Source organism: Panicum virgatum, chromosome 9K (assembly GCF_016808335.1).
Source record: "Panicum virgatum strain AP13 chromosome 9K, P.virgatum_v5, whole genome shotgun sequence".
Classification (NCBI taxonomy): domain Eukaryota; kingdom Viridiplantae; phylum Streptophyta; class Magnoliopsida; order Poales; family Poaceae; genus Panicum; species Panicum virgatum.
The window spans coordinates 41,977,614-42,047,939 of NC_053144.1; the positions used below are offsets into that span (position 1 = coordinate 41,977,614).

The 70,326-nt window shown below is 44.8% G+C and overlaps 3 protein-coding genes and 1 pseudogene across 4 annotated transcripts; all 4 read left to right on the plus strand.

Annotated features, from left to right (window-relative positions):
* The first annotated feature begins 16,698 nt into the window (after window positions 1-16,698).
* LOC120648003 lies at window positions 16,699-19,260 on the plus strand (annotated as a pseudogene).
* Window positions 19,261-35,280: 16,020 nt separating this feature from the next.
* LOC120651461 (protein NRT1/ PTR FAMILY 8.3-like) lies at window positions 35,281-38,240 on the plus strand. 2 transcript variants are annotated; one of them, XM_039928937.1, is made up of 5 exons: window positions 35,281-35,786; window positions 36,052-36,157; window positions 36,253-36,470; window positions 36,592-37,124; window positions 37,256-38,240. In XM_039928937.1, the coding sequence occupies exons 1-5, from the start codon at window positions 35,520-35,522 to the stop codon at window positions 38,073-38,075; spliced, it is 1,944 nt and encodes a 647-aa protein (XP_039784871.1). In that variant the 5' UTR covers window positions 35,281-35,519; the 3' UTR covers window positions 38,076-38,240. The 2 variants fall into 2 exon arrangements, with proteins under 2 accessions (XP_039784871.1, XP_039784873.1); XM_039928939.1 differs by having other exon boundaries at window positions 35,282-35,786; window positions 36,058-36,157.
* Window positions 38,241-50,476: 12,236 nt separating this feature from the next.
* LOC120651463 (peroxidase 32-like) lies at window positions 50,477-51,408 on the plus strand. Its single transcript, XM_039928941.1, has one exon. The coding sequence runs from the start codon at window positions 50,517-50,519 to the stop codon at window positions 50,739-50,741; it is 225 nt and encodes a 74-aa protein (XP_039784875.1). The 5' UTR covers window positions 50,477-50,516; the 3' UTR covers window positions 50,742-51,408.
* A 4,208-nt stretch (window positions 51,409-55,616) lies between these two features.
* LOC120651462 (peroxidase 15-like) lies at window positions 55,617-57,720 on the plus strand. The gene is made up of 2 exons (XM_039928940.1): window positions 55,617-57,068; window positions 57,207-57,720. The coding sequence occupies exons 1-2, from the start codon at window positions 56,771-56,773 to the stop codon at window positions 57,593-57,595; spliced, it is 687 nt and encodes a 228-aa protein (XP_039784874.1). The 5' UTR covers window positions 55,617-56,770; the 3' UTR covers window positions 57,596-57,720.
* Window positions 57,721-70,326: the final 12,606 nt, after the last annotated feature.

Consider the following 70,326-nt stretch of genomic DNA (forward strand, 5'->3'; position numbering starts at 1 on the left):
CACCTCTTTGCTTCGCTCCTTGCGCGCACCAAGAGTTATAAATCTAGGGCTTGTAAGTCTTGCAAGATCCTCCAACCGAGTTTGTGGAGTGGCTGTTGGTGCTTGTGAGAGGGAGGAGAGGCCCTCGGCAGTTTGCTAAAGCTCTACCTAGTGAAGACGGCGAGGAGTATTCGGGAGAGGAAAAGCCAAGAATCAATTGCATGTGGGGAAGGCCCATCGGCTATCAATGGAGTTACTGGACTCGGAGCTTGGACCTTGTGTGGGCTTTCCCTTGTGAGGGGCTCCAACAAGAATTACTAGAAAGTGAGGGATTTTTGATATCTCGGTAAAAAGTCATCATGCCAGAAGTTTGTGTTCTCTAACTCATTTATGTTCCGCCTTACTTCTTACTCTTGCTTTCCACGTTTATCTTTCCTACAATTGCAATGTGTAGTTTGTTGGATTTGAACCTAGGATGAAAACCGTTTGTACTATATAGATAGCAACACATAGAAAAACCTAGTGCACGTCTAGAGAGTTTTTGGAATAGGTTTTTATATGTGCTTGGAGCCTTCGTTTTTACAAACTACACATGACAATTATAGGAAACGTGTCATGGTCCTTTCATGAGCCTTTATTACAAAAATGATCAATTATGGCCAACAAAGTGAAATTCATTGTAACAAGTTTATAAGCAAAGCCTATTACTAAACCATCACCCATTCTTCACAAAGATAACGATTGTTGTTGTCTCGAAATCTTGATAAGATCCTAGCATAATGTACTACTACTCCTACTTTTGTAGTAAGGCCCAGAATATGATCTGCCGAGTAGCCCTGAGAAGGATCTAAAAGCAAGATTGTGTGTTCACTTTATCAAAAATAAAATCATTTCTGCTGAGGCATATGGATCAACAAACAACGCTTACTCCCGATAGAACTAAATTATTTGCCTTCCACCTTACCCTTGTAGCTAAGACCCAAACATCTGAATAACATTATTAGGGTTTTTGTAAGACAAAGCTAGTATGAATTATTCTCCAAATCATCAACCTAGCCATTTGGCATTAAAAGAAGTGATGTTGTATAGTCTCAATGTTACTATACTAGCAATATTTCTTACTTCCATGCCAATTCCATCTAGCCAAGTTATCCTTAGTGAGAATAACCCCTTGGTGGAGAAACCACAGAAAGATTTTTGACCTCAAGGGGAAGTTTTAGTTTTCATAAATATTTGTTTATTGTGGGAACTCCTACATTGATAATTGGTCTAGACGTTGATTCAATAGAGAAGATTCCATTTTTTGTAATGACCAATTGAACATGTCTGGTTGAAAGTACATCTAGGCCCCTTTAGTGGGTTTTGGATGATTATTGACACAAGCTTGTGGGACTAATGACATTATTGAGAATGATAAGCATGTACCATAGGTGATAGACGAGATAAGTCATGGAGACGATCATCAAAAAGTAAATGAAAGTTGAAAAGCGGCAATTCATGAGGAATTAAATACTTAATCTCGATATTACGCAATACAATATAAATTAGATAGTACACAAAAAATATGGCGCTGAATAAAAAAATATATTAATCTAGAAATTAGTTGATACTTACATAACCCAAATGGTGAGGATAGAGAGGTCAAGGGTATCTCGAGGGTATATTGCATGCACGAGTTCAAAGTCCACCCAGAAATCGCTCTGTCCATGAAAGAAATCTTGGTCGCGATACTTAACACCAAACAAGGTCATCCTCAAATCGAACCATTTATGGAACTTGAACATCTGCATGTGTAGGCCAATCTCCTACTCAATGATAAAAGGCTTTCCATGCTCGTATGGAAGATAAAAAACTTCAGCGACTGGGATATCTTCCATTTCCCCCATGTTGACACTTGATACAGACCCACTTTGAGCGTCATTTTGAGCAGAAATTTATGAGAACTAACATGACATGCCTGCATATTTACCCATAATTAGGCCAATTCCAGATGTCTCCTCGAAAATATTGGCATGTTGGAATTTGGGAAGAAATTCGGGTTAAACGCACCTCAGAAGCAAAGGTGCAAAATGTCGACCATTCAAAGCGCGTCATTCAGCCTCCCTTGGATCAGAGGGCCCACAACCGGGCCACTGTTGACAGCTCTTAAGTGCCGGATCCGTGTTGTGCAGCTCCCGCATGAACGCATAAACAATGAGTATCAACATTAGTGGTAGGAGTATTGCTAACAAATTTCACAAAGTGTCAATGAATATTTGCATGCAGGTTGCTTAGACTTAGATATGAGGAGGAAACAAACGTTAAGAGCAAGGGAAACACACACCATCAATCCAAGGCAAAACCTTCTGGACGAACCAGACACGAGCACATGGATCCGTGGGCCCACCAGAGAAAACAAATGGCTTAGGATAGCTCAGCGCATAGACAACTGATCTTGAGTCCACATGTCAGCCTCCTGACCAAAGTTGAGGTGGTTGGTTGAGTGATCAAGTCGGTTGAACACATTGTTCGGTTGAACCATGGTTGGCTCTACTGCCTTACATCTTACACATGTGGCCTCCAAATTCGCTCTCCATGTCGGTTCAAGGCACAAGCACTCCAATTCCTGGCCGAAGCACCCTTGGCCCTCATTTATAAATATGAGGGGAGAGGGCTAAAATTAAGACACACCATCTCACTTCTCCCTTGAGCTTTCACTTTCAAATTTGAGCTTTAGGCTCTTTTAGAGGGTGATTCTTGTGAAGGGAAGGTGGCCGATTTTGAAGAAACCAAAAAATGCACAGGGTCAGAATAGGCCGATGGAGCCCGTCCGATGGACCAGGGGAATATTCTGCGAAGATGCTAGTTTGTCCATTCTGGTGCTCGGCCGATGGGAAGTTGCCGATGAAGTCAAGGAAGGAGGAGAGGATCCAGACTCTATGAGAATCTTGATGATTCGGTTGTAATATTTAAAGTAGTTTGTCTTTAGTTAGTTTTTCTTTTAAGTCAAGTAATATTCGCCGTAATCGGCTAGGACTTGGTAGCGCTAAGCTATAAATATGAGTTGTAAGGGACCGAAAAAACTTGATACACATCCAAACAACAAAACTTTACAATTCCTTTGCACTTTTTTGGCGACTTCGCCTTTTCTTTTCTTTTTTCGACGAGTTCTTTCAAGCTTGATCAAGGACGCCTCACATTCGAGCGACTTGGTTTGCTGGTGAGTTTTTGTTTTACCGAGTATATTTGAGCTTTAGCTACCGGGAGCATCGCTGTGGCTTCATTCAAATCTATTCAAAAGTTATCGAGTTTATCTAGGCTTTGACTTCCAGGCACATCGCTGTCGTCTCATCTAGATTTATTCACCAATTATCGATATCGGCTAGATTTGTAGGTTTTCCTATGCTTTTTTGGCCATTATTAGATCTATCTTCTAAAAACATAATAGATCGGGTTTAGGTTTTTGTAGTAACACTCGTGTTATCTCAAGAGCCGGTTTAGATTTGTTTTTAGTTTACATCATCTAAGCATGACATTCGCAGCTTAGATCTTGTTATACACGTGCAATCGGCTACCCTAAGCCGATTTTGTTGTTTAGTGAATCGGCAGGATCAGCACGCTCGCATTCAATATCTTTTTGTCGTCTATAGTATCGGCAGAGCTTGCCAATACACCTATCTGAGAGATATTCGGAATCCCAGCCGATACGCTCTCGAATTTGACTTTGTTTTTCTCCTTCATCAATTTCAGGTTAAATTGACTGGCACGCTTGGTCTACTTTCCGTGCTTGGTGAACACTTGCCCTCGGATTCCAGTGTGTTGATTTTTGCGTCAACACATCTTTTGGCACGCTCAGTGGGACCGAACGCTTCAACATGGTGGACATCACAAATAAATCTGTGGTCAGTGAAGACAACCAGATTCCTGTTCCTAAAGATAAACTCAAAGAAGAACAAAGGAAGGAATATGAGGAGCTGGTGGAGAAATTCAAATGTAAATACCTCAAGTCGTACAGCGTCAACAGATCTGGCGAGGTGATAAAGAAGTTCAATCTCCCGTCTTTCCAGCCATTGACAGAGGCTCAACGTGAAATCAAGATGATGGACGCAGTTGGCCAAGATGTGGCACAAGCCTTCATCAACAGTGCAACAGTCATGGGTAACACAGTACACAACACGATGGTTAAGACTTTTGCTGAAGGTACGTTTCCAGGGTGCATGGGTCCTTGCTACATACAACCAGATCAAATACAGTATGTTCCCTTGGAAGTGTCCATGGCAGCAGCTCTGTCGGCTCAAAATAGCCAGGCAGGAACGAGCAACAGTCAAGCATCACCACAAGCTACCACTACTGCAGCGTCAGCGGTTACAGCAGATCCTATCTACTCGACTACGCCGCCTGTTGTTACACCTGTGCAAGATGGATCTGCATCCGTATTTCCAAAAAGATGGAATCCTGCTACTGGGTATGGCATGCATCCAGATTTCTTTTCCACGCCACCCAAGATGTAGTTTAATGCATCGGCTTCTCAGCCGATGACCCCTCAACCTGATCCATCGGCCACCCTGCCGATGGGTACTCAGCAGGATGCATCGGCAATGCAGCCGAATGCGCAAAGCACATGGAGCCCATAGATGACTGCGCAAGCTAATGCATCGGCCCCACCGCCGATGACCCCACAACAGCGTCTTGCAGTTATGCTCCAACCCCGGTCTCCTACGGAAATCCTTCTTTCACAGTCCCCTCATCAGAAAGGAGTCAACTGGGTTTTCCATGATCAGGCGACTGGACAGTTGCGGTATGTCAACATGCCATACATGAATACTACTGGTCAACAGTCAGCTAGTCCATCGGCTCCACAGCCGACGATGACTCAGTAGACACCCAATCAGATATCCCAGCAAGCACATCAGATGCAATCGGTTGGACAGCCGATGATGCATACACCACAACAGCTTGCGATGATGACCAACACAGCGAACATGGCTTCTCCTCAGCAGATGCCAATAGTTGAACCGCAAGTTGATTGGGGCACAAAAATAGCTGAAGTGATGAGGGAGCAGTTTGGCTTAAGGCCGAAACAACAATCTGTTATGTACAAGACTCCCTATCCTCCGGCTTATAATCAGATTCCTCTCCCACACAAGTACAAGATGCCCGACTTCACAAAGTTCTCGGGGCAGGGAGAAGTTTCTACAATGGAACATATTAATAGGTTCCTTATACAGTTGGGAGAAGCTGGCAACCATGATGCACTCAGAGTCCGTTTGTTCTCCTTGTCTTTGTCTGGATCGGCCTTTGCTTGGTTCACCACTTTGCCAGCAAATTCCATACTATATTGGGCCGATCTGGAGAGATAGTTTCATCAGTTCTTCTACTCTGGAATTACTTAGTTGAAGTTGACCGATTTGACTGGCTTAAGGCAAAGGAACGATGAATTGGTCGCTGCTTTCATTCAGAGGTTCAGAGATGTCAAGAACCGTTGCTACAATTTGGTTTTGTCCGATCAGCAGTTGGCAGAAGTAGCATTTAATGGGCTCTTGCCGCACATTGAAGACAAATATGCATCTCAAGAATTTGAGAGCATTAGCCAGATTGCAGCCAGGATGTCAGGAGAGACTCGATCCTATGAGTCTAAGAAGCCTTTTCAGAAGAAGATAAATTATGTGGAATATTCTGCTAATGATGATTCTGAAGAGGAGCAAGAAACGATCGCATCGGTTGAGAGGATACAGAACAGCAAAAAGCCAGTGACGTGTCCATTTGGGAAGAAAGAACCAGAGTCATATGGGTTCGACATCACCAAAGCCGACAAAATCTTCGACTTATTATTGTCGGAAGGGTTGATCAAATTGAAGCCATATCACAAGATCCCGTTGGAGGATGAGCTCAAGAACATGAAGTACTGTAGGTGGTACAATGCTACATTGCATGATACAAATGAGTGCAAGGTCTTCTGACAGCAGATTCAGATGGCCTTCGAGCAAGGAAGGTTGAAATTTGAGGCTCCCAAGAAGATGATGAAGATCGACGGGCATCCTTTCGCCACGAACATGGTTGATGTGGTCAGAGATAAAGGTTCTCCTCAAGCCAAGATTCTGACGTCATCATCGGCCAAGAGATCTGGGGCTGTTGATCCTAGAGCGCACATAGCGGCCGATGAGGTCAAAGGGAAGGGTTTACAAGAGGTACTGGACGTTCATTGGCGCCACATAGACGTGTCACGTCTCAAATGCTGTTGAACAAGTTTCAGCGTGATCATGAAAGGCGGCAGCGTAGAGAAGAAGAGGAACGACACAAGCAAGATCATTGGAGGTGTCCTTTCTTTGTCTACTGCTGGGAAGAAGGGTTGACATTGCCATCGGCATATGATTGTCCTGAGTGCAATGGTCAAGGCAGCCGATCATATGAAAGGTTACATCACGAACCCTATCGACGTGAGGGCACTCCTGTGCATGATTGGCTAGGAAAAAAGTTATCGGTGCATGATCGACTGGGGGGCAAGACCATACTATGTGATCCTGCTGGAAGAAGACCATGATCGACAGATGGCTGATGGCAGAGTGCAAGATGATCAGCCGATGCGAAGAGATCCAGAGCGTGAACCTGATCGTACAGGCCAATCTCAGTGGTGTCTAGGAGGTTTGACCAGGTCTCAGAAGCAACGTGTTCAGAGGCTACGCCAACTGGAGATCATCGAAGAAGAGCAAGAACAAACTCTGCGCAAGAAAGGAGTCAAATCATAAGTTTGGCGTGCTAAGCCCAGGGCCGATGGTGATCAAGATTCTGAATCATCGGCTGCGCCAATCAATATGGTTTTCATAGTGCCAAAGGAGTTTATGGCACTGTGTGATGAAATCCATGAGCCAGGACTAGAGGAAGCTATGGCTCAGTTGAACTTGGAGCCATTGCCAGCAACATTTGAAAAGCCGGAAGATGACAAGAGGCAGCACCTTAAGGCACTGTTCCTGAAAGGATTTGTTGATGGCAAGCCTGCTATAAAAATGTTGGTTGATGGAGGTGTAGCTGTGAACATAATGCCCTATGTTATGCTACACAAGCTTGGGAAGAATTAAGACGATCTGACGAAGACTGATATGATGCTCAAGGATTTCGAAGGAGTCGGGTCTCCTACTTTGGGGGCATTATGCGTTGACCTCACAATTGGCAGTAAGACCCTTCCTACTACCTTCTTCGTTATTAATGGCAAAGGTTCATACAGTTTGCTGCTGAGTCGGAATTGGATACATGCCAATTGTTGCATTCCATCTACTATACATCAATGTTTGATTCAGTGGGTTGACGATACTTTTGAAATAGTATCGACCGATTCGTCATTCAGTGTGGCATCGGCTGAAGCCCATATAGTGACTTATGATCGGATGAATTGTCTTTCTGGTCAAGCATGGGAGAAGGATTTCTTTCGGATGGCTGATTATGAAGTCATGTCGGCAAAGTCGAGAGATTCTTCGGATGAGTCTTGATCAATGAAGGATATGGCCGATTGTAGTATCGGCCGGATTTTATAAATTATAGCCAATGCCAGGAAGTATTGCCTTTAGTGCAAAAAAATATGTAAAAGCTGATTCGCAAGTTGGATGCATCGGTTGTAATATGACCGACACGATATGAGTCTCCCTTAGAGCAATAAATCACAAAGACAGAGTTTCTGGATAAAGTCAAGTTGTTTGCCAGTTCTAGGAGTTACAATGCAATGAAATGATCTTACAGTAATCCTAGGGCTTCCCGGATCACTTTTATCGCGCGCAGGCGAATTTGATCAATGTTTTCAATTACTTGAATATTATCTACTGATGAACCAGAAATCGGCCGCAGGCTCTTATGGAGTTGATATGCTTGACGAGCGTATTTCTTCTTGTCTTCTTGGAGTTTGGTGATGGCCGGTAGAATTTGGGAAAGATCGTGATCTGCAGTATCTATTGCTTGATTCACTTGACTGAGCTCCTGCAGAAGACGATCACGTTTAGCCTCCAACGCAGCCTTATTTCTCAGAATGCTGGCTTGGGTGTCATTCAAAGATTTGATCTCGCCGATGGCTGATTCTGCCAAAGCTTTAAAGTCATTCCTCTGTTTGATGATTTCTTCCTGCTGAAGACGATCGGCGAGTTGTTTCTGAGCCTTGCTGAATTGTGCACGATGGGTCTCGATGAAGGCTGCAGGGGTTAGTGCATCTTCGATTGATTCTGGAAGCTTGCCCTCCAGTTCTTCCAAGATAGCACGGATGGGCTGAGCATTCTTGATTAATTGGCTGATGTCTTGATTTAGAAACTAGAAGGATTCTTGGAGTTTGGCCTTGATTTCATCCGACAATGTGATTGAATCGGCTGATGTTGCTTCTTCTCCTTCTTCCTGGGATGTAGCTCTGATTTGAAAAGAAAACAGGCTATTGTCTGGGGATTCTTGTGCCTAATAGGAAGATGTAATTAGGATGGCCGATGGAGACAAGGGGATGATGAAATCGGCCAGAGGAAAAGCGCTTACTTGCTTCAGACGTATTTCCTCTAAGTTGGAGCCGGCAGGGACAAAGGGCTGTGATGAAGAAGTTGGAATTATAGTAGTCGGCTGACCAAATGATTCAGATAATGTATGATCGGCAAGCTGAAGAATAATTGTCAGAGATGTGCAGAATGAGATTGTACGAAGGTTCTGAAATTATACCTGTACCAGCGAAGAATCTACCTTGGATTTCCTGGGAGCTGAAGGTGAATGCTGTACCTGATAAAATCAAAGAGAAATGATACCGAATTCAGGATCGTGGGAGAATTTAAATACTTACTGAATAAGCAGGATCATACCTGAATGGTGGGTGATGGAAGAAGAGGTGTGCGCTGAGAATCTTCTTCCCCTCCAGATTGATGTCTAGGGGTATCTTAATCATAAAACAAAAGTATGATCAGCATTTTGAATAAGGTAAAATTACCAGGATTCAGGGTTTTACCTTCTGAGGAAGAAGTGGGGAGGTCGATCGAGGCATCTGTTTGAAGTGCTGCTGCTATAGAAGATTGGCCTGGGGATTTCTTTTTCTTACGAGTTGTTATTTTGGTGTGAGACAACTTACGTTTTCTCCCAGTGGCTACATCTGTCAAAGTCGGAGCATCATGGCCGATAAGGGGTTTATCGGCCGGCAAAGCATAATTGATCAGCTGACCACTCCTGCTGGTTGTTGGAGGGTTCCGATCATCATCCTGCAAGAAGTAAAAGTCAAAAGGCTACGAACAAAAGATGTTAAGGGACATTACGGGAGGTAATTTGATTTGTACCTCGTTCTCGCTTGATTGATAATTGTTGTCCAGAGCCATGCAATATAGATTGGCCGATTTGCAGAAGATATGCTCTTGCCATTCACACCACCATTGGATGAAAGGGATAGTGGCAAAAGGTGCAATCTGCCAATCGGCTAGAAGTGTCATATCTACATCAGGCTCCAAGTCTTTTAACCGACTATAAGAGAGGGCACTGTTGAGAGCTCCTCTGAATTGGACTTTGCCAACAAAGAAGAGTGAGGAGGGCACTTGGCCAAATCCCAGTTGTCTGGCTGCTACTGATAGGTTATAGAATTCATAACTGGGGATATCTTTGCCAGCTGTAAAGTTGGTTGGCAGAATTCTTGGAGAGATTATTTCCTTCATGATTTTGGTAGCTTCTTCATCGGTTTTCCAGGAGTCAAATGGAGTTTGAAGGGATTTTCGTAGATGACCTTCTCATCCTGATATGCAAACCAAATAGTGGAAGTTTCAGGGAAACCATTGTAGAAACACTTGAAGAAATCAGTAATGCCAAGGACCTTGGGGTCATTGGCAATCATAATGGCTACTTCGCCGAATGATGTGTATCGGTGAGTGATGGTTTCTTCTTCTTCAGAGAAATTCTCTGATGGGAACTCCATTTCTAATAGCTCGACTACCATGGTTTTGTACATATACATGTGTAGCCACAACTGGATAAACCACTAGGGGCCTCCCAAATTGGTGATCGGCTGGTTCTTTCTGAGTCTGGATGACACTTGGTGGAGCAAGTAATAAACTGATCCCAAAAGATGTTTGCCGAGAGGAACGGAGTTGCCGGTGGCTAGAGTTTCTGCTAGCTTGAGATTGTTGCTTGTTGGACCAACAGTTTTGCCACAAAAAATGAACTTCTCAAGCCACATGTTAAGAAATGCGGTATGTTCTCTGACGGAGACTGATCCAGTCTTCATGTTTTTGCCGATATATCCTTTCCATCCGCCAATGTTCTTTGTTTCATTCTTGAAAGAGGCTTTTTCTAACAAATGAAAAGATCTATCGGGGGCATGGATATTCAGGCCAGTAAGCATCATGACATCCATCAGGGTAGGCGTCATTGGCCCATGGTTAAACATGAATGCATTGACAGCGTCAGACCAAAAGTAAGAAGCCGATATAAGCATCGGCTCATTCCTAATCATCTCTGATAAAGACAAATTCAGGCATTGGCCAATATCATATTGTTCCCAATTGGTTCTCTGAGCGCTGGCTATCCTGCGGAACCAATTTCTCCATCCAGGGGTAACACTCGGCCGAGATCTAAAGGCCTGAGACCAATCCAGGTTCATATCGGAAGACTTCAGAGGGATTCTATTGGTTTCTAGATTGATTATACTAGTTGGATCTAAGTTTCTCATGGGGCCTAGGCAGATCATGTTGGGTTGATTCTCTAACGGAATGATCGCATTACCCCTAAGATTCTGAAAATAAAAGGGGGAAATAAGAAATGCGACTGAAAGAATCAGAAGAGGAATGGGGAGCGAAGATGCAGATGAGGAAAAGAGACGTACCTCTGGGATCTCGGAGATGGACGCCATTGCCGAAAGAGTGGTTCTTGGACTTGGATCCTTGGAACCCTAGGAGGCTGCGATGGCGGCAGCGGAATAGATGTGTTCTTGAGCAAGAGAGAAGGCAGAGGTGCTACAGGAAATGTGCCAGCGGAAAGGAAGACGGAGATATTTATAGCCTTTGCCCAAGGACAAAATGGGAATTCAATGTGTCGTCTATTTGGGAGATGGGAATATATTTGAATGTTGGCGATAATGATTAACATTAATTTTGGAGCAACAGATCTATTACTCCGAAACTGGGGGGCATGTGTTGACACTATTTTTTGACACATGTCAAGGAAGGTGATTCTTGTTTAAGGGATGGTGGCCGATTTGGAAGAAACCAAAAAATGCATAGGGTCAGAATCGGCCGATGGAGCCCGTCCGATTGACCAGGAGAATATTCTGTGAATATGCTAGTTTGTCCGTTCTGGTGCTCGGCCGATGGGAAGTTACCGATGAAGTCAAGGAAGGAGGAGAGGATCCGGACTCTACGAGAATCTTGATGATTCGGTTGTAATATTTAAAGTAGTTTATCTTTAATTAGTCTTTTCTTTTAAGTCAAGTAATATTCGCCGTAATCGGCTAGGACTCGGTAGCGCTAGGCTATAAATATGAGTTGTAAGTGACCGGAAAAAACTTGATACACATCCAAACAACAAAACTTTACAATTCCTTTGCACTTTTTCGGCGACTTCTCCTTTTCTTTTCTTTTCTTTTTTCGACGAGTTCTTTCAAGCTTGATCAAGGACGCCTCACATTCGAGTGACTTGGTTTGCTGGTGAGTTTTTGTTTTACCGAGTATATTTGAGCTTTAGCTACCGGGCGCATCGCTGTGGCTTCATTCAAATCTGTTCAAAAGTTATCGAGTTTATCTAGGCTTTGACTTCCGGGCGCATCGCTGTAGTCTCGTCTAGATTTATTCACCAATTATCGATATCGGCTAGATTTGTAAGTTTTCCTATGCTTTTTGGCCATTATCATATCCATCTTCTAAAAACATAATAGATCGGCTTTAGGTTTTTGCAGTAACACTCGTGTTATCTCAAGAGCCGGTTTAGATTTGTTTTTAGTTTACATCATCTAAGTTGTACATTCGCAGCTTAGATCTTGTTATACACGTGCAATTAGCTATCCTAAGCTGGTTTTGTTGTTTAGTGCATCGGCTGATCCTGCCGATGCACTCGTTTATCACACTCTCGCATTCAATATCTTTTTGTCGTCTATAGTATCGACAGAGCTTGCCGATATGCCTATCTGAGAGATATTCGGAATCCCAGCCGATACGCTCTCGAATTTGATTTTGTTTTTCTCTTTTGTCAATTTCAGGTCAAATTGACTGGCACGCTTGGTCTACTTTCCGTGCTTGGTGAACACTTGCCCTCGGATTCTAGTGTGTTGATTTTTGCGTCAACACATAGTAAGTATTTTGTGACCTTTTTGTTCTTTAGTTTCTTAGTTGAGTTAGTGCTAGTCCCCTGATTGTTTACGGGACCATCATTCACTAGTTTAGTGGATGCCTTTAGAATAAGACTCCTGATAGAGACGAATGCTCTTGTTCACCTCTAGAGTTAGAAAAAGATGGTGTAGACATGATGTCTAGACTAGACTTTACCTTTAGTTGTTGTATACCCCACAATTTGTGGAGGTTGGTGCCAGGTGGTGACAGCCCTGTCTACTCATTGTAATCCTTCGCATTCAGGTAATATCGCTCTAGTCCTACTACCGGAACATACCTGGTTTTATATTGGAAGAAGCTGGTAGCCCGAAGTAAACAACTCAGTTAGCTCTATCTTACCTTAGATTCTTAGACTTAGAAATCCTCTCTACATACCTCGTCAGTAGTGTAGTGTTCTTGGTCGAATTCGAGCCTTAGATAATGTACTCATGTTCCCATGTGGATACGGTACTCTAGAATACTCTTGGATGAAAGCAACAACGGTATTCATGCGCTTGCGGATTTATTCGCAATGCTGGAAATCATCGACGAGCTTTATGACGTCGTTGCTGGGGAAATATATATATATATATATAATCTTCATACCTAGTTCATCATCCTATCTTTTCCTTTGTCCTTGATTCTAACTTTACCCCACTACCATGGAGCAGCTATCCTTTCCACGGCTTTCTAACCGAAAAGGTGAGTTCTATTGGCCACCATCATCTTCCTCATCTAGCTATGAACTCTGCCCTAACTTTAAAGACATGATTCGGAATCGACCCTTCTCTGGAGCAATTAATGAAGATCCCTATGATATATCATTTGCAAGAATTTGAGGAACTGGTGTTCATGCTTGGTAATCCCAGGCATGACACAGGACTTGTGATGGAAATTATTTCCTTTCTCTCTTATAAAAAGGGCGGAGCAGTGGTACACCTGCATGATACGGAATATGAGAGGTGATTGGGAAGAACTTAGAGTTGACTTAAGTTACTCATTCTCCCTCACTGAATGGATAGACTCCATAGGGGCAGCATGGGAGAGATTCTTACAACTTTAGCATATATCCCAGACTTGTCTATATCCGATAATGTATTATTAAACATCTTCTTCTTAGGTTTAGACATGAAATCTGCCCTTGATATCGACATCACCGCGGGAGGTTCGTTTGCGCATAGAACTCCGACATAAGGAAGAGAGATCTTAGATTGCCTCTAAGAAAACTCTTTCTTCCCTACTAACCATAGCGAACCCCACTGGGAGGAATCCATGCCGAGCCATGAGACTCTCAATAGCCAAATCCGAGCTTTCAACTTTTACATTCCAAGATTCATTTGTTGAGCCCTCTCTCGAACCACAAGCGCTGAAGGAAGAAGAAATTAACCTTCGAAGTTCGCTTCTCGATTCGAGTATGATCCTTCAAGAAACATCTGAAACACGTTAAATCACCTTCGGCATGAGGAGCCCATAACATTGTTTTGTCTTTATGAGACCCTCGATGGAAGTTTCCCACCATGCAACCATAGTGGATTGGTTGAAGGAGGTGAAGCATGCATCCAAAGAAATTCAGATTAGCTCAACTTCATTGTTCTATGAAGGGAAATGTCATAGAAGCCCTTCATCACTCTGCCGCTGAGGCTTGTATCATATCTGAGTACCTCGTGGACACTGCAATGTAAATCGTCTACACCCCACTGCCTGCTCATGTGTGAATACTATTTCATGAATAAATTCCATCTCATGTTGGTCTTTCTACCTCGGCACCACGAGGGGCTTGAGTTCCTTTTGTTGTGTGCCTAGCTGACGAATGGTCTCCCCACATTTCTTTAGTTTCTGATGGGCCTTTATCAGCGTACAGTTCTAGTCCGCGGATAGTTTTATCGAACCTTTGGGGCTGTTCAAGCATGCATAGACCTTTGCAGCTACTTCTAGATCTATTAGAACCCTCTTCTATGGAACTTTTGGTTTGAAATGTTTCATCACCTCACGGAGTGTGCTCCTTCAGATCCTTGTAGGTCATCTCGTAAGCTAATTTCCTCTGAGAGCCTATTTTCTTTTCCACTTTTTCTGCTTCCTGTTGGAGGGCCCAGCCAGTGGGAGGGATGAGGTCTTTTTCTTTTCTTTTCCCAGTGCTGGAGTACTCTTAGCCCTTTGCTCAGGCGGAGACGGTGCTGGTGGAGAAGGATCATGATCATCAAAGCCGCCATTATCTGCGCCTAGCGGAGAGGGAGGGCGTGAGAGCCGCTTAATTTCCAACATGTTTGATATAGGGGCTGCGCCATAGAATGAAACCGTGGCGTGCTCCCTTATCCTAGTCGGGGTTCACAATTTCTTTATATACATCACTAGAGTGTTAAACTAATTCAATCATAATACAAAACTAGAACTAAAACTGAATACACTATCTCAAGTGTGTACCAATTATTGTAAAAATATTAAATTAAATCACTTGCTAACTACATCTAAAAAGATTATCACATGTATTAAACAATAGTAAACTAACCCAATTGCTAACTACATCTAAATAAATAATTATCATATGTATAATAATTAATATAACAATTATAAACCAAATCACTTGCTAACTACATCTAAAAATAATTATCACATGTATAACAATTAGTATAACAACTATAAACTAATTTAGATGCTAACTACATCAAAAAAATTATCACATGTATAAACAATTAATATAAGAACAATAAACTAAATTAGGTGCTAACTACATCCAAACATAATTATCACATGTATAACAATTAATATAACAACTATAAACTAAATTAGGTCCTAATTACATCTAAAAATAATTATCAAATGTATAACAATTAATATATAACAACTATAAACTAAATCAGGTGCTAACTACATCTAAAATTAATTCTCACATGTATAAACTAAATCAGGTGCTAACTACATCTAAAAAATTAATTGCTAGGTCATCGAGAAAATTGCTAACCTTTTTAACTAAAAACTTACAAAAATTCCCCTACCCTTCTCCTCAACCATTGAACTGATGTCAACAGACTGTGGCATGATCTTATACTAATGTTGGCACCATTAGCACTGGGTCATGCCACAACCTGGTGCCTATGTCGCCAAGAACATTTGGTACTGGGTGGTGCACCAAAGGCCCTCCATGGGCTTTGTCAAGGCCAAGAATACCGGCTGCAGCCGGTACTTTAGGCTTGGACCTTTGGCCCGTTTTCTAGTACTGACTTATGTTTGGATTGGCTAGTGCTAAAATTTAACATTTTAAGTATTAGCAAATTGATCTAAACACCGTCTCAGTGTAACTATAATATAGAGCTCTGGTTAGGAGAACTTGACGTCACCGACCGGAGAAATGATCCCATGCCAGTTCAAAACTGGCTAGCAGTACTACTCACCACAGGATTTGCTGATGAACTGTTGTCACTAAAAGAGAAATAATCTTTCATCCCTGCATATTAGTACCAGTCATAATTTGGTCCGGTACTAAAGTTGGCATAAAATTATTTTAATACCGGGTCAAAATTGGAAAGCCCCCGGAGCTATTTTAGTACCGGGTCATAACATCATCCGATACTAAAAGTCATATTTTAGCATCAGTTGGTACTTTGGTCCAGTACTAAATTGGCACGGCCACTTAATACCGACCAATGACACCGACAGGTACTAAAGGGTGACGTTTAGTACCGGCAGAGTTTTGGTCCGGTACTAAATGGTCCTCCACGGGGTACTTTAAAAGGAAAGTATCTCCCAACCAATCACATGTGTGATGTGTAGGTGAGATGGTTAGAAAGGTACACGTGAGGCTGGAGGTTGTGGGTTAATCCTCGCAACCACGAACACGCATTTACACGTGAAAATTTCACGAGACTTGTGACTTGCCACAATTTTTCTTTCTTTCTTGATACCAATTTTCTATAGCTGTGTGTATGAATGACAATTAAGTACTAATTAATGGAACGTTATTGCTTCAAATGTTAGTTCAACAGATTATTCTTCTACGGCGGAGAGGTTTAAGTTCCAAGTTGTTGTATCTTCCGCGAAAGGCACGAACGAAATTACGAGAAAGATATCAGCTCATCATTGTTTTGCCCGAAAAAAAAGTGTGAACTCTATAAAAAAGTGAGTTTACTCAATCAACCAAATGTACAGTACAGAAACAAACAAATGTGGCCTTAGTTTACGCACGGTGCAGCGTAGAAAGTTCCACCGGCTCGGCATAAACAAAAGTTTCTTGGAGGGGTGATGGTTTAATAAATGGATTGCGTTTTGTGCTCGGCCTGCAATGACACAACCAGTTAACATCCTCCTCTAGATTCCCTGTGCTTTATTACCCTTGTCTCGATTCTCATTGGCAGATTGGCAGCACTGGGGATCGGATGGCCGTCGGACGGATGCTATAGCGTATGCATCCGACTGGACGCGATAAGACACTGCTCTGCTGCATCGATCGGCGTCTATGCCTGGGCAGCAGCAGGAAGATGTGGCAGCCTTCTTGCGGTCAAGCTTCTCATCAGCCGAGGAGGGCGAGGGAGCTGCAGTGTCTGCCTGCTGGTCGCCGGTGACATGCAACGGCGACGAGGTGGCGGAGGAAGCCATCATGGCAGCTACTCCGCTACTGTCGCCGGTAACGGGGCCCCTACGATTTCTTCCATGTGGTCAGCTGCCGGCGGTGCCCAGCCCACCTCTCTTTGCGCTTTTGCTTAGGAATTAGGGCAACAACATTGCAGGCTGACCGGCGTGACACTAGCTGGAGGCAAATTAGAATTCATGTCATCGTCACAATGCCATGTGGAAGGTGACGTGGCAATGGCATCATTATATGAAACATTGGATTTCATTTCTCTAACCATGCATTGCAGGACTACGCATCCTATACTTGCAATGGATCTGTTGATATCAGAGGCGATCCAGCATCTAAAAACCACACTGGAAAGTGGAGGGCCTGCTACTCGATTCTAGGTAATAAATTAGAGTAGCTGGATCTCGCTCTTTATGGCATCCCAAAGTTCCATGTGCATCACTTATTCCCCTCTACATTACAGTATTACTGTAGGATGTATAAATTCTTAGGTTTTCCAACTCTTTCTTTTTACAGGAGGTGAATTTTGTGGAGCATTAGCGTACTATGGAGTAGGCACAAACCTGGTGAGCTACCTTACCAAGGTGCGGCAGCAAAGCAACGTTGTTGCAGCGAGCAATATTGCTTCCTGGCAAAGCACCTGCTATCTTAGTCCCCTTCTTGGAGCATTCTTGGCAGATTCATATTGGGGAAGACACCGAACAATCGTGATTTCTCTGACAACTTTTACAGTTGTAAGTGTAGGCATTTCCCAATAATCTTTGCAATTCGCATGTCTTTCATTTTTATCTGAAACATCACCATGCTCGGATAAGTTGGGTTTACACATTTCTTGTGACTCAAGATGTTCAATTTGCCAGCACCTATGTTCTTTTGAATTCAATTTTGAACTGGACTCACGATTTCCTATTTTTGTATGCAGGGAATGATTTTACTAACACTTTCTGCAATTGCTCCAGCAAGCATTCATCCAGTTATGGTTTCCCTTCAGCATGCCTTGCCTTTTCTGGGCCTATTTTTTACTGCTCTGGGCTTAGGTGGCATCTGGCCATGTGTTCCCACATTTGGAGCTGATCAATTTGATGATACCGATGGGGCAGAGAAGGTGCAGAAGGAGATCTACTACAACTGGTATTACTTTGCCATCAATGGTGGTTATTTCTTCGCAAGCACGGTGCTAGTGTGGGTTCAGGACAACTGCGGTTGGGGATTGGGTTTTGGGATCCCTACATTGTTTTCAGTGATTGGAATTGTCGGATTCCTTGCCAGTATAAAGCTGTACAGGTACCAGAAACCTGGAGGAAGCGTGTTTACTAGAATTTTCCAGGTTGTGGTTGCAACCACTCGCAAGATCAATGTTGATGTGCCAAATGATAGCTCCCTTCTGTATGAAATTCCGGGAACGGAATCAGCAATTGTGGGGAGCAAGTACTTTTCTCCATTCCAAAATTTCAAAATCATATACATATTCTTTATGGTTCTAATACTTTTGAATGGTTGTGGTGTTTAGCTTCTTTGATCGAGCTGCCACCATCACTTCCTCTGATGAAAAATTTCTTGACCCACCAAATCCATGGAAGCTTTGCACCGTTACCCAAGTGGAAGAGCTGAAAATCTTCGCAAGAATGCTGCCTGTCCTTCTAACTGGCATAATCTTTAACACAGCCGAAGCATTCTTCCAGTTGTATGTTGAACAAGGAGAGGTCATGGATAACCGTATCGATAATTTCTCAATACCACCCGCCTCTCTTACGACCTTCAACTGCCTCTGCATTCTCATCCTGGCACCAGTGTAGAACAAGGTTCTTATGCCTATGGTGAGCAGGATCACTGGTAACAAGCGAGGACTGTCGGAGCTGCAACGCATTGGTGTTGGTATGGTTTTCGCAGCACTATCACTGTTTTCAGCTGCAATAGTTGAGATGGTGCGTTTGGACATCGCAAAGAAGAAAGACCTAGTGCACCAGAGTGTTGCGGTTCCAATGAATATCCTGTGGCAACTGCAAGCACCACAATACTTCTTTGTTGGTGTGGCAAAGGTGTTTAGTGTGGTCGGTTTCATCAAATTCGCGTATGAGCAGTCACCAGATGCCATGAGAAGCTTGTGCCAAGCTTGCTCTCTCATCACGGTCACACTTGGGAGCTACCTTGTGTCTCTTATGTTAAAGTTTATCAATTCGATAACAGAAGGAAGTGAGAGCCATGGATGGATCCCAGAGAACCTCAACGAAGGTCATCTTGATCAGTTATTCTGGTTGATGGCAGGATTGCATCTGCTGAACCTTCTTGCATTCACCTATTGTGCCATGAGGTACAAGGGAAAAATAGCTACATAAGTTTTGAGCGCTTAAGCAGGGTGGCTGGACTACTATGTAAAGTTGTAACATTGCGGTACTTGCTATAACAAATGTTTTGGGGGGAAAGGTCTACTTTGAAATATTTAATGGACTAGTGGAATTGGTTCGAAAATGCACTCCTGCATCAGGAGTGTCATTGCATGAAATTTTATTTGATCGCTTCTTGTTTTCTTGAAAATTGAGTGCCCATTTTGTTCATTCTAGATGTTTCGCTTAAAGGCACATAACCTTCTTGCTTGTCTTCTGAAAGAAAAACAGGAATCTGGATATAATTTATGTATTATCGATCACCCCAATTGCAGTCTTGAAATACTTGCTGTTCAGAATATTTTAAAATACTATTCAAAATAAAATAAATTTTGAGATTTTACAGATTTACCTCAAGCATAGGTGTAATTATCTTTACCTACGAAGGCCGAGATTTTTTTCATTAGTCCTCGCTTCTGAAAATATAGTTCAGATGGAGCCTTGGAGGAAATATTGCCCTTGAACAAATCAAAAATTTGATGTTGATCCCAGAATTTTTTTTATTCAAAATGTCAAAGAGAGGTTCCAACTAGTTTGGGTTAAATTAGATGACTACACACGAGGATCCATGCTCTAATCAGTCTGTGGTGGTGAGTGCTGAGAAGAGATCAGAATATTACTAGCACACATGACCCAGAAGACAAGGATGTGGCTGGACTTCAATTCAACGTAGACGATCTTTTTGACTGAAATCAGTCTATTCCATGCTTGTGTAGAATAGAAGAAAGTACAAAAAGTTTGCAGGAAGTAGCTTGCTGACCTCCCTACAGGTTGCCAATTTTACAACCTTATGTAAATCATATTTTCATTCGCCAAATACATTTCAACAAGGAAATTCTCACCACTGAAGGACCGAAAAGGCGACCAAAGGGAGGGTGAATGGGAGCCTTTAATAATTTTCCAAGAGAATGAGGCCTATGTCCCGAATTCAACCCGACACACATTTCATCTAACCACCAAGGTGACACAAGCCAACTCGTGACGAGTTCACCCTAGAAACGGTTAGGAAAAGATTGACGCAAAACGGAAGCAAATAAAAGACAATTCACTCAAGCTAGGCACAACACAAAGCGGAAGCCAAAGCAAAGCAATTCACATGTGCAAAGCTATCGCCAAAACTTTACTTGACCAAGCATGCGATGATTCAACAATGATTAGCAAAACTCACACCAAGTAGAAGCAAAGCTTGGCTAAAAGCCGAACAAGAGACTCACAAAAAAGACTAGAGCTAATCAACTTCAATCAATTAAGCATTCAAAGATCTAGCAAAGATTAGCAAGCACAAGAAGCTAATTAACACTAGCTAAAAGGTCAGACTAAAAAGCTTAAAGCACTCAATATCTCGGAAATGATCAAGCACAAGGATGAATTAATTATTGGCTAATTCAAATGCTCCATGAAAATTCATCATGCAAGGATGAGGGACCGAAACTGGCGACCAGAGGGGGGTGAATGGGAGCGATCAAAATTTGTTTCGAAATCTAAAACGTCGGCCTATGTCCCAAAATCACCGCAAGCCCTCGAACCTAGATCAGCGAGAATAGCTATGGACAAGCTATCTCGAAGCAGAAGACCCAGGTCGCAGCGCGGAAGCAAAGCGAGTCGAAACACAGAACTGGACTGCAGAGACCGGTCAGACCGGTTGCACAGACCGGTCGGGCTGGGAATTCAAATTCCAGACCGGTCAGACCGGTCGCTCCCAGACAGCCCGCCAACAAAGCTTCAAATGTCAAATCTCGAGCAAATGAAATCCAAATCCAACGAAACTTGGAGGAAAGCTTCATAACTACCCCGTGAACATATCCCCAAAAGATCTCACCCAAAAGATTCACGGATCGAGAGAAATCGAGGAAAGATCAAAGAGGATTGGGGTTTTCTCAAGAACACAAAATCGCCAATTCGTGAGAACTCATGATTCCAGGGGGTTTGACACTAGGCTATATGCATAGGAATCGTTCCAAACAGTTCATCAAACCACGAAATCAAGGGTTGTTCTCCTCCAAACAAAGAACGCACTAAAAGAGGAGAATTGAACCCAAAACGCAAGAGAGAAGGGGAGGACGAGATGCTCAGCACACACAAGTGAATTGCAAACAAATTTCATCCATTAATTCTCAGAGGAATTCACCTATACAACAGCTAGAGCCATCCGCCCATCATCCACCCACTAGATTGAAGAGTATAGCTATAATCTAAACACTCTTTGCGTTGGAGTCCTTGGCCCTAACCTAGAGCAGGGGCAGGGAGAAGGAAAAACGAAGAGAAAACAAAAGACTCAAGAGACTTACCCAGCCACGGGCTGGTGGGGGGTATTTATACCCGGCTGCTGCGGCCAGACCGGTCAGACTGGTCCAGGGGACCGGTCAGACCGGTCGGGTCAGCAGCACCCCGCTGTACAGCCTCGATCGACAGCGGAGCTTCTTTCTTCGACTCGAAGTCTTTGCTGCGATGCCGCCATATCGACGAAGATCCGGTCTGCGGTTTTGGAGGGTCCGCGAAACCCGGGTAGGTGGCCGGTTTTGAGAAAACCGCCAAAACCTCACGCGCGGGAAGATTCCCGCCTCCACGCCATGGCCCTAGACGCCGTTCCCGCCTCAGCCTCCTGACGGCCCTAGACGCCGCCCGACGCCCGTCACCTCCTCACCCGCAGCGAGGCCCTAGACGTCGTCGACGCCCGTCGCCTCCGTCAGTCCCGAGACCGACGCCCGTGCCTCCACGACATGGCGTCTTCAACGGCCGTCCGCCTCCTTGGTTTTGTGGTGCAAAACAAGAAACTCGCCTTCTGTCGCCGCTTGCGCCCTCGATCCAGGAGTGGACGCCACAGCTGCCGCCCGGTCCGAGCTCCGGTCCCGGCTGCCCTTCACCGCCGTCTACCACACGGTCCATCGGCCACAGCACCTCCACAGCAGCTCCCCGCCGACACTCGACGCCCGTGTACCTGCAATCCAAAGACCAAGCGCACGATCACACCGCACGGTTGTCAATTCACTCATCACAGGCAGGATAGAGTACTCACATTCCTCAATCTCCCCCTTGATGAGTGCTTTGTCAACACACCACCTGAAAATAGAGAAGTGATAAAAAGAGAAACAAGAAAGCGAAGAACTCAAGCAAGTGACAGAAAAGCTCTGAAAGTCAAGAATAGTCACTTACTCAAGCACAGATCGATTCCCTAAGACAAGGGCAACGGCTCGACGCAATCGATCAAAAGCCAAAACATGACTCCTCAAAGATAGAGGTAACGCTCGACGCAGTCATGCAAGAAGCAGAAGGAAAACGAGGAAACCAGGAGCCAAAACCAAAGCAGAAACTCCCCAAGCAAAGTTTTTCCCTCTCACAAGTGCAACTCTCCCAAAATGATGCACTCTCAAAGCCCTGTGCACAACAAGTGTTTCAAAAATCAAACAAGTCTCCCCCTTGTTCGATCACTTCTCCCAAAATTCTCCCCCTTGTTGGCACATGCACACATCAAGTCGAAAAAGACCTAAAGCTCCCCCTGAAGTTGAAACTCCCCCTGAACAGATGCTATGCAATGAATGCAATGCAGGAGGTGTAAGTGAAAGCATTCAGGGATACAATGATATGAGCAACATCTAGTCACAAGCACGTGTGCATCCATAAACAGGACCTGCATCTAGCTCAACAGGGTATATCAAATTAGTCTAGAGCTAGGCAAGTTCAGATTAGGAGAAATAAAAGCATCACCCAAGATCTAGCATTAACAAGTAGGGAATGGAAAGCAGTGCTAGTCATACTCATACAGGTGAGCGAAACCAGCCAAAGCATGTTGTACACATTCATTTTTCAACCAAATTTTTATCAAGCAATTCTTAATGCCAGGGGTTGAAAGCTTGTCATGCTTCACTTAGCAACGAGGCCAAGCCTATGTCAAGGATAATCAGAAGCTTAAGGCACTCGTTTCAGTCATGCACAGCGTTGCCTGGGGACTCACAAGTGCAAAGTGAGCCGTCCCGAAAGCTCGATCAGTGCGACAAGCAATCCCACCTGGATCTTTTCAATCCATTTCAAGAACAGTTCAAGCAATTTTATCAGATTTAGATCATTTCAAGTATGAATTGCTGAACGAAAAGCCACACTAGCATGAATAAGATAGCAAAGCATATCAACACGCCCTAACATGCTAGTAGCCAAGACAGGGTGATCATGTTTTCAGATTTTCAAATCAAAAAAGCTTAACTCAGATGATGTCATATACACAATGGAGCAAGCTATACATGATCAAGTTTATCAACTCACACTAGCAAGCACTAGAAGATCATATCAATGTATACAAGAATGCTAGTGCAAGTGAGACAATGCAAAATGCAAACATGTACAATGCATATGCACAATGCAACTACCAAACCTAGAAAACAAAGAGAAGCAAATAAAATCTACAAAGCTAACCAAAGAAAAGTCAGCAATCAAAAGGGGTAACAAACCCCAAGCTCCCCTCGTAAGCGAGCAAAGGTGTCCTGCTCAAGCGGTTTGGAGAGAATATCTGCGGTTTGCCTCTCTGAAGGGACATGGACCAAGTCTATGTGGCCTCTCTCATGGTTATCTCGCAGAAAATGGAACCGGATATCTATGTGTTTGGTTTTGGAGTGTAGGACAGTGTTCTTTGCAATGCTAATGGCTGACATGTTGTCTACAAAGATGGGAACCCTACCGAAACTCAAGCCATAATCTTGCAAGGTTTGTTTCATGCAAAGTATCTGGGAGCAGCAGCTAGCAGCGGCAACATACTCAGCTTCTGTGGAAGAAAGCGCTACGCTAGCCTGGTTGCGAGAGGACCAAGACACCAAAGATGTACCGAGAAATTGACAAGTGCCGAATTTTGACTTGCGATCCAACCGACACCCACCGAAATCGGCATCAGAAAAGCCCACCAAAACCAGCGAAGAATCCGCAGAATACCAAAGACCAAATTCAGGGGTGAATTTCATATACCTGAAGATGCGTTTCACCACCTGCCTGTGGGAGGTGCATGGCGAAGCCTGATACCGCGCGCAGAGGCAGACGCCGAACTGGATGTCCGGTCGCGTCGCCGTCAGGTACAGGAGAGAGCCGATCATGCTCCTGTACTCCTTCTGGTCCACCGCCTCGCCGTCCAAGTCCTCATCAAGCGCCATCGAAGTGTTGATCGGAGTTGGCTGAGGAGACAAGTCGCTCATGTCGAACTTCCGCAGCAAGTCCCTGGTGTACTTGGCTTGATGGACGAACGTGCCCTGAGGAGTTTGCTTGATCTGCAGCCCGAGGAAGAACTGCAGCTCACCCATCATGCTCATCTCGAACTCCCTGGACATCTGCTCAGAAAACTTGGAGACAAGAGCGTGAGAAGAGCCACCAAAGATAATATCATCCATGTATATCTGAACTAATAGAAAGTCATTGTTAGACCGCATGAGGAACAAAGTTTTATTAACACATCCCATTTTAAAGCCCTGAGCCAGCAAAAAGGTTTTCAATCTATCATACCAAGCCCTAGGTGCCTGTTTCAAACCGTAAAGAGCTTTCTGAAGTTTATAAACACGGTTTGGAAACTTGGGATTTTCGAAACCAGGGGTTGCTTCACATAAACCTCTTCTTCGATAAAACCATTCAAGAAGGCAGATTTAACATCCATTTGAAAAACCTTAAAACCCTTGGAAGCAGCAAATGCAAGAAAGATTCGAATAGCTTCCAAACGAGCAACAGGGGCAAAAGTTTCCTCAAAATCAATACCCTCTTTTTGGCAAAACCTCTGGGCAACAAGACGAGCCTTGTTCCGAACAACCAAACCATCCTCACCCTGCTTGTTTTTGAAAACCCACTTCGTTCCGATGGGATTACAAGCAGGTGGAGGCTCGACTAAGACCCAAACTTGGTTTCTTTCAAAGTTTTCAAGTTCCTCATGCATGGCATTGACCTAATTAGAATCAGAAAGAGCATGTCCAATATCTTTGGGCTCAAAAGAGGCAACAAATGGTGAATGAGCAAAGCCAGCGATACTTGTTACCTTGGACCTGGTGACTCGCTCGTTGAGATCACCTAGCATTTGTTGAGGTGGATGGCGACGCTGAATGTGTCGCGGTGCTTCCCATGTCGAAGTCGCCTCCTCCTCAACCAAAGCTGGTGCCTCCTCAGGTGCAGCTGGTGAAGCCTGAGTCACCTCCTCGAACAGCCCCCGGGAAGTAGACGTAGTCGGATCGGGGCCGTTGTCATCGTCCGAGCTCGTGGCAGAGACGGCTGGGTCGACAGTACACGTGGTAGCCTCAGCCTCGCCCTCCGCAGCTTCTTCCTCCTCATCTTCAAAGATGGAGGTGCCGAGCTGATCATCTCCTGCAACTTCAAAGACAGAAGAATTGCACGGTGCAGTCTCGTCGAAAGTGACTTCACAAGTCTCTCTGACGATGTTAGTATCAATAATCAGCACACGGTACGCTCTAGATTGAGAAGCATAACCGAGAAAAATACCGTCAGACGAGCGAGACTCAAACTTATCAAGATTTCCATCTTTCAGCACAAAGCACCGGCAACCGAAAACTCTGAGATGGTCAACACGGGGCTGGCGTCCAAACCGCAACTCATTAGAAGTCCTGTGTATGAAAGCACACAAGAAAATGCGGTTGGACACGTAACAAGCGGTGTTAACCGCCTCAGCCCAGTATTTGCAAGGAGTCCTATGCTCATCGAGCATCGTCCTCGCCATCTCAACCAGCGTCCGATTCTTCCGCTCTACAACTCCATTCTGCTGTGGAGTGTAGGGAGAAGAATACTGGTGTTCAAGCCCTTGATCACGGCAAAAGGCGTCAAAACGAGCATTTTTGAATTCTGTGACATTATCACTGCGAATCGCTCGCATGGCCTAGGGTAGCTCGTTTTTCAACCTCAAGATCAAGTCTCGAACAAACTCAAAAGCCTCATCCTTGGTTCTCATGAAAAAGACCCAAGAATAGTGAGAAAAGTCATCTACGATCACAAGAACGTACAACTTCCCATCAACAGACATTATCCTAGAAGGACCAACTGTGTCCATGTGTAACAACTCTCCAGGGTGAGCAGTCATCACCTGATTAATAGGCGGATGGGAAGCGGCAATCATCTTCCCGTGGCGACACGGATGGCAAACAAGGTCCTTTTCAAACTTCAATTTGGGCAATCCTCGGATTATGCCAAGTGAGCTGAGTCTAGACAACAAGTCAAAGCTCAAATGTCCAAGTCTCATATGCCACTTCCACAGATCAGAAGAAGGACCAGCCAACAAGCAACGAGAAGGGCCAAGAGGAGTTCCAGAGAAGTCAACTAAGAAAACCCGATCGCGAGGTATAATCTGGCAAACCAAATCTCCTCTGGAATCCAAAACACGTGAACAACCCTCCTTGAAGCGAACCTCAAACCCCTCATCAAGAAGTTGTGAAACAGAGAGCAAATTAAAGCCAAGATTCGAAACCAAAACAACTTCTCTCAGGGTAAAGCGATCAGAAACTCGAACAGCGCCAAGTCCACGTACCTTTCCTCTTCCATTATCCCCGAACACAATGTACTCCTTTGAGCGCATCGGGGTGAGGCTGGAGAACCATTTTTCATTTCCGGTCATGTGGCGCGAACAACCGGAGTCCATGATCCACCTGTTCTCCAAGCCTCCAACCTGCACATCAGTAGTGAGATAAAGGGTGAGCAAATGTCTCAACACTGGGGTTAGCAAAGTGAGAAGCAAACCAGTGTCGAGCCATTTGCTCTACAGAAGGGTTAGCAAAACCAGACAAAGCGTATCCCCCGTCCCGTCTACCACGTGACTGACGAACACCACCACGAGAAAAGCGTGGAGCCTCAAAACCTCCTCCAAAGCCTCGGTCCTGTCGTCCATAGCCGTACTGAAAACGACCAGGAGCACGACCGGCAAAGCGACCACCCGCTGGAGCACGGTAACCACCACCGTCTCCCTGACCTCCACCTACACGGCGCGCCCTAGCATCTCGCCTATCACCACGCCGAGAAGGACCATGCACCCGAGTAGCGTACATGTCTGCGTTCCGTCTCTCCTGCTCTCTCCTCACAACCTGCTTCCTCCTGAAGCAAAACTCCTCCAGGTGACCTTTCCTATCACAGAACTCGCAGTGGTACCTCACCTCACGCTTGGGAGGTGGAGGCCTAGCCTGCGGACGGGGAGGAGCAGCCCTCTTCTTCTGGGTAACCTGGGCTGCAGCAGCAGGGAGCGTGTCGAGGGAATTCCTCAGCTCATTGGGCTTGGGAACCCAAACCTGCTTCTGCGGAGGTGCTTTCGGTGGTTCTTTAAGCACACCATCCGCAGGGTCAACAAGCGAAGGCTGCGTGCTCGTGCTAGCAGTGTTTCCAGTAGCCTTACCAATCTTACCATACAACATGTCAAAGTCTGACTTCGTGTATGTGTAACCGACCCTAAACCCATCACCACGCTTGAACTGCTTAATCATCATGCCCAACTGCGGCTCACTGCTAGAAACCCAACTGTAGCGAAAATGGCCTCTCATGCCATATTTCAATATAATGTTTTGGCGATTGATGACACACGCAACACTTGAACTAATGTGTTTGCTTAGATGATATACTCAGGCTTTTAGGTTCAAGTAATGACAAAGAGAAGAGAGGCGAAGCTAGGCCCGAAGGGCCGCCCCTACGGGGGTTCCGCATTGACAAAGAAATCAAGTCACCGGTTGAACCGACGCCAAGCAAATTACACACGTCGGTGCATTGACTTGAGCACGTCTGGGAGTTTTAGTATCACCGGATGAACCGACGTAAGGCAAAATGTACTCATCGGTGCAATGACAGAGATGGCCTGCGGGCTAGGGTTTGGCACCGGATGAACCGACGATAGGAAGTTTGAATACGTCGGTGCAATGGCAGAAGCAGACCAAGGAAAATGCATACATCGGATGAACCGATGATGCACCGGTTAATGGCGTCGGTGCAGTTGTCCAGAGAGTTTGTTTTTCAAGGATCAGAGGACAGTTGCACTCACCGGTTAAACCGACGCTAACATTACATACACCGGTCGATTGCGTCGGTTGATTGCCCGTACACGTAACGGCTAGTTTTCAGTGGGCAGTTTAGTATCACCGGTTAAACCGACGATGGCAATTTGGGGAGCATCGGATTAACCGGTGTTAAGCACATTTCTGGCAGCTTTTCCCCAACGGCTATATTTGCTTGTGCTGCCTATATATACCCCCAAGGCCGCACCATTTGAGTGTGCTGGAGTTCAAAGAAGTATACTAGAGCTAAAGATCATCTCCAACCACCATAGAGCTTCATTGTACATCATATAGGCTTAAGCACACTTGTGAGAGTGCTTAGTGCTTGTTTAGGCTTAGTTCTTGAGAGAACTAGCTTGAGAGAAAGTCTTGCTGCGGCAAGCAACTTGTGTACTCGTCGTGTGACCCTCCGACTTGGTGTGGAGTGGCAACGACACTTTGTGCGGGGAAGGAGGCCCCTACTTGGTGTTAAAGCTCCAAGATAGTGAAGACGGTGCCGTGGTGACGCTTCGAGATAGACGGTGGCGGTGACCTCGTCTTTGTGACTTGGCGTCACTTAGCCTTTGCTTGTCGGGAGCCTTGGAGGCGTGGCAAGACGGTGATCAAGCGAAGAGACTCGGCATCCCACTTGTTCTTTGTGAGCAAGTGGCCGTGGACGTAGGGAGGGACTTTGGTGTCCTAACCGAACCACGTTAAATCGTGTGTCTTGGTGTCTTCACGGGAGTTTGCATATCCTCTCCCTTACCGCTTTACTTACCGCATTACGTTTCCGCATTTACTCTTTCTTGCTTACCTTTACTTTCCTAGTTAGTTTGATTAGGATTGGCTAGGTTGCAAGTCTTTTGGGGTAAGTAGAGGGTAGCATAAATAAACCTTAGTCATAACTAGCATGTGTAGGACGTGTTAGGTTTATCTTATGCAATTAGATTGAGCCCTAGGATAGAAAAGCGATTAGCGACCCTATTCACCCCCTCCCCCTCTAGGGTCGGACACCCCGGTGATCCTTACACCAACTCAGAATCGCCCTAAGGTATGTGTTCTCATTCTCCAGGTTGGATTTCTCTACCGCAAGATTATCCAAATCAAAGATCAAACCAGGGCAAACAGAGCAGTCAATAGGTGGGCTAGACTCTACGACCTTAGTCTTTCCAAAAGACTTGGTCAAAGTGTTCTTCTCCTCTAGCTCCGACCTAAGCGTGGGACAAAGCTTACAAGCGCAAAGCAAAGCAGGCCTAGATCTAAGCTCCTCTAGTTCACAAACAACAGTAGCAAACTTGGACTGCAAAGAAGCTAGATCAGACTTGAAGATAGAACACTCATCGCATGCAAGCACATCACTAACAATGGGAGCGTCCTTGACAAGTTCAAGCTCATGCTTGGCCTTGGCTAGCTCGTGAGACACGTCAGAAAGCGAAGTCTTAGCAACATCTAAGTTCGCGACGTTCTCATCATGCTTGGCACGAAGAGCAACAAGATCATTCATGTGAGATATGCAGCCAGCGCACTCATCCTCACTAGATTTCTCCCTAGCACAAGCCAGCTCAGCCCTAAGCTTTCTACGCTCTCTAGCTGCTTCCTTAAGCAGCCTCTTCTAGTTGTCGAGAGCGGCGTACAACTCCCTAACCTCTGTATCAAGCAGGTCGATCGTGGAGTTTACCTCTGAATCGCTCTCGGATCCAGGAGAAGAGCCGGAGTGCATCGATGTAGCATGTCCACCCGAAGACGCACGAGCACCATCGGCTTCGCCCGCCATGGTGCAGAAGCTCTTGCGCCGACCGGCCGCCAAGCAAAGGCCGATGAAGCCGGTGGCTTCCTTGTCCCGCTTCTTCTTCTTGTCGTCGTCGTCGGAGGTCGGTGAAGAAGAGCGGTCGGTGTCGGAGCTCTTGTCGAGGTTGCTGAGCTGTGCCAGGAAGGCCTTCTCCCGCTTCTAGGCCTTGTACTGGAAGCGCTTCTTGAGCGACTCCTTGTCGAAGCGTCCTCCCCGGTCACAACTGCGGTGCTTGTGGCGCCGACGCTCCTTGTTGGAGCCTCCCTCATCGCGGTCGCGGTGGCGGTAGTAGTCGAAGGAGTTGTTCTGGCCACCGCCGGACTTCTTGGGGCAATCGGCGATGAAGTGGTTCAGATCGCCGCAGTTATAGCATCCGGGGTTCTTCTTCCTCTGCCTGTTGTGGTAGACGCGCTGGAACTTGCTGATGAGGAGGCACAAGTTGTCGTCGCCCAGCGTCTCCAGCTGCTCATCTGAAACAGAAGGCAAAGAGGCAAGAGAAAAGCTAAGAGCAGAGTTAGCGTTAGAGCTCGATCCACCTGGGCCAGTCACAAGAGCGACGCTCTTGGAAGGAGAGGCACCATTGAGCTTGGCTCGTGTCTGGTTATCCACCTCCGTGGCCTTGAGCTTGCTGAAAAGCTCATTCACGATCAGAGTCTCATAGCCTGCAGACTCAATGATCGTGTTTACCTTGAGATCCCACACAGAGCGGTCAAGTGTGTAGAGCAACTTGAGAGCCTTCTCGTGCTCTGTGTACTCAAGGGCACCAGCAGATCTGTTCGCATTGACTTTGTTCACAATCGACTGAAAACGACTGAACATCAAGTCAATGCTCTCACCCGGCTCCTGTGTGAAGTTCTCGTACTCACGCCGGTGAGTCTCGAACAGTCTGGCCTTCACCTGAGGTGTACCCTCGTGGTAGTTCTCAAGGCACGGCCAAATTTTGTGGGCTTTCTGAAAACCCTGGACGCGTGAGAACTCCGCACGAGAAATGCCAGCGAACAAGGCATTGACGGCCTTGGCGTTAGCCTCGTGCTGGGTCACCTGAAGAGGTGTGGTCCGAACAGCCAGCACCTCGTAAAGCTGGTTCGTAGTAATTTCCCAGACCTCGGCTCCCATGCTCTGCAAGAAGGCTCTCATGCGAACCTTCCAGTAGGCATAGTCCTCGACGGAAAACACCGGGATCTTACCAAGACCCGCCATGGTCGCCAAGTGGTTTTAGAACCGGTTAAGGTACTGAAAACCTCAACCAAGCTCTGATACCAATTGAGGGACCGAAACTGGCGACCAGAGGGGGGTGAATGGGAGCCGATCAAAATTTCTTTCGAAATCTGAAACGTCGGCCTATGTCCCAAAATCACCGCAAGCTCTCGAACCTAGATCAGCGAGAATAGCTATGGACAAGCTATCTCGAAGCAGAAGACCCAGGTCGCAGCGCGGAAGCAAAGCGAGTCGAAACGCAGAACTGGACTGCAGAGACCGGTCAGACCGGTTGCACAGACCGGTCGGGCTGGGAATTCAAATTCCAGACCGGTCAGACCGGTCGCTCCCAAACAGCCCGCCAACAAAGCTCCAAATGTCAAATCTCGAACAAACGAAGTCCAAATCCAACGAAACTTGGAGGAAAGCTTCGTAACTACCCCGTTAACATATCCCCAAAAGATCTCACCCAAAAGATTCACGGATCGAGAGAAATCGAGGAAAGATCAAAGAGGATTGGGGTTTTCTCAAGAACACAAAATCGCCAATTCGTGAGAACTCATGATTCCAGAGGGTTTGGCACTAGACTATATGCATAGGAATCGTTCCAAAGAGTTCATCAAACCATGAAATCAAGGGTTGTTCTCCTCCAAACAAAGAACGCACTAAAAGAGGAGAATTGAACCCAAAACACAAGAGAGAAGGGGAGGACGAGATGCTCAGCACACACAAGTGAATTGCAAACAAATTTCATCCATTAATTCTCAGAGGAATTCACCTATACAACAGCTAGAGCCATCCGCCCATCATCCACCCTCTAGATTGAAGAGTATAGCTATAATCTAAACACTCTTTGCGTTGGAGTCCTTGGCCCTAACCTAGAGCAGGGGCAGGGAGAACGAAAAACGAAGAGAAAACAAAATACTCAAGAGACTCACCCAGCCACGGGCTGGTGGGGGGTATTTATACCCGGCTGCTGCGGCCAGACCGGTCAGACCGGTCCAGGGGACCGGTCAGACCGGTCGGGTCAGCAGCACCCCGCTGTACAGCCTCGATCGACGGCGGAGCTTCTTTCTTCGACTCGAAGTCTTTGCTGCGATGCCGCCACGTCGACGAAGATCCGGTCCGCGGTTTTGGAGGGTCCGTGAAACCCGGGTAGGTGGCCGGTTTTGAGAAAACTGTCAAAACCTCACGCGCGGGAAGATTCCCGCGCTCCACGCCGTGGCCCTAGACGCCGCCCGACGTCCGTCACCTCCTCGCCCGCAGCGAGGCCCTAGACGTCGTCGACGCCCGTCGCCTCCGTCAGTCCCGAGACCGACGCCCATGCCTCCACAACTTAGCGTCTTCAACCGCCGTCCGCCTGCTTGGTTTTGTGGCGCAAACCAAGAAACCTGTCTTCCGTCGCCACTTGCGCCCTCGATCCAGGAGTGGACGCCACAGCTGCCGCCCGGTCCGAGCTCCGGTCCCGGCTGCCCTTCACCGCCATCCACCGCACGGTCCATCGGCCACAGCACCTCCATGGCAGCTCCCCGCCGACACTCGATGCCCGTGTACCTATAATCCTAAGACCAAGCGCACGATCACACCGCACAGTTGACAATTCACTCATCACAGGCAGGGTAGAGTACTCACATTCCTCAAAGGAATGGCTCACTGACCAACGAAAACAATCAATCAGTCTAGTTGGCTTGCAAAAGTGTTCACTGTTCGTGCAAATACGCAAGTGACAAATGGCTTGTTTGGTTTCAGGGACTTTTTTTAAGTCCCTGGAACTTTTTATTATTTAGAAGTATTAAATAAATGTTAATTATAAAATTAATTGCAGAACCCTGGGGCTAAATTGCGAGACGAATCTAATGAGGTATATTAATCTATGATTAGCGGATGGTTACTGTACCATCACTGTAGCAAGAATTAATTAGGCCCATTAGATTCGTCTCGCGAATTAGCACTCAGCTATCAAAAAACATTTATAAATAGATTTTATTTAATACTATAAAATAATAAGATTCTTTTTAATGTGATAGGGACTTTTGAAAAAAGTCTTGGAGCCAAACAAGACCAGAGTACTATTTTGAATCAAGAAGAGAAATGCCAAATTGCTCACCTGCTGTTGTTGCTTTCGGCCTGTTCCTTGATCCACGAGCGTCAGGTGCAGGCTTGCTGGCTCGAGCACCCCGCACTGGGCTGGCCACCAGCGCTGCCTGGCGCGTGGGAGAGCGTGCCCGTGCTGGGCTGCTGGCTTCTCGCCGAGCGGCCTGCCCAGCCGCAGGACCGCGCTGGTCTGCTCGGCCCGCGAGGCAGCTGCTGGCCGCGAGGTAGGGATACAAATGATACGGATATTTTAACCTCAAAAAATATATATATATTTTCTGATGGTATTCGAATTCGATTCAGTCGGGAAGAATTTTTATCCGTCTGTATCTGATTCCGAGTATCCAATATCCGTAATCGATCTGTATCCGAATGCTCAAAAGTTATATTTTTATAATATCGATATTCATTATAATTTTATCCGGCAAAAACTAGCGCTATCTTTGTAACTCCGTTTTAGGCTCAAAGCATGGAATCCCGGAGGGTTGGCCTGCATGCAACAGGTCCACTCGTGCTCACTCGCGTGACACCGAGGTGCACCCAGTTGGTACAGCCCAAAAAGTATTTCCCTAACTACTTGTGCAAGTACAATCAAGGAACCACCTAAATTATTGTTATTCCTATCCGCTACTTCCTCTTCTCCCAATACATCCCAACTAGTCAATCAATAGTTTTGAGCGATATAATATGAAAAGTTGACAAACCGCAATAGAGCAAGTATTATAGTGGACGGTAAGAAAACTGAGATCTATGTGAAAGAGAGAGAAACAAAGAAAGAGAAGAAGATGGACGTCTCATCAGGCGCTCGCTCAAGCCGGCTAGGAGAGGCTATGCCTTTTTCTATTGGCTGAGTTTGCCGCGACATTATCAAGTACCAGTGGAGTCCACAGTCCACAGCGCGGGACGCACGCCCTTGGAGCTGGTAGCCGGCGAAATTATAAGCCATGCTCTAATTGTCTGTGAGCTCAAATAGAAGTGGCGAGCGATTACGAAGCTCACCACCTTTACCAATCAATGCAATGATGATGGGCATTGGTTGGGCCTTGACGCCTTGTTAATGTACACCACTACTTTGATCAGTAATGAATTATTATGTCGACCCATAAAGCCTTAAAAAAGGCTGCCTCCATCTCTACCTGTTGCATTTCAAAACATGGATGAAGGTGGACCACTTGCACCCCCGTGATCACCCCTGCTCGATCTGTAGTACCACCAAATTAAAGGAAAACAACGCCGATCTTTGAGAATAATGTCACATGTTCTCTGCTGATGAGCAGAAGCAGCCATTGCTGATCCGTAGCGATATAGAGGAAGATCGATGCAGGTGCTCGTGTGCTAGCACTACCAGACTCGCATACTTTGCCGAGTGTCACAGACACTCGGCAAAGGCCGAAAAACACTCGGCAACTTCTTTGCCGAGTGTAGCACTCGGCGAAGCGCACGTGACATTGTTTGCCGAGTGTTTACTGTCAGACACTCGGCAAAGCTGGGTTTGCTGAGTGTCCCGTAGCCGGTATTCGGCAAACAATAACGGCCTGAACACCACCCCACGGGAACGGGCGCGTGCGGGGCACGTGAGGATGTTTGCCGAGTATCTCATCAGTGGCACTCGGCAAAGATTGATTTTGCCGAGTGTCGGATGAGCGGCACTCGGCAAACATTAATTTTGCCGAGTGTCAGGTTTTTGGCGAGGGCTTTTTGTGAAGCACTTGGCAAATGTAAACTCTGCCGAGTGCTCGATATTATGCACTCGGCAAAGTCTCTGATACTCGGCATACGTGTTGTTTCCGGTAGTGTAGTCTTGCCACCGCATAGGACAATTGGGAGATGAGAAAGACACGACGCCCACACGAGCAGGTCCTTAGTGACCAAGTGGAAAACTGCGGCATACAGAGTGGCACAACGGTGGTGTGAGGAAAGAAAAATTAAAGAGGCCACCGTGAGACAGGAGAGGAGAGATGGCAGGATGCGGCACGAGCACGGATGCTTAATCTAACTATGGCTCGACCCATACGATGCGAGGCACAGCGCCATGCGCCCATGCCATCCTTGGCGGTGCACCGCACGTGGTCGTGGAGAAGTGGGATTGGCTCCTTTGCCGATGCGCGCAAAGCCGGCCGACCATTGCTGCAGCTTGCGAGTCCATCCTCTCGAGATCCCCGAGCGTGCTCCCTGCCGCACGGCGTTCCCCGTCGTAAAGCTCGCCGCCGGCGGCAGGGTCGGTGCCATTGCGCCCGCTGCCGGCAGCAGCTATAGCTCATGGAAGACGAGGAACGGCGGAGCCGGCCTCGCGGAAGCCAACAGAGTGCTGGTTCACCTGCTTTCCTGGCTCTAGGCGGCAGCAGCGAGGAGATGGCGTCGACCGGCACCACCACCTGCTGCATGCCCAGCTTCGCCGTGGAGGTCGTCGGAGACGGAGCTCCACAGTCTGCCGAGTGCTCGTCGCCAGTGGTACTCAAAGACAACACCATGGCGGAGGCCGCCATCCAGCTCACTACTGTTGTCGCCGCCGGTGGCCGCCAGCCGGTAATTTCTGTTTCCAACTTCCTTGGGTTTGCCGCATCTGGGGATGACGAGGTTATCAAATATCAATTCATCTCTGGTTACTTATTTTGTTACGAAAAAAAAAGTAGTTGCGGCGTTTATTGCAAAGTAGAGGAGTTTGATAGCAATGCCTTCATTTTACCATTATATGAATGTCGGCCATCAAATGGGTAGCTTAGCTTCAGATGAGCAGAAAAGTTTCAGTTTGTAATGTTTCTGTTTTTTTGAAAAATATAATATGGGTTAGTTGCAGGACTATGAACGGCATACCTGCAATGGCTCTGTTGATATCAGAGGCGATCCAGCTTCTAAGAAACATACTGGAAAATGGAGAGCCTGCTACTCCATTCTAGGTAACATCCATGGTGTTCTGTTCCACTCCACACTCATTCCAGGGATCATCGTAGTAACTGCCTCTCTTACATTTGCCAATCCTTGTTCTTTGCAGGTGGCGAGTTTTGCGGTGCTTTAGCGTACTATGCAGTTGGGACAAACCTTGTGAGTTATCTGACCAAGGTGCAGAAGCAAAGCAATGTTGCTGCAGCGAGCAATATCGCTTCGTGGCAGGGCACCTGCTACCTCACTCCTATTCTTGGAGCATTCTTGGCAGATTCATACTGGGGCAGACATCGAACTATTGTGATTTCCCTGATGATCTTTACCATTGTAAGTGTGCGCCGCTCTCCGTATTCTCACCACTCTCTGCTGCACATTTTCAAACTCAAATTTGTTTATCAGTTTAAGTGTGCGATTACGAGCGCGTACATGTCTGAACTTCTGTTTGTAGGGAATGGTTCTGCTTACACTTTCAGCAGTTGTTCCAGCAAGCATGCACACAATGGTGATCCCACCTCAGGAACTTTTGCCTTCACTGGGCCTGTTCCTGACTGCTCTAGGCTTAGGTGGAATGTGGCCATGTGTTCCCACATTTGGAGCTGACCAGTTCGATGACACAGATGCCACAGAGAAGGTGCAGAAGGAGCTATATTACAACTGGTACTTCTTCGCCGTCAATGGCGGTTTCTTCATTGCCAGCACACTCCTCGTGTGGGTGCAGGACAACTGTGGATGGGGATGGGGCTTTGGGATCCCTACGCTGTTCTCAGCGACCGGTATTGTTGGGTTTCTTGCATGTATGAAGCTTTACAGGTACCAGAAACCGGGAGGAAGCGCCCTCACTAGGATTTGCCAGGTTGTCGTTGCAGCCACTCGCAAGATCAATGTGGATGTGCCAGATGATAGCTCTCTTCTGTATGAAATGCCTGGAAAGGAGGCAGCAATCGTAGGGAGCAGGAAACTGATGCATACTGATGGACTAAGGTCTGGCGTTCAGAGTTCCTGAAACGCAATCTTCCCTCCATTCAGTAATTTGTTTTATCTACATTCAGTTACAGGTTTACTATCTTTATACATTCTCTGTTTTCTAACAAATTAACAGTTTTCATATTTAGGTTCTTTGATCGAGCTGCCACTATCACTGCCTCTGACGAAACATCTAGTAGTATACCTAGTCCATGGAAGCTTTGCACAGTGACACAAGTGGAGGAACTGAAGATCTTGGCAAGAATGTTGCCTGTCCTACTAGCTGGCATAATTTTCAACACTGCTGAAGCTTTCTTCCCTCTGTTCATCGAGCAAGGACAAGTCATGGACAACCATATCGATGGTTTTTCCATTCCTCCAGCCACTCTGACGACCTTCAATTGTCTCTGTATCCTCATCTTGGCTCCATCTTACAACAAAGTTCTCGTTCCAGTTCTAAGTAGGATCACTGGCACGAAGAGAGGTCTGTCTGAACTCCAACGAATTGGTGTCGGTATGGTTTTCTCTATGCTTTCGCTTGTTTCAGCAGCACTGGTAGAGATGGTGCGCCTCGACATCGCGAAGGAGGGAGGCCTAGTGCACCATAATTCTGCGGTCCCGATGAATATCCTGTGGCAGGGACCACAGTATTTCTTCATAGGTGTAGCAAAAGTATTCACTGTGGTCGGTTTCATCGAATTTGCGTATGAGCAGTCTCCTGATGCAATGAGAAGCTTGTGTCAGGCTTGCTCTCTCATCATGATCACGCTTGGGAGCTACCTAGTCTCTGTCATTCTGAAATTCATCAATTCAGTGACAGGGGAAAGATGGAGCCATGGCTGGATCCCGGAGAACCTCAATGAAGGGCATCTGGATCTATTCTTCTGGTTGATGGCAGGAATGCAGCTGCTGAATGTGCTTGTATTTGCGTATAGTGCCTCGAGGTACAAGCGCAAACTAGCTAGTTAAGTTTCCTAGCTTAGGACTGCTTATGGGTTTACGTAAGTTTTGTGTTCCATACTATGAGAGCTCAAAATTTGTCAGTCTTTCTGTAATTTTTGTGGAAAGGACTGAAACTATTACCACCTTAAAAGTATTACTCCCTCTGTCCTACAATATAAACATTCCTAGTTATCTTTCTATATGTTCAGGTACATACTTGTCCAGATACATAGAAGATGCTATGAATCTAATACATAGTTTGAAATGCTTAAATTTTGGAACCGAGAGAGTATAGTCTAGTAGTAATATATGAGTCGGCAACCAAGGGAAAGGGATGGACCTAGCATAGGTCCAGTGGCAGCACCGCCGCTCCCATTCTGGTTTTATAATGGAATTGGGCCTGTTTTCTTGTAGCTGCAATGGCCCGGCTAATAGCAGGCTGCCATTCACATTTTGGGTTTGGGCCACCCCTGGAAAACACATGTATTTCAGTGTTCAGATTGACTGTATTATTAAACAATGGTGTTCTGATGCTCATGTCAAATCTTTAGATATTTTGCAACCGTATCTTGTATCTCAGGTGATAATATTTGGTACTTCAATTTTTTAATTAAAACTTGCAGTTGAAGTTGTTGAAATTTATAAATAATTCAATGGAAAAGAATTAAAAGTCCACTAGTGATGCTATGGAGTCATGAGGAGAATGATGGCTGGGTTGTAATTAGTAATTAAAAGAGAATTGATGACTGATTAATAGTGCAAAATGATGGCCATTGTTGCACATAGAAGTGTCCAGGTTCATCCCCTTCCTCTAAGATTCACTATATAAGGAGATCATTCTCCTCTCATTCTCACACACCTTAAGCACTCTCTTAGGTACTCCTGCTAAGGAGACCTCTCCCTTCTCTCTCTATTGCTTTCTACATTCCCATCGCTAGCACTGCGCGCACAGTCCTGGTGAGGGCAGCATGCTAAAAATCCTGCTCGAGATACCGGGCAATCAGATTTTTGGGGAGCATCTTGAAGTGACTACTCGCTCCCTGAACGACTACATCGTCTACATCCTAGTGGTGTCAATGACTACGTCGTCTGCATTCTGGTGGCGTGAACGACTACTTCGTCTACTTCGTGGTGGCCATTCGTGGGACTGCACTGCGAACCACTTCCTGCACCAACTTTGTACGGCTACATTGAACAAGACCAGTCGAATCTTAGCATTTAGAAGTTTTAGATGAAGTTTTAATTACAAAACTAATTGTAAAACCCTAGGGATAAAGTGTGAGACAAATCTAATGAGATATATTAATCTTTAATTAGTTAATAGTTACTGTAGCATTACTATAGCAAATTATGGATTAATTAGGCTCATTAGATTCGTCTCGTAAATTAGCACCCATCTGTCAAAAAAAATATAAACAAATTTTATTTAATATTTTTAAATGGTAACATTTCTTTTAATGTGATAGAAACTTAAAAAAACTTATCGAAACAAGCAGCACCTCAATCGTTATAGGCCCTTTCGCCATGTGGGCTGGTCCCGACCGACACTACAGTTCAGTAGGTTCTGGTGGGATAGTTCTTCTTCATACTGTTGCCCCATAAATTATGTGTTCCCATCTACTAACACTGATCATACGTTAGCCGCCGAATATTGTTCTAAATCAGGTCCTGAAACCCAGTACTAATGCACTGTGCATGCAGAAACAAGGGGCGTGTTTGGAAGGGTGGCTGTGGCCAGCCCAGCCCAGCGACCAGGCCATTACCAGCCAGAACCTGGTGGCAAGGGGCCACCCATATTTGTTTGGCGCAGGGGTCCAACCCGGCCTGGGCGTCCCCAGGTGTGGTTTGGGTAGCACCTGGAAGCCGGGCTGGCAGCCCAACCACCACCAACTGCCAGTTCGGGGTGGTGTTTGGCATCGAGCCAGGCTGGGCAACCACACCAGTTCTCACATAATAACACATTGCCATTGCCATGAACAAATATAATCAAACAATAGCACAATGTTTACATATGGAATCAATGATGACAAGTACAACAAGTACTTGTGGACAGATTTTCACAATGTTTATATACAGAATTAATGATGACAAGTACAATAGCACAATGTTTATGTATGGAATAAAACATCATTTGTAACGGATTTGCATCATTCATTAGTAAGAGCATCTCTAAGAGTTGGGCATTTCTACCAAGGTTTTCACAGTCACAATTCACAGTCACAATACCAAGATTCACGGTTACAATACCAAGGTTCACAGTCACAATAATTTTCACACAGTCATAATATCAAGGTTCACAATCACAATAGGTGCATGCTCACGGTTTGTGATTCAAACAAAGCACCGATTGCAATTGTGATTCAATGATTATTTTTGCATCATAGGCCATTGAAAGGAGGAGGATTGGGGGTCGATTTCACCTTGGGGTGCTCGGAGGAGGCAAAGGAACCCGAAGAACAGGAAGAAGAGGAAGCAGATCCGGTCCGCACCAAACCCTAGGTGACCACCGGCACCGAGGAAGAAGCGCGTCGCCCGGAGTCCCAGCGAGGAAGGAGGTGCGTCGCTGAGTACAAGCACGACCGCGGCGGGGGAACGGAGAGGAAGCCGCCGGGGACGAAGCCGTGCTCGCCGCACTGGAGTGAGGGAGAGGGGACGGGGGAAATCGGCGAGAGGGAGGAAGCTTCCCTTTATAGGCCATGGATTTCGCCGAGGAGGGATGGCGCGAGAAGTTTCACCGTTCCCGCCCGAGCCCGCGCGAGCCAACTGCCGCCGGCCTAAATCGCCCGCCTTGTGCCGCGCGGAGCCGAGCTCCCTTAGCTACGCCGATTTCTCGCGTACGCGAGTAGCCAGGCCAATTTCTCCCCAGCTACGCCGATTTCTCCCTGGAGCGCAGCCGAGCCCACAAACCACCCTATCAAACACGCCCAAAATTTATCAAGTACATATATGCATTCAGGTGAGAGGACAGCATAGGCGGCACTGTATCTCACAGGTAAATTAATCTCACCGGGATCAGGGGCATAACCCCCTACTGTAACTACACAATTTAATATTGTCGGAGAGACATCTCGATCAATCCATCTATTGGAGTCGTGACAGTTTCATCACTTGGTTTAAAACTGAGTGGGATAGATGCTGATTACATTAAAATCACACTTTGTGTGCTGTCCTGCACCGCACGCACATGATGCACACAGGCATAGTGGATTCGACGTAGAACCGTAGAAGTACCCCATTTCCAAATGTGTTTACACTGAAATTAGATATATGCATGCATGGACCACACTAACTTAATTTATTATGTATATCGATACGTCAAGAAAAATAGGAAACTGAGCAGAAGCATACTATGTCCATGTCACGCAGCACTGCCCCACATCTCAATTAATGTTTCATGTATGATAGTTCCAGTGAGCATGACAAGAACGTAGTATGTATACGATGTGTATGCATATATGGTTAGGCACCGTGTAATAACGAACTTTTTTAGAAATATATCTAACTAGTATAAGCCAGTGTGTTGCTAAGGGTGACATACTTTGTATTCGTTCACTTCATGTTCCGATTGGAAGTCCGATTATTGGGATTTAGATTGATTTTTTCAGATTCCGATTAGAATTCCGATTGATCGATTTATCCGGATTCCGATTGAAGGACCAAGGAAACATTGCTTGTTTTAAAAATAATATAATAGTAAAGATAAAGATAGCGATATAATGGAGACTTTTTATGAATATATCTCATCAACTCTGCTTTAGTCGCTATCTTAATTTCAAATCATACCTTCTATCAGTTCTAATTAATACAGGTAACAGTAGTTTATGTGCCACGGCCTATGTGTGATTAGAACGATGAGTGCTTCCAAACATGTTTGCTTGATTAGAACGATGACTAATTATATTAATGAAGAATGCTTCATTACATATTTAACCAAAGCCGCAATTGCTGATAATGATAAAACTGTCAAACTAAAGCTGAGTTTTCGAACCAAAACACCGAAGGCACCAGCCCTAAATTGACTCTTCTATCCGAGGATGAGCAACTGGCACATTCGTTTGATTTGGTGTATATTTCCTTCATCTTGTCGACATGTGTGCTTCGTCCTAACCTACACTACCATCCAGATCCACGAATGGTGGGCCTCCAATAATGCACGTATGGATTCGCTGCCCTAGCTAGGTAACCGCCGGTAGCTCTCTGATGGGCCGGGCGGGAGGAGAGATGAAAGAGATAAAAGACATGAGAATGAAGGCAATGGCCACATATTTCAAAGATGCTAGCTTACTTTGATGCTAGCTCTCTGTACAAAAAGAAGGCAATTCAATTTCTCCCGAACCCATCTATGCTTGTAACTTAACTCTCTCTCCTCTTAATGAAAAACATCCTCAGGCACCGTTCCAAAAAGAAGGCAATTCAATTTTCAGTGTCCAGCTTTGTCAATGAAGCTGGAATTTGCATTGACCTTTCCCTTCAGCATGTAGCTTATAGATGATAATGTGCATGTGTACAATACTCAAATATGTGGAAGAAGGCGATGGGACAGATTCGTCCAACCGTGAGGATTGTTTGGTTGTACGTGCTCATTATTTCTAAATATGAAAGCCCTAGGGGGCGGCGAGCAGGCAGGACGTACACGTTGTCCAGAAAAATTTGCACTGTCGGTACCAAAATAAACGGCAACGAACTTTGCTCCGCGTGCTCACGTTCTTGCGGTGGACATAAAAATCTCTACCCACGTGTTGTCCAAACAGCTAGCGTACGTGTTTAATTCCTGTTGGCTGGACCGTTCTGGCATCTACATTTTGTGCCTTGGTCCGAGTTCCTAGATAAGGTCAACAGTAGTCATCCCCTCCTTTGCTCTATCCACGCTGTCCATTCCCCTTCTTAAGCATGCATCCTCTACTATTCCTCGCCGTTGCTTTCCCCTATGGTTCCTCTCTCCTGCCTTTTCCCCAAGTTTTTTTACAAAATTGACTAACATTTGTGTCTCTTGGTTTTCTGCTTCACGCAACACACTCCTCTTGCCCGCAGGCTGGCGGCACATCAGTGTTGCAGCCGCCGGCTGAAGACCTCTGGTACGGATATTTTTCGATCGACCAATAGAAACAGATCCTATAGTGATTTGGATATTATTTTCGAATGCCCGGATACTTTTTGGATACTGAATACGAGTTCAAATACCTCATTTGCATATTGGATTTGGGTATTGATAATAATTTGATTTAATTTCTAAATTGCATTACTGATTCATTTCAAACTAGAAAAATATAAATTAGCACAAAATTTTTCTAAAAATATAACCTATCTTTTGGCACTCTATTAGATTAATAAAAAACAGATTTAATCTCTAAAAATTGGCTAATTCATTTCAAATTACAAAAATATAAAATTAGTAGATTTCTTTAAAAATATAATATATCTATTGACACTCTATTAGAATTAGATCTTATTTATTCCTAGTATAGTTCGAGAACTAAACTCAAAATCTGACAGTAATTAGACCTATTCCATTTGAACAAAAACTCAATATAGTATAACAGTTCAAACTCTACCAATAATTTGATGGCTCCTATATATTAGTGCATGCAATATTTAGAATGTCAATATTGTATAATTGAGCGCCAAAAATGGTATGTCTGTATTTAATTTGGTCAATCAAGCACAATTTATTTTGAATTTAGCCTCCGGAATAGATGAATTGATTTGAGTGCTTGTAAAGTATCATTAATTTTATAGGTTATAATGTCGTTAATTGAGTATTTCCAATCTCAGTTATGTAGCAAGTTAGAATATCATGTAATCGAATCACACTTATCATCTTGATAAGTTAGAAATATCATGTAACAATTGTTTGCCAGTTTGCTTCATTAAACGTAATCTAGTTACAATACATCTAATATGAATAAATACTGACTTTACTCAATATCCGAAGAAATATTCATGTTCGACATTATCTGCATCCAGCTTGTTCCGTGTTCAACACATATATATTTATATTCGTAACTGAAGCAATCCGCATTCATATTTGTATCCGAATCTATCCATGTTCAAATCCGAATTCGATAGAAAATATGAAAATAAATACAATATCAGTGATATCCGTCCGAAACCAATCTGTTTACATCCCTACATGGAGCCCTCGCCTTGTTCCCCCTGACTCCGTGGTTCTATCTACGAATAGTAGGCCGCTGGCTGCTGCGCGTTGGATGCGTCCATATGGCGCGCAGGTCGGTGGCGCAGCAGCCACTGAGGCGTTCCACACGATGTCCTATGGTCCCCCTACCCCCACTCCCCCCATTTGCTATTTCCTCTGTGGTTCTTTCTTGCCGGAGCCGGATTCATGGTTGCAGCCGCAGCCATGGGTGCCGAGCCACAGTCATGGCCGCAGCCACGAACCGCGGCGCGCCGCCCGCCTATGTGGCACTACTGCCGCTGCTTTACATGGAGCTGCACCATCGCATGTGCTCGCCTTCTTCCACACAGTGTCCACTAGTAGCCATTTCTCGCGATGGCCTTGCATTCTATGTTTATTTAGATAGAGTTAATTTAATTTACTTGCTGCATCCATGATTTAGAAAATAAAAAGTTCTAAATCCTACAAGCTGTATGGGTTTTGGTTTTCAAAACTTAGTCTATTAAATCTACTTGATTTGATTCCTTTACTGTTTCAATCCTGGTAGATGCACCATTCCACCCCTCCCAACCCCTCATCTCTCCTGTTCTCTTTTCACCATCAACCCTTCTTCCTCCCTGAATTTTCTTTCACTCTTCTATTGTTCCTGTTCTCCACCTCTGTAGTGTTATGTTGCTGTTGGCGCCTACCAATGCCACCACTGATCGCCTAGCGATGACGCCCACAGACGTCAAGGGAGTGGCAGGTATTTCATGAACCACGAATAAATTCGCAAGTGCACGGAATACCACTGTAGCATTTTACCCGAGAGTATACCGGAGTGTCATTTATATTTCCGCAGAGAAGGCGGCGAATGGGAGTACATATGCTAGTTAATGGCCGGTCCAGATTGGATATTCAAATGCACAAACATGGGTAAGATTAATAATTGGATAGGAGGAAGTGTGACACATACAAGTTACACTCAACTCTAAATATATTCTATAGGCAGGGAGAAAGAAAGAAGTTAGCAGCTCGAGTCAAAGGCACTAGGTTAACTATATCTATGCTATCTTATGGTTAGATCAACAGAAGATTAAACTGGTACAACAGAAAGACCACTCCTATAGCTTCACGAGAGGATCCCAACCAAACAGAAGTGTGTTTTAGGATTTATTTGATAGATAATGTGTAAGAAATACAAACTCTCATGATTTTCTGATCATGTTGACGCCTAGAATTGGTCGTTACTAAGCGTCAACAGTTGCTGTCATTTTTTTTCCTTTTACAATCAGTGGCATTCAAGAATAAGATTTCCATTTCTTTGTATTGTCTTCTTTCTATATTAATACTTGCAGTAACTAATATCTTAACTCCCTGTTACATAGCTGATTGGCTAGCAGGCACATCATAGTGAAAGTTCGAATACAGGTATGAAAAAAGTTTAATTTGATAACCTTGTGACATAGCTGATTGGCTAGCAGGCACATCATAGTGAAAGTTCGAATACAGGTATGAAAAAAGTTTAATTTGATAACCTTGTGGACTACTGCATTGATATTACTAATAATAGAATCTAACAACAACACCACTTGTGGTACAATGGCAAAAAAACTGGAAAAAAATCAAACAACAACACCACTTGGTGAGCCTATTATTCCTTCTTATTTTCTTTGTGTAGAATGCTCCGGATAGTAATTCTATTGTCTGATCATGCATGTTATATAATACTGATTCAATTTTTTACCATTCCTTCTATCAATATTATTTAAATATATTATCTAGCTTATCGATATACAAAAAATATAGATAGTATAAACTTTCTATGAACGGTACTTGATGCGGACCAAGCTTGCTGCGATAATTCAGTTGTTTCCATGTACCAGAGGATCAATAGAATGTGATAAATGGATTAATAGGCATTAGAGCAACTCCAGCATACTCTATAAAAGCATCTCCAAGAATGCCCAATACATATTACAAAAACCTTATATTGGGACCAGTGTGAAAATTACTGCTCCAACAGTTGCCTATATATACCAACTCCCAATATTTCCGCGCCCAAAAACAGGAGCAAAACCGAGCCAGAGTTCCGCCGCAGTGACGCGCTCCTAATCACCGATCCCCACCAAAATCGAATCCTCCTGCGTCGAGGTCGTCTCTGTGCGCTCTAACTTTTAGTTGCCCGTAGCACAGTGCTGAAGAACGCCAGGCCGTCGTGCCCAGTTGGAGATGCTGCTGTCGCCTTCGGTCATTGGTTCTACTGCACCGTGCTGAAGAACGTGAGGCCACCTGATGAGGACATCGCCACGCTGGACACGCTCATGCCATGGTCTTCCCCAAGTTACAAATCATCACCAACTCAGTCATCGCATTCATCTCAAATTTAGCCAACACCCCTACACGGTTTCGGTGATATCTCCCTCATACGGCGTTCAAATGAGGTGATCTTGGATGGGTTAGAAAGCTGACGACAAGACACGTCTTTTGGTTCTAGTCCTAGCTCTAGAAGCCTCGTGAATCATTCTGTGTGACCACGGAAAGGTGTTGTGTCACCTATTTTGGATCTTTTCAAACTTCGTATCGTGTCAGCCTTAAGCCCATGTTGTGGGAGCCCCTCTGGTCATCCCCAACCCTAGGACGGCCCTGGTCTTCCCATAAACACAGTAGCCGCCACCGCTTAGACTAGGGTTTTGTTTAGTTCTTATGTTTTCCTTTGAGAAACAAAGATTGCATCGTTATATCTGTGGCGACAAGTCCTTATACATTGATTCGGGGCCCCTGTTCTTGCTCTCCTCGACTGTGTCAATTAGTCCTTTCGATTCGAGTGCTTGAACCCCTCTTGTGATTCTCTTTATCCATATTTGCAATTATCAGATTGCGTGTTTTACAACCTCTTGCTTGTGTCCTTCGATTCGCTTGCAGGAAAAGCCTTCTTGGTGTAACGGTTGCAGGACTTCGAATCGTGTCTAATTAGAAGTCGGATCGCCAACGTCGAGTCTCCACCAATCGAATTTACCCCTCGAGTCTCCACCAATCGAATTTACCACTACGTCTCGGAAGATCGGGCCTAGATCTCATCGCCACCGTCCCCCGGAGATGCTTACGCTACCCCCGGTCATTGGATCCATGATGGTAGCGGCTATATTCGTTAGGGTGCGGCCTTGTGGAAGGAGGAGGATTCAATTCAAGAAAAAGAACGCAGGAGGAGGCAATGATTGGATACTGGATCGGTAGTTCTCCGTGAAATAAAAAATCAAAGAGCTGGGCCAATGAATTGGTACAAATTGAAGTTCTTTACAACCAGTTTTTTTGGGAACTGTTGGGTGAGAGGTGTTTTTCTCCAACCAGTTCTTTACAAATTGAAGTTTTTTGTCTCTATTTTTAGGCACTTTTGGAGATGCTCTAAACAGCCCCCTATCTCAAATTTAGAGACTTAAATGCAGATGCACTCCAAGTTTCCAACAGACCCTCTAGTAGGTTCTCTATTTTGAAGAGGCATCCAAATCCCCTCCTCCACCATCTATTCCTAGAGGGTCTTTAGTGAGCTCTCTATTATAAATTACAATTGAGGACTACTGCTACAGTTGAAGCAAATTTGGAAGTTCTAAAAAAAAGAGACAGTCCGTATTTAGGATTTATTTAGAGGGTTTGATTTAGGAACCGTTGCTGGGGTTGCTTTTAGACTGTCAAAATTCGGGGCCCCTTAATTTTCGGTGGGCCGGAGCGGTCGCTCACCTCGCTCTTGGCCATCGACGGGCCTACAAACAGGTTGACTATTTCTCTTATGACACATACTTTCTTCTTCTTTTTTAAGTTCTTCCTTTTTATTATTTTCATTTTCAGTTTTGTAACTTGATTAATACCCTCTAGATATCTATGATTATATGGGAAAAGTTGAAATAGATAGCATTCCAAACAAAAATACATTGTTACATGAAAGTAAAGAATTTTATGGTGACTCCACACAGACGACATCAGCACAAGGAATTGATAGTGCCTATAATAGAACATTACAGTTTCTCGACAAACAAAAGCATAATTGTACAGATGACTACTCCCTCCATACTCAAATACATGTCGTTTCAGACCAGAACTTTGAACTAAATTGAACTAAAAAAATCTTGTCGGAACGTCATCTGACCAGAGGGAGTATAACAATGCAGCTCTTGCTAAAGCTAAGTACGACCTATTTGCATCAGAAACTTCTCTCATGTTTCAGGGCTTGTTTGGATCCGGAGGGCTATTTTTAGCCTTAGAGAATCTTACAATTTAGGAGTATTAAATAAAGTATATGCACAAAGCTACTTGCGCAGAATCCCTAGGCTATTTCGCAAAACGAATCTAACGAGATATACTAATCCATAATAGTCTATGGGTGGGTTTTATCAGTAATCTACATTTAGTACTCCTAAATAGCAATTAAGGGCTACAAGAAGATGTTATCAACTGTATGTACTGCTTCTTCTATGCTGCCAATATCAAGAATTACTATTTACTACTATGACAAATGGAAAGAGGAGGAGAGAAGCAAAGTTATCAACACCGGCAAAACTAGCTAGCTAATTCAGCAAATCCATTGGACACAATAGCACGCGTTTCCTTGTTGAACTCCATGATGACATCAATTATAATGGTTGGGAACCAAAACCAAGCAAACCTATCTAAAACAAAAATTCTCTACCTTCTTCTGCAATTACATATATATGTGTACATAAATAAGGTAATGAATTTATTAAGGCCGGCCGTACGTTTGTTTGTTGTACTGCACGGCAGTCTAAATTGACACTCCAACTCACAGACAGTGGCATGTGCAAACGATTTTGAAACTTAAAAAAATTGTACTTCCTAAACTATACATCAAATTCAAATTTTGATTGCACAACTATATCTCTTTTGATGAGACCTTCAAAACAAGACCCCACTTGAATATCTTTCGACAATATTTTCGAAGACACATAAATTGCTTTATGTACAATGAAAAAATGCCAAAATAAATTTGTTAAAATGCTAAACCAATTTGCTAAAGTTGCCTAGTATTGATCCATGCAATCAACATTCACCTACCTAACAAAGTTATTTACCCTTATCCACTAATAACACCAAACAATCTATCTTTACAACATAATAACACCAATACCCACTTAACTGAACTCAAGCATGCGAAGCAATATTATGTAAATCCATAAGCAATTTTTGCAAACATCATAAGCAAATTAGAATACATGAAAAAGTATTTTCTCTCAAAAAAAGAATGTAAAACATAGTGGTATGAGATCTTGTTTTAAAGTTTTTATTAAAACAAATACAACTGTGCAATCAGATTTTGATTTCGAGCTCAATTTTGAAACTATGATATTTTTATTTTCAAAATTATGTGCATGCATGTACTTTTTCTTTCTCTCATTGTCTCTCACATGCATGCGTACACCCATTGTCGGGGCGGTGTCTACTTTACGGCCGGCCCTAAATTAGGTGTGACCAATAAATATATATCCTAGCATCAATGTCCGCACATCACCATGTATGATGTATCTGCTTTTATTTGATTATTTCCATCTTCATGTAAAGCAATAATATTTATCTATGTATGTCTGCCTATCTGTATACGACTGTGTACACCACATGCATGCATATACTATACGCTTCAAATTACTTCGCTCTAACTGAATTTTTTTAATGCAAACTAAAATATAATGCCAATAGAAAACACTTAACGCGCACCACCACGCGCAAAGCACTCTTTCATAGGATAAGAAGGCGCAGTCGATGTTGCACACTGAATGCATGGCCCTCTCCATGCTCCATGGACCATGGGCATCATGCAGAGGATGTTTTTTATCCGGACCAAAATCCTGGCCAACAAATGCGGGGCACTGGAAGTTACTGCCATGCGGGCCATGCGCATCATCATCTGCGTACTTGCTACTGCAGATCCTCGGGGTACAGTACAGTACAAGGCACGAGGTCATGTCACAAGTGGCACGTACAGCAGAGCCAAGCTCATCGATCCATGTTTGACAAGTCTTCACTACCAGCGTCGCGCGCGTCCGTCCTCCGTCCATGACCTGATTGATTTGGCCAGGCTTTTTGGGCCATACATGACCCGTGCCTACCGTCCTATCTAGATCTCCATCCATTCATGCATCCTTATTAGCTTTAAACTTTATCCATCGACCCCCCAGTTGATTGCACCTAGATTATTAACTGACAGAGATCATGAACGCACACTTGCTAATCCGTAAGTTTAAGTGTCGAGCTACAGCCTATAAAATAGGGGCGCGTGCCTGCCTCACCGCCACCGGCCGTGCTCATCGTGCCGTTCCGCCGCCGCTGCCGGCGTGCTGCTCGCAATAATGGCGGTGGCCGCGCTGTGCCTCCACGGCGCGGCGGCCCAGCTGTGCGAGGACTACCACGACGACTCGTGCCCCGGCGCCTACGACATTGTGAAGAAGGTGCTCGTCGACGCCCACCGGTCCGACGTCCGGATCTTTGCCAGCCTCATCCGCCTCCATTTCCACGACTGCTTCGTCCAGGTGCTGTACCTTCACCGGCCGCGCGCCATGGCAACCCGGCCATGATGATGAGCTAATAATACAAACCATCAGCAGCTTCATCCTGTGTTTACAATAACAGGGCTGCGACGGGTCGCTGTGTTAAAAATATTGGATCACTAGAAGCAAATCGAGAGGGGTAAAGGTAGCTTTACAGAGAAGAAAAAACTTTCTGGTAGTAGCCGTCGTTGCCTGTCATTGCGCCGCGGTTGTCTGTGGCAACGTGGTTGGAGAAGTGGTCGCAGAGGCGTGGCGACAGCTTGGCGGCGATGGTCGTGGCAGTGGTGATGCAGTGAAGACCGGTGATGGTGGTGGTTGACGCAGGGACGTCCGGCGACCCTCGGTGACGTCCAGCGTCGGGGACGCCCTCGCGGTGGCGAGGACGGTGGCGTCAGTGGGCTTCCCGCCGCTGGCAGCCTCTCCCGTAGATCGGCTAGGGTTTGGAGGTGGGGAAACAGTAGCGGCAGCGAACCTCGTGTCCTGAGCCTCTAATCCCACCTCCACTTTATAGGGCTGCGCGACGGGGGCCCACCAGCCTCATCTTGGGCTGGGCGTCCCCGATCAGGACGCGAGTCAAGGTTGGCCCAGTCGTTGGACTGGCCCGGTGGAGATCAATACTAACATTCTCCCCCTTGATCTCACCTTTGTACTTTAAAATTTCTCAATTTGAACTTAACTCTTTACTTTCTCTTTAGTCGCTTTGCTATTGGTCTCATCTCATTGCAGATCAGTATGTAGGGCGTGCCTCATCATGACGGTTATTAGTTACCGTCAGACTTAACAGCCACAATGCACCTTTCTGTATTGAAACAAGACCTTAACCTTTCTTTGGGCCCTTTAGTAATCCAGAAATCATAGGCCTCCCGTAAAACCCATGTCGACTTGGGCAGTAGGCCTTTTGGTAAGCGGATCCGCAAGCACTTGCTTGATACTTTGGTGCTCCATGATTTCATATGATTCTGGATTTTCTCCTTTGCAACATATAACCCATTATCAATGTGTTTGGCAGCACACTTGACATGTTGCCATAGGAGTAAAAACATTCGAATGGTATATTGCTGTTGTCTACCATTATTAATTCCGGGTAATGGTTTCCTTAACCATTTTGCCTGTCCTGTAGCCCCATATAATGCCAAACTTTGGGTACACAACCCAACTTTGGGTACACAACCCATGAATCACAACTATTTTGTTTTGGAGCTTTTCCACAATAAAACTCCAAGCGCGAGTGTTAGCTACTACTGTGGGCTTCACTAAACTCGCCAAAACTTGATTCTTTTTACTCACAACCTTTTGAGAGTAAATGTTTCTTTCTTACTTAGCATGAGGCTGACAATATTTTGCAAAATTGCAGAACATTCTATAACTCCATTCCAGTGATCTATTGCTGGACTGGACTTCTGCCAAAATGTCCCGGATACTTGCACTATGTCAGGGTAAAATATTTTGAGCACTAATTTTGCTTCCAACAGCTGAAGCACATGGAACCTTTTTCTTTTGATCGATCATATAACGGTTCCTCGAATTCTGAAAATTCCAAAACTATTACCCTTGACAATAGGACAGGCGTAGGCTTACTCGCATGCATATTATATATCTTTAGAACTCTTTTCTTAATATGCTTTCTGCGATAGTCCCGATACCCCCTTTTTCTTTTATTCCGGTGAATTTCCTTTCCTAGAGCGAATGACTCTTTACCGAGATTATTCTTATCAAAACTAGAGGCCAAAATAACCTTCTTTGAATCTTTTCAGGAAAAGAATTTCCCATCTTTTGAATTTTGCATATTTGCAAATTGTCATTTTGCATTAGCCTTTATTTAAAACCCAACTTTTCTTTGTTCTCATAAAACTTTAGATACCACTATTCTATGATCTAATATCATCAAGTGGTATCGCAATATTCTTTTCTTTTCACAACAAAACCATTTGGTTATGTCATGTATATACTTTCTTGTGCAAATCTCCGTCGAGAGATATTGCTCTAACATCCATCTGATGCAATTAAAAAGCAGTATGCCATTAATTGCATTATGATTCTAAAAGAATCCTTTTATGAGACTGAATAAAATGTCTCATTATAACTTATTCTTTTCTTTGCACAAAACTTTTTGCCATAAGTCGTGCTTAGCAACTTTTCATGTTCCCTCCGGAGTCATATTTCAATATTGTAGACCCATTATAGCCTACTGTCTTGGCTCCATTAGAAACTTATTCCATGTTCCAAAATAAATTTGGAACTTTTAGGTCTCATTATATGTTCCATTGCTTCTCGCCACGTCGATGAATGAGACAACTCAATTTATGACATTCATACAACGTGAAAACATATGTTGAGACAATTTCAGTGCTTGAATCACATGAGTGAACATACAGTCCCATTTCTCTTCAAGCCTTAGTTCTTGACATACTTTGCTCCCCCAGATCATCCCATCTATTGCAAAGATGGAATATCTTCAAACTTTTGTTTGGGTTTGTTCTTTACAAGCCTCGGTTCCGTTTTTACAAGCCTCGTAAGGTGCTTCAAGCACCACCTTTTCTTTTTCGGTTGATTTGAGGCTTAACTATATTTTCTTCCTATTTGGAGCTGAAAACTCCTGAAATTTCACTTACTTTATTATTGGGGTATTAATATTATGACCGTTGTACTCCCTTTTCGGTCGGTCATATTAACTTTAATAGATCATCTTTGCTTTTAAAAATGCATCGCATTTAACTTTGCGGGGAAATTCTCTCTAAATTTTAATCTTTCTTGTCTTTCTAATCTTTCTCCCCCTCGAAATATGGCACAAACTTTGCTGCCATAATTTCGAAACTATTTTTTTTAACACTTGTGAACGAGGAGCATTTCATTACTAGAACTTTATTCATATGACCAAGTCATACAAAGTAATGGGAGTACTATTTCTTCGTTTCTTTTCAAGAGTTCCTCAGAGTTCTTGATTTGTTGCACTTTCAAGAACTCATCAAGTTCTTCATTTTGCTATACTTTTGCAAGTTATTCTTGCAATATTGGTTAGCATACAACTTTTTTTTTTGTCCTTTGATTCTTTTCAAGTCACCATCCAACATGCCACTATAGTAGTGCATGGGAATTGTTGGAATAACTTTAAAAGCTCCCCTAGATTTCTTCACTTTTATGTGATACTCATGTCGCACGTGAGTCATCACAAAAACTTTCCCTGTCATGCAGGATATGAATGGCACAAGTGTCAAAACTTTTCCGACTTGCGGTAATAAACTTTAAATGCATTGGTAACACATGTTTAATTCAACGTTGGTCAAATTGAACATGCGTCAAACTCATTTCAACCATTATCTTTACTGTTGTTGAAGGACGAAGAAACTTTGATCACAATGACTAAAACATGCACATCTACTTTATTTTTTTGATTAAATCTTCTCATTGGTTCCAATTTAATCAGAAAATTTAACGAATTACAATATTCGCAAAACTTTAGTGAGAGAAACCAAAAACTTTTCGAAAACAGTTGCATCTCTTTTCCATAGCAACTAAAAGTCATAATGGAACAAGCACTTTTCTTTCTTAACCTCAAGCTAAGTAACCTCAAAGCTTTATCTGTAGCGGAAATCGGAATCAACTTTTGTCTGTTAATTTTTCTCTACTTGGGAAGAATTGTATGTCTTAATTTAACGTTGGTCAAAATTAAAACATACAACTTTCCTTTACTTTCAATTCTATATCACCGTTGGGCAGAAATAGAACATATGACTAGAATAAAAATTATAATATTGCCATCATCAACTTTGGTCAGAAAATGACAACATCATATTAAACTTTAAACTTCTTTTCTTTTAAGAGCAAACTAATGCTTAACTTGACACTTACAATGGCAAAAAGGTGCCAAAACATCCTTTCTTTGACATACAACAGCGGAAGCTTTTATTAACCTTAAACTTAAAGGCTCCTTTTTCCCACATGGAAAAAAACTCATCTGAGTTTATCTTTCTTTATTGCAGCGGAAAACTTTTTCTTTCTTTCATAAGTTTTTTTTTGTCAAAGAATTAACTCTGAACTTAAAATCACAATAAAATTATAATATTATTATAATCAACGTTAGTCAGAAAATAACAATATCATAATTAACTTTAAACCAATATCTTTCTTCTCCTCTATTTAAATTGTCCCGTTGGTTCTAATTTAAATAGAGGATGAAACTATTACTTTGCAGCGGAAAAATGAAAAATTCATTTTCAGAAGCATTACTATACTCTTTTATCTCTAAACAACATACACGTTGGTGCAAAATTGAATAGAGATCAAAACTATACAAAATTCAACAAGTAAAAGCTTCTAAAAAAATGAATAAAACTTTAAATCTTGTCACTGTGCACGAGGCCCAGCCAGCCAAAAACCGGACAGCAGCCCATCCTGCAAGCGCCTCTGCGCGCGGCCCGCAGCGAAAAACGCGGCCCACGGCCCGCGCGCGTGGCGCGCTCCCCGCACCCAGGCCGCAGCATGGGCCTGGGCCGGGAAAGCTTCCCCCCGCCTGGGCTCATTCTGGCCCGTGTGACCGCCGACTGCCCTTGGCCGTCGATCTGCTTGGGTCGACATCCGACGGCCGGCCGCACTCCTCGCGCGGGCAAAACCCGCGGCCGGCGACGAGCTCTCCAAACCCTAGCACATTTTGTCCTCCCCTTTTCTCTCTCAGCTCACCGAAACGACGGCGGCGGGGTGGCCTGGCCCATACCGGCGGCTCGCCGGCGACGGTGAGGAGCGGCGCCGCCGGCGTGTGGCCGCGGTCCTCCCCCTTTTCCTCTCTGTTTACTTTGGCCTCCCCTTCCTTTCTCTGCAGAACACCGAAAGCGGCGGCCCCGCCGGCGGTGGCCTCACGCCGCCATGCCACGGCTGTCCGGCCACCACGCCATGGCAAGGCCATGGCCGCCCGGAGGGAGTGACGGCGCTGCCGTAGGACCTCTCGCTAGTGCGCGCGTTCGCCCAAGGATGAACGCGCCACCGTCGAGCGGCCTTGCGGTAGTGCTCGAGCCCGAGCGCCTCTGTTCTTTCCCGCACGGCATCGAGTGACTACCGGCGGTGGGAAACAGCGGCGTGACCATGTAGGTCCAGCCGGTCCTTTTCTTCATGCTAGGGTTAGGATTTCGCCTACTTTGATTTGATTCAAATCGAATCCATTCTATTCTTCTTTTCTGTTCTCCTTCCGATTTAAGATTGGATTGATTCTGTTCTTGCAATTAGGGTTAGGGTTTGTCGAACCAAAAACCCTCCTTTTCTTTTGATTCTCGAACGAATCCTTTTTGCCATCTCGATCTACTCTCTAGATCGGCTTTGATACCATTGTTAAAAATATTGGATCACTAGAAGCAAATCGAGAGGGGTAAAGGTAGCTTTACAGAGAAGAAAAAACTTTCTGGTAGTAGCCGTCGTTGCCTGTCATTGCGCCGCGGTTGTCTGTGGCAACGCGGTTGGAGAAGTGGTCGCAGAGGCGTGGCGACAGCTTGGCGGCGATGGTCGTGGCAGTGGTGATGCAGTGAAGACCGGTGATGGTGGTGGTTGACGCAGGGACGTCCAGCGACCCTCGGTGACGTCCAGCGTCGGGGACGCCCTCGCGGTGGCGAGGACGGTGGCGTCAGTGGGCTTCCCGCCGCTGGCAGCCTCTCCCGTAGATCGGCTAGGGTTTGGAGGTGGGGAAACAGTAGCGGCAGCGAACCTCGTGTCCTGAGCCTCTAATCCCACCTCCACTTTATAGGGCTGCGCGACGGGGGCCCACCAGCCTCATCTTGGGCTGGGCGTCCCCGATCAGGACGCGAGTCAAGGTTGGCCCAGTCGTTGGACTGGCCCGGTGGAGATCAATACTAACACGCTGCTGCTGGACGGCGTGCCGGGGGTGATCAACTCCGAGAAGGGAGCGCGGCCGAACAACGGCTCAGCGCGCGGTTACGAGGTGGTGGACAAGGTCAAGGCGGCGCTGGAGGACGCCTGCCCCGGCGTCATCTCCTGCGCCGACATCCTCGCCATCGCCGCCGAGATCTCCGTCGAGCTGGTACTACATACGGTGGCCCTAAAAACAATATTGCATGATGTGTGCATTATTTCAACAGGAACACGTACGCCTATCATCAGGCGTATGCGGAACAAATAAAAGAACGGTTTGTCGTGCTGCAAAATTAGACAAAAAGACCCATGCGCATGTGTGCATTATTTCCAAACAATGCACACATCCAAAGTGGGGCATCCTGCTGGGAAGACTGGACGGCCGGACGGCCAACTTCACAGGCGCATCCAACCTGCCATCGTCCTTCGACAACCTCACCGTACTCGAGAAGAAGTTCAGGGACGTACGCCTTAACACCGTCGACCTGGTCGCCCTCTCAGGTAACTAAATTCAGCACGCATGATCCTCCTCTAGTCCTAGCTCAAAGCTCACCACCTCGTTCGTCTCTTGGTTATCCTTATTTCTGATCAGCCGACACGCAACCCACGATTTTAACCAAGAAAAATGCGCGCATGCAGGGGCCCACACATTTGGCCGGGCACAATGTCAGTTCGTCACGGACCGGCTCTACAACTTCAGCGGCACGGGCCGGCCCGACCCGACCCTCAACTCCGGGTACCGGGCTTTCCTTGCCCAAAGGTGCCCACTGAACGGCAATGGATCGGTCCTGACCAACCTCGATCCGACGACACCAGACACCTTCGACAAGAACTACTACACCTACCTTGAGGTGAACCGAGGCCTCCTCGACTCCGATCAGATCCTCAAGTCCGCGCCCGAGGCGCAGGGCGTCACGGCACCCATCGTCGACCAGTTTGCGAGGAGCCAGGATGCCTTCTTCAAGAGCTTTGCACACCCCTCCATGGGGGAAATCCGTTGCAACTGCAGGAAGGTTAACGATGGCTGATCGCGTGGGAGACGTGTGATGATCAGTTAGTTTCAGTAGTACAAGTCAAGCACCCAGCTCATTCCTGTAATATGCAGCTCATTACTTACTGAGGGACCGAAACTGGCGATCAGAGGGGGTGAATGAGAGCCGATCAAAATTTCTTTCGAAATCTGAAACGTCGGCCTATGTCCCAAAATCACCGCAAGCCCTCGAACCCAGATCAACGAGAATAACTATGGACAAGCAATCTCGAAGCAGAAGACTCAGGTCGCAGCGCGGAAGCAAAGCGAGTCGAAACGCAGAACTGGACTACAGAGACCGGTCAGACCGGTTGCACAGACCGGTCAGACCGGTCGGGCTGGGAATTCAAATTCCAGACCGGTTACTCAGACCGGTCAGACCGGTCACTCCCAGACAACCAGCCAACAAAGCTCCAAATGTTAAATATCGAGCAAACGAAGTCCAAATCTAACGAAACTTGGAGGAAAGCTTCGTAACTACCCCGTGAACATATCCCCAAAAGATCTCACCCAAAAGATTCACGGATCGAGAGAAATCGAGGAAAGATCAAAGATAATTGGAGTTTTCTCAAGAACACAAAATCGCCAATTCGTGAGAACTCATGATTCCAGGGGGTTTGGCACTAGCCTATATGCATAGGAATCATTCCAAAGAGTTCATCAAACCATGAAATCAAGGGTTGTTCTCCTCCAAACAAAGAACACACTAAAAGAGGAGAATTTAACCCAAAACGCAAGAGAGAAGGGGAGGACGAGATGCACAGCGCACACAAGTGAATTGCAAACAAATTTCATCCATTAATTCTCAGAGGAATTCACCTATACAACAGCTAGAGCCATCCGCCCATCATCCACCCACTAGATTGAAGAGAATAGCTATAATCTAAACTCTCTTTGCGTTGGAGTCCTTAGCCCTAACCTAGAGCAGGTGCAGGGAGAAGGAAAAACGAAGAGAAAACAAAAGACTCAAGAGACTCTCCCAGCCACGGGCTGGTGGGGGGATTTATACCCGGCTGCTGCGGCCAGACCGGTCAGACCGGTCGGGTCAGCAGCACCCCGCTGTACAGCCTCGATCGACGGCGGAGCTTCTTTCTTCGACTCGAAGTCTTTGCTGCGATGCCGCCACATCGACGAAGATCCGGTCCGCGGTTTTGGAGGGTCCGCGAAACCCGAGTAGGTGGCTGGTTTTGAGAAAACCGCCAAAACCTCACGCGCGGGAAGATTCCCGCCTCCATGCCGTGGCCCTAAACGTCGTTCCCACCTCGGCCTCCTGACGGCCCTAGACGCTGCCCGACGCCCGTCACCTCCTCGCCCGCAGCGAGGCCGAAGACGCCGTCGACGCCCGTCGCCTCCATCAGTCCCGAGACCGACGCCGTGCCTCCACGACTTGGCGTCTTCAACCGCCGTCCGCCTCCTTGGTTTTGTGCCGCAAACCAAGAAACCCGCCTTCCGTCGCCGCTTGCGCCCTCGATCCAGGAGTGGACGCCACAGCTGCCGCCCGGTCCGAGCTCCGGTCCCGGCTGCCCTTCACCGCCGTCCACCGCACGGTCCATCGGCCACAGCACCTCCACGGCAGCTCCCCATCGACACTCGATGCCCGTGTACCTGCAATCCAAAGACCAAGCGCATGATCACACCACACGGTTGACAATTCACTCATCACAGGCAGGGTAGAGTACTCACATTCCTCACTTATATAGTTCTTCAGTTCCATAATTGTTCATATATAAATAAATGTGAAATAAAGAGGAAACAATTTCTCCTGTTAGCTTATAAGTATATAATTGTCCACTTGGTTCCTAATAAAGAAGACTTATTGTCTTTTTGACCTAATGATTGGGTGACGTAAGAAAGTTTCGAAAAAATGCAGTTACCTAAAATTGACGCTTGGGGGCGGCGAGAAAACCACCATGCATGCTAATGTATTAAAAATAAGGTCCATGCTCAAGATAGATGTTGATCCCAGGATGACCTGTACTAGCTGGTCGCCCTACCAACAAGCGAATGGCCATCAGCAGACCAGAGTTGATATTTTAGATCATGGACTTGGTCATGAATACAACGTTTACCTTTTTATTTCAGGTCTGTTTGACCAGAACACCCTCAGAAGAGGGTAGAACGAGAAAGAGATCGGAGGAAAACGACAGCAATGTAATTTGTGCATGGGGACTGAACATATAAGGAGGTTGGTATCACCTGATGATGATTGATTGCATCACTTTATTTAGTCAAGTTATTCAATTCTGAATGATGCCAACAGGATTCAGTAGGTTTTGCTTAATTCGGTTCCAACTTACTATTTCACATGAGCATGACTCGAACCAAAATCGGTGCATAAATTCTATTTTCAGTGAAAGGATGAAGACTCCGAAGTACTCTGTTGGAGTAATGGGCTTGGCCTATTACTTCTAAAGCATTAAAAGAATTTAAAGCCCACTATTAATGCTAGGGAATCAATGCTTAATTCCGTACCGGAAATTGAGGAGGATCTCAACCGACTTAAAAGGTGGACTTCATGTACATCACTGGTGAAGCCGGTAAAAGGAGGACAGTGAACCACACGCGCGCGCGCTCGCTCGCCTCGCCGAGCCGTGGCCGAGGCCAAGGCCAAGGCGAGGCGCGGCGCGGCCGGACGGTGCGGTGCGCATGAGCGTGCGCGGCCAGACGTGACGTGCCGGTGCGGTGCGGTGCGACGTGATGTGCTGAGATGAGAAGGATGTTTTGCAGTAAAGAGTATTAAAACAGAGGGTTAATGTCGTCACTAATGACCGGACATTGAAGGCTCTTTACGACGTCCAGGTTCGTTGAACCTGAGGCACATTAACTGCCGCTCATCAAAGCCATTCATGATGTCCAGGTTCGTTGAACCTGAGACATATCGTGCCTATATAAACCAGCACCCTCTCCTCTCATCCTCACTCATCTCAAGCACTCATCCAGGTACTCCTCTTAAGGAGACCTCTCCCTTCTCCCTCAGTTGCTTTCTGCCTTCCCCACCGCTAGCACTGCGCGCACAGGTCTAGCGAGAGCAGGGCCTCCGGAACCTCTGCTCGCTGAAGGTCCTGCACGGGACGCGGGCAATTAGGTTTTTGGGAAGCGTCTTGACGCGACTGCTCGCTCCCTGAACGACTCCTTCGTCTACTTCTCGGCGTAACCGCTCGTGCGAACGACTACTTCGTCTACTTCCCGGCGTAACCGTTCGTGGGACTGCACTGCGAACATCTTCCTGCATTGACATAGTTCGGCTACTTCGAGCAAGACCAGTCGAATAGCATGTCTATTCCAGCTGGTAACGGCGCAACCGGTGCCTCCGGCACTGGTCCCGCCTTGGGGTACTTACTAAACCTATTCTGGTTTAATTCTTTGTTCATGCTTATTAGTGAGAATAACATGAACACATGCACATATCTTGTACACACATTATCACTCATCTATATCATGAAATTGATATTAATATTTGGAATTAAAATATACCGAAAATTGCCTAGATATCTAACAATCCAAAAACCTAATTGTGTTAATAGGCTTTCGGTATCTAGCTTTGCTGCATCAATCAAACCACCACCTTTTGATGGTTCAAATTACAAACGTTGGCAAGAGCGGCTTATACTGTGGTTAACACTATCGAGAGTGATCCATGTGAAAGAGGGTAAGCCTGAACAATTCTCTCCAGAGGAAGGGAGTGCGTTCGATGAGGCTGATATTCTCTTTCGAGGCTTGATCATTAGTGTTCTCGGTGATAACCTGGTGGATTCTTATATCCGACTGCCAACTGGCAAAGCATTGTGGGATGCTCTTGAGGCTCAATATGGAGTATCTGACGCCGGGAGTGAGTTGTATATCATGGAGCAGTTCCTTGAGTACAGGATGGTCGAAGACCGTTCTGTAGTGGAACAGGCTCATGAAATACATACTCTGGCAAAAGATCTCAAAAATTGCAGCAAAGAGTCCCCATGTGTGTTACCCAATAAGTTTGTGGCCGGAGGTATAATCTCTAAGCTGCCACCTTCTTGGAGGGACTTTGCTACTTCTCTAAAACACAAGAGACAGGAGTTCACAATAGATGGACTCATAGGGACTCTTGATGTTGAGGAGAAGGCGAGAGCAAAGGACATACGTGGGAAAGGAGTTGTTAGTGCTTCAAGTGCCAATCTTGTTCAGAAGAACAACTCCCACAAGAACAAGAAAAAGCCACCGCAGAACCAACCAAAGACTAAGAAGACAACCACTTTTAAGAAGAAGAAGAAGACGGGAGCTTGCTATGTGTGCGCTAGTACGGATCACTTTGCTGCAAAGTGTCCGAACCGCAAAGGCAACGACTCCGCCAACATGGTTATTAGCGAGCCTGGAGGAACTTCGGGGTACGGTAATTTATTACCTACTGTTCTTTCAGTCTTTGGTTCACCCGAGTGGTGGGTTGACACTGGTGCTAATATTCATGTTTGTGCTGATGCTTCTTTGTTCTCTTCTTACCAGACCGGCGGGACTTCCTCCTTGCTGATGGGGAACGGATCACATGCGCGTGTTCTTGGTGTTGGTACGGTAAATCTGAAGTTTACTTCGGGGAAGACCGTGCAGCTGAAGAACGTGCAGCATGTCCCCACCATCAAGAAGAATTTAGTCAGCGGCTCTCTACTGTGTAGAGATGGTTTCAAATTAGTCTTTGAGTCCAATAAATGTATCTTGTCTAAGTTTGGTACTTTTGTTGGAAAAGGTTATGAAAGCGGAGGCTTGTTCCGTCTTTCTTTGTCAGATGTTTGTAATAAAATTGCATACAATGTTATTAACGTTGATGAAACAAATGTTTGGCATTCGAGGTTTTGTCACGTTAATTTTGGTTGTATGATGCGCTTAGCTAATTTGAGCTTAATTCCAAAGTTCACTTTTGTCAAAAATTCTAAGTGTCATGTATGTGTTGAATCAAAACAAACTCATAAGCCTCATAAGACCGCGGAGGCAAGGAGCTTGGCACCCTTAGAATTAATTCATTCCGATTTGTGCGAAATGAATGGAGTGTTGACAAAAGGTGGTAAAAAATATTTCATGACTTTGATTGATGATAGTACTAGATTTTGTTACATCTATTTGTTGAAGTCAAAAGATGAAGCTTTACACTACTTTAAAATCTATAAAGCTGAAGTAGAAAACTAACTTGAGAGAAAGATCAAAAGAGTTAGGTCAGATCGTGGTGGCGAGTATTTCTCAAATTTATTTACTTTATTCTGCGAGAAACATGGTATTATTCATGAAAGGACGCCTCCCTATTTACCTCAGTCAAATGGGGTTGCCGAAAGAAAGAACCGCACTCTAACGGATTTGGTTAACGCCATGTTAGATACAGCGGGACTTTCCAAGGAATGGTGGGGTGAGGCTTTATTGACTGCATGTCATGTCCTAAACTATGTTCCTACAAAGAATAAAGAGATAACTCCATTCGAGGAATGGGAGAAGAAAAGGCCAACACTATCATACTTACGTACATGGGGTTGTTTGGCAAAAGTGAGTGTGCCAATAACCAAGAAACGTAAGTTTGGACCTAAAACTGTGGATTGTATCTTTCTAGGTTATGCTATTCACAGCGTTGGATATAGATTTTTAATAGTGAAATCTGGAGTACCTGACATGCATGTTGGTACTATAATGGAGTCCAGAGATGCTACATTTTTTGAAAACATTTTTTCCATGAGAGATGAAACAAGTTCTTCTAGGCAAGAGTTCATCGAGGATGATGGCTCTGCTGAGCCGATAGAACACAATGAACATACACTTGTAGAAAATCCTGAGGAGGATAACAATGATGCTCCGAGAAAGAGCAAGAGACAAAGGACTGTAAAGTCTTTTGGTGATGATTTCATTGTATACCTCATAGATGATACACCCAGAACCATTGAAGAGGCACATTCATCTCCTGATGCTGACTATTGGAAGAAAGCAGTAAGGAATGAGATGGATTCTATTATGTCTAATGGAACCTGGGAGGTCGTTGAACGTCCTTATGGATATAAACCGGTTGGATGCAAGTGGGTTTTCAAGAAAAAGCTTAGGCCAGATGGTACTATTGAAAAGTACAAGGCTAGGCTTGTGGCCAAGGGTTATACCCAAAAAGAAGGAGAAGATTTCTTTGACACTTATTCACCAGTTGCCCGATTGACCACAATTCGAGTGTTACTTTCCCTGGCAGCCTCTTATGGTCTTCTCGTTCATCAGATGGACGTTAAGACGGCTTTCCTCAATGGAGAGTTAGAAGAGGAGATCTATATGGATCAGCCGGATGGGTTTGTATCAAAGGGTCAAGAAGGAATGGTTTGTAAGTTGTTAAAATCTTTATATGGTCTCAAGCAAGCGCCTAAGCAGTGGCATGAAAAGTTTGATAGAACTTTGACCTCTGCCGGCTTTGTTGTGAACGAAGCTGACAGATGTGTGTACTATCGCTATGGTGGGGCTGAAGGAGTGATTTTGTGCTTGTATGTGGATGACATACTGATCTTTGGCACTAGCCTTAATGTGATTAAGGAAGTCAAAGAGTTTTTATCTCAAAATTTTGAGATGAAGGATCTGGGAGAAGCTGATGTTATCCTTAATATAAAACTGGTAAAAGATATCAATGGTGGGGTGATTCTTACACAGTCTCACTATGTGGAGAAGGTGTTAAGTCGCTTTGGTTATAGCGACTATAAACCTGTCTCAACACCATATGATGCCAGTTTAATTCTTAGAAAGAACAAAAGGATAATGCGAGATCAGCTGAGATATTCTCAGATCATTGGTTCATTAATGTATTTAGCGAGCGCTACAAGACCTGACATCTCGTTTGCTGTAAGCAAACTGAGCCGGTTTGTTTCAAACCCGGGAGATGATCATTGGAAGGCTCTTGAAAGAGTAATGCGCTATCTGAAGGGGACAATGAACTATGGAATTCACTACACCGGGTACCCAAGGGTACTAGAAGGGTATAGTGATTCAAATTGGATTTCTGATGCTGATGAGATAAAGGCCACAAGTGGATATGTGTTTACACTTGGTGGTGGAGCTGTTTACTGGAAGTCTTGCAAGCAGATCATCTTAATGAGATCAACTATGGAAGCAGAACTCACAGCATTAGATACCGCCACTGTTGAGGCTGAGTGGCTTCGTGAGCTCCTTATGGACTTGCCGATAGTTGAAAAACCGTTACCGGCAATCCTAATGAACTGTGACAATCAAACGGTAATTGTCAAGGTGAATAGTTCAAAGGATAACATGAAGTCATCTAGACATGTGAAAAGGCGGTTGAAATCTGTCAGAAAATTGAGAAACTCCGGAGTTATAGCCCTGGACTATGTTCAGACGGCTAAAAATCTGGCAGATCAGTTTACAAAGGGTCTTTCACGAAATGTGATAGACAATGCATCTATGGAATTGGGCTTGAGACCCACGTGAGTCATTCTATAGTGGAAACCTGTCCTATGTGATCGGAGATCCCGTGAATTAGGATGGTGAAACAAACTAAAGTCTGACTGTGAGAAGAGAACCTTTGTGAAAAGGGCTCATTCCGTGTATAAGGTGCATTTCTCTTCTAATCTGTATGGCAGGTTGGTCTATACCTTAATGTGTGCCAGGTGATTTCTTTTAAACAAATGAGTTGTTTTCTTGAAACAAAGATGTTGTCCTACAGAACATCTGAAAGGAACACACCTATATGAGTTTGACCACTGGTCATGGTCTATGAGAATTGGGTATTCTCTAGAAACTCATGAAGGGCCTGGAGTATGACTTATAAGCTCCAAACCGCGGGGATGCTTTTGCAGCCTAGTACCAATGTAGGGCTCTGGTCAAACTTGTTTGCACAAAACTGGCAATTCAAGGCATAGTCCATTGCACAGTTGTGAATAAGTGTAGCCTTTGTCCTAGATGGAAGTTCAACTTAACAGTCTCTGTCGAATACTGGTATATCAATGAGGGAATGAGGGTATTTCTAGTGTGGCTTGAATTTCATGGTGGGGATTGTTGGAGTAATGGGCTTGGCCTATTACTTCTAAAGCATTAAAAGAATTTAAAGCTCACTATTAATGCTAGGGAATCAATGCTTAATTCCGTACCGGGAATTGAGGAGGATCTCAACCGACTTAAAAGGTGGACTTCGTGTACATCACTTGTGAAGCCGGTAAGAGGAGGACGGTGAACCACACGCGCGCGCGCGCTCGCTCGCCTCGCCGAGCCGTGGCCGAGGCCGAGGCGAGGCGAGGCGCGGCGCGGTGCGGCCGGCCGGACGGGCGGTGCGGTGCGCGTGCGCATGAGCGTGCGCGGCCGGACGTGACGTGCAGGTGCCGGTGCGGTGCGACGTGATGTGCTGAGATGAGAAGGATGTTTTGCAGTAAAGAGTATTAAAACAGAGGGTTAATGTTGTCACTAATGACCGGACATTGAAGGTTCTTTACGACGTCCAGGTTCGTTGAACCTGAGGCACATTAACTGCCGCTCATCAAAGCCATTCATGATGTCCAGGTTCGTTGAACCTGAGACATATCGTGCCTATATAAACCAGCACCCTCTCCTCTCATCCTCACTCATCTCAAGCACTCATCCAGGTACTCCTCTTCAGGAGACCTCTCCCTTCTCCCTCAGCTGCTTTCTGCCTTCCCCACCGCTAGCACTGCGCGCACAGGTCTAGCGAGAGCAGGGCCTCCGGAACCTCTGCTCGCTGAAGGTCCTGCACGGGACGCGGGCAATTAGGTTTTTGGGAAGCGTCTTGACGCGACTGCTCGCTCCCTGAACGACTCCTTCGTCTACTTCCCGGTGTAACCGCTCGTGCGAACGACTACTTCGTCTACTTCCCGGCGTAACCGTTCGTGGGACTGCACTGCGAACATCTTCCTGCATCGACATAGTTTGGCTACTTCGAGCAAGACCAGTCAAATAGCATGTCTATTCCAGCTGATAACGGCGCAACCGGTGCCTCCGGCACTGGTCCCGCCTTGGGGTACTTACTAAACCTACTCTGGTTTAATTCTTTGTTCATGCTTATTAGTGAGAATAACATGAACACATGCACATATCTTGTACACACATTATCACTCATCTATATCATGAAATTGATATTAATATTTGGAATTAAAATATACCGAAAATTGCCTAGATATCTAACATACTCTCCATCCTGAATTAATGTAGGTCATTCTAGTATTTTTCCAACAGATTATCAAGATGGAGAAAAAACTCTCCTACCACTAATTATTAAGCATTGAGACTCTATTTGGATAACTAAATATGTGCTAATTAAAGTAGCATGTACTTTCCTATATGCACCTCCCACACATGTATCTCTCCCTACATGGTTGCATGCACATCATTCTATTGGAAAAGACCTAGAAATAATACACAATTAAAATGGTTTGATTCACTTTCAACCTAGAATGCCTTACATGCCCTACATTTCAGGACTGAGAGAGTAGTAGCGTTAGAGACTAGCTTGGAGAAGAAAGAAAAATGTTTTTATTGTAGAACTTAGCATGCAGCAAAGATGCACGCATCTGTTTATTTATATCTTACTATTATTTATTCAAGGCTCCTTTGAAGCTTATAGGTGAAGCCATCTAGGATCTTAAGTGGAGACACTAAAAATAGAGTAATTCTAAAAATTCTCGCAAAAATAAGAAATATCCAGCCATCAATTCGACAGCTTTATTTATAATAGGAACATATCAGCTGCAAACCAACCCCTTCGTGCAAACCGTGCAAACTTCAATCTAGGACACCGGATCCACATCCAAGGGACATGGGAACACTACCAGAAAAACGCGCATTCGTCCGCGGCCGTTAGTACCGGTCACGGTTTCGGCCGGTACTAATGTGCAAATTTAGTACCAGGTCAAAGAAACAGTGCTCATGGGAGCCGTTTAGTACCGGCTGGTGGCTCCAGCCGGCACTAAAGTGCGCCACCGACAGCCCCCCGACAACCGCCGTGACAATTTAGTACCGGCTGGAGCCACCAGCCGGTACTAAATTGGCTCCAGGAAACATAGTACCGGCTGGTGGCTCCAGCCGGTACTAAATAGGGAGCTTTAGTACCGGCTGTAGCCACCAGCCGGTACTAATGCTCCCACTATAAATTGGGGCTTCTTCCTCCCCGAGCCGAGCCAGCGCCCATTTCACCAGAGAGTTAGCTCGAGCTCGGTTTCTTCTCTCATATTAGAGTTGCGCCACCATTATTTGATCCATTTTTTGTGTGATTTGGACTCATTCAAGTGCGCCAAAGGTTTGCAACTTCATCCTCTCTTCATTGATAGTCTTTATTCTTCGTTTTATGCTCTATAGTTAGAGAAATTTGTGACTTTTAGAAATAGTGAGGATGAGTATGATTTCTTTTATTTATGCAATGATTTGAGATATATAGAACCGATGACTTGAATGTGGGAGTAGGTTTATTGGCTAGGTTGAATATGAAAAATTTATAGACATATTTTTCAATCATTTTCTATATATTACAAATGACCGTAGCACATTTTTTATTTTTAGATTCAGATGAGCATGTGGATAATAGAAATTTTTAGAATGAGTGTAGACAAAACATGTGATTGTAGTAGATATAACCATAATGTGGATAGTTAATTTTTTTTATAATGAACTAATGAAAGAATTATAATAGATTTTTTTATTATGAATTGATTATTTTGACACTCTAGTGATGTATTTATTCAGGCTCACATTGAAACTATGTATAAGCTTAAAAAAAATTTATTTCGAAACAAGTATACGTCGTTAATCTCCATCCAATAGTGATGACACTACCTTTCGGGGAAACACTATGCGCTATATGGACATCGCGAATCGGTTGATCGCATCACCAGCACTTCCGATTGATACGAAGACAGCATTTGACGCAGTCAGCGTGGCCGTTGTTGCACTGAGAGCATATCAACGAGCACGCTGCCTGTGCCTAGTGTTGTGTTCCTATTAACCGGAAATGTTGGTGCTACGACTGACCGATTGGTGACATCCTTGTACCGCACCGTGTCCCCCCGAAAGGCATTGTCATCACCGCAGGGTCGAGGTTACCGACATATACATTTTCCGAAATAAAGTTTTTTTTTCTTCTAGATGGTTTCTAGATATTGAAAAGAGTGTTCTCTTGGAACTGAAGGCTGTCAAAATAATTAGGAGTTATAGAGAATTAATTCAATTAATTAGAGATTTATCTCAATTAATTTATTTAGGTTTTTTTATTGAGAATTAATGTGATTTTGCATTATTCAAATGGCATGGTTAATTAGTTTGGTATTTGTTATGTATTTAGTTGCATTATTTTGGCACTCTAATGATGTATTTATTCGAGCTCATATGGAAACCATCGAGAAGTTTAAAAAATATATGTTTCGGATCAAGAATATGTCGTTAACCTTGATCCTGCAGTGAAAACACTGCTATTCGGGGCTAGCATCGATATGCACGATACAGTGCGGTATATATGAGGACGCGATGAAGGAGTACGGTCTTGGTCTCAATTATGAAATCCACATCTTTTGAGCCAGTTAAGAATGAAATTATCCGAACCAAGGCCGTACTCCTTCATCTGGTCCTATTGTACCGCACTGTGTCGTGGATGTCAATAGTAGCCCCGAATGTCAGTGTTATCACTGCAGGGTCAAGGTTGACGACATAGACATGTTTCGAAACAAATATTTTTCTTCTCGATGGTTTTAGAGAAAGTGAGCCTGAAACAAAGCCGCGAACATTGATCAACTTGATGACCGTCCTCCATTCTCTATCGATGTCGACACCAGCATCATGTTATTCAAAGAGGACGCTCCTTATCTACGCTGCGATCACGATCAAGGGACATTCGTAAAAAGGTTGTCAACGTTCCATTAAACAATGATGTGTAATCATTATATGTTGTACTATTGAATATCAATGTGATGAAGTGATGTATGTAATATATTTGAAACACTTTTGATTTGGCAATATAAAATTGCATGTGACATTTTATATAAAGATATGTTATTTCTTATAAAGACATTTTAAATAATGAGACATTCTATATAAAATTGCATGATTTTATTACACACGAAACACATTTAGTGCAGAAACTGTAATGCCATAATTTTTCATGCTAAAAATAGTAAATGTATACATTTTTTATCTCTTTATTTACTTTATTTAAACACAAAATGAATTTTTTATCTCTAATTTAGTCTAATTACTTTGAATTTTGATTACAAAAAATATTAGAGTAATAAAGTAATTTTGCATGCTTAAAATAGTAGATTTATCCATTTTTAATCCTTTTATTTAATTTATTACACATAAAACACATTTAAAAGAATTGTAGTCTCAATACTTCGACATTATTGCAGAAACCAATATATCATAAAATTAAAGTATGTAAAGAAATTTTGCATGGTAAAAATAGTAAACATATACATTTTTAAATCTTTTTTTAATTTTATTACACAAAAGACCCATTTACCACAATTATAAAACAACTATAAAATAGAATATAAAATTGCCACAGTTTTGAAGTTTAGTACCGGCTCAGTATATGGCCCGGTACTAAACTGTTCCATTTTGGGGACAGTTTAGTACCGGGCCAGGTTTCTGCCCGGTACAAAACGTCGTTGTTTAGTACCGGGCTGTGTTCTGAGCCGGTACTAAACGTGCCTGATGCCAGTTTAGTACCGGGCGCAGCCACAGCCCGGTACTAAACTGCGTTGCATATAGGGGGGATCCGGGACTTGGCTGTTTCCATCCCTC

Excerpts from the sequence above, each read along its gene's own strand:
- LOC120651461 (XM_039928937.1), top strand. The coding sequence starts at position 35,520 with ATGGAAGACGAGGAACGGCGGAGCCGGCCTCGCGGAAGCCAACAGAGT. Across the intron at positions 35,787-36,051 it reads CCGCCGGTGGCCGCCAGCCG|TTGCAGGACTATGAACGGCA; the intron begins GTAATTTCTGTT and ends AATATGGGTTAG. Across the intron at positions 37,125-37,255 it reads ATGCATACTGATGGACTAAG|GTTCTTTGATCGAGCTGCCA; the intron begins GTCTGGCGTTCA and ends TTTCATATTTAG.
- LOC120651463 (XM_039928941.1), top strand. The coding sequence starts at position 50,517 with ATGGCGGTGGCCGCGCTGTGCCTCCACGGCGCGGCGGCCCAGCTGTGC.
- LOC120651462 (XM_039928940.1), top strand. The coding sequence starts at position 56,771 with ATGATGTGTGCATTATTTCAACAGGAACACGTACGCCTATCATCAGGC. Across the intron at positions 57,069-57,206 it reads CGACCTGGTCGCCCTCTCAG|GGGCCCACACATTTGGCCGG; the intron begins GTAACTAAATTC and ends GCGCGCATGCAG.